We start from the raw sequence: 66296 nt of genomic DNA, 5'->3' as shown, positions 1-66296 counted from the left end.
TCACAAAAACCCGTTTTGCAAAAGGGGAGGTAAAAACAATAGGTTACGATAAAAAATATTAATGAATTTGTAGTGCACAGTGTACATTCACAAACAATTTGCTCAATCATAATTTTAAAATTCCAATCCGAGGGATCACAGATAATACTGATTCTCGAGCAAACAGTTTTGTGGCGATTCCGTGACGATGATAATATCGGAGTTGCCCGATTGTGGTATATTTGTGATCGTGTGAATCGTGTATAATCGATAGTTATGTTTACCTATGTCAAAATACGTATCGGACGCAATCGGGATATTTCCCGATTTCCTATCTACTATATGTACGGGCCGCAATCGGAATAGGTGAATATGTAAAAACGCTACTTTGGACCGCAATCGGACGATGCCTGACAATATATAGCGTGAAATAAATTCATATTTTATTGTTACACATTTTTGGAATTGCGATAATGGAGCCGATTAATAATTCGCCGCATGACATCGTGATAATAATCTATACATTATAGTAAAAAATGGCGTTGCGGAGGGGCTAACATAAATTGGCATGGTTAATGCACAATATTGTATGTATTATAACTATTCATAGATTTCATATCAGTATTGATTTGATTACTACTGAGTATCACACTACGTTTACAATTATTAGGAAAACCACCGTTCACCGATCACTGCACAACCACCTATTTAAAAAAAAATAAATAAATTTTCAAAATCATTTGCTTCGAAAATTGTCGAATATCCGTCGGGTTAATAACAGAACATAATTGTACGTAAAGTATAGGTACTACTTACACTATAATATTATTTAATATCATCATCAATGGACCATATGTACTATACGTGGGATTCTAAAATTTCATGAAATTTATTTTTTTGAAATATTTCATTTTTATGAAAAATAAAAAAAAACATAAAATAGATTATAAGATATAAAAAATTAGATAGGTTTTTTAAATATTTATAACTTTTAAATTTTAATAATTATAACTTATAAAGTTATAACCAAATGCACTGTTATATTAATTATCCTTATCTATATTATTAACCTTTGTATAGTTTTGCTTATTACCTATTTAAATTCAAACAAAATAGAAATATAAAATTTATAATGTAGTATAATTTGTATTATAATTATATTAATAAACACACCAAAAAACTCAAAAATTATAAAAAAAAAAAAAAAAATATTTTTCAATATTTCACACCCATAACCCTTAACTATACGTACCGTTTTCGGCCGACCGGTTAACCACAGTGTTGTGATGTCGACGTTTGACATATTAATAATAACAACAATAATAATAATGCATTACATACACAGTACGTCTTACACTACAGTTATTATGTATCGCGTACCTTACCTGTACATAATAATAATAAATACATATCGCGCCGCCGCATTGTGCGTCCCTTTTTTCTGCGCTCGGCAGGTCGTCGTGTGATGTCCTTATTACGCGGTACCCACCCGATGACGTACGGCAACAGTATCCACGATACATATATATTAGTTAATGTATTATTGGTATTATACACACACACACACACGCGCCCGTGTATATATATATATGTGTGTGTGTGTGTATACACGGGCGGACATAGTGCACTCGGCTTGGTGTACACAGAAACCGTACCGCCGCCGATTCCGACAAAGCGGCGTTTGTTCGGTCCCGAAATATACGAACCGTTTGTTCGAGTCCACAACACACAATTCATTCACTCGGTACCACAGGATTACACGATAGTAACGTATAGGTATTATGGCGGTGCGCCGTGTGTCTGTTGCGTGTGTAAGTACGTCCGTTACACCGGCAAAATTAAAAAGGCCGAAACCCGTTGTTCGGGAGAAATTCACACATTGTGCGGCACACATGATATATATATATATATACATTGCGGACACCGTGTCATGCATTATACATTTTTATTGCGCTATAATAATAATATATTGCTTGCAGTGCCCGCGTGCGCCGCACACACGGATAGTATAATATCACACGGAAGAAATGCGTGTACCTTATGATGTAGTATATTATATTATTATTATTGTGATACACGTACTACACGGATTGTGACTCGCCACCCGCGGTCATTGTGGATATTACCGCATTTTTTTTTTTTTTACCAAAAGAACCCCGAAATCCATCCGATCGGTAATCCCTCAAAGGTCAAAACATTATAATAATATCTACTCGGGTGCCCATCGCATTGTGTATATCATTATTATTATTATTACTATTATATATATATATATCATGTCGGCTAAAATCGAACGGCGTACCACATAGCACACACCGTCGTAGTCGGACGACCGTGAGGGAACGTACGATCTTTCACGAAATTTCTTTATTTCTCTTGTTCACTCTTTTTCTCTGCCCCATCCTCTCCACTATACAAGCAGTCTCGTTTCGTCTTGTTTTGTTTGTCTGTTTGTTTGTTGTTTTTTTTTTTTTTTTTGACCTGGCTCCGGCGTTTAAGTCCCGCGCGCGCATGTGCACGATACAATGTAACAAATAGATTTTTCACTCGTATGCGGCCAAACATTGTGACGGGACTTACGACCATCCCCGCAGCGGGTACCGCGCACACGTGTGCGGCTTAAATACATCATAATAATATAATGACTCGAAATCGGAACGCGGCTTCGGTCGCCGCCCCGTACCTTTACGGCGCGCACGTCATGTTATTGATAAATTACTGTTACGAGACCGGATTCCCGTGCAGTTGCATCATTTTATGGCGTGTTCTAAATCCTATAGAAACAAGCTACAAATCCGCCGACAAATCGAGAGATGTAGATTAGTTTTAAACAAACATTTACTTTGCACAAAACCGTACGTTTTCGGGTTTTCGCACAAAATTGCATGTTTCCGGTTTTTTTTTTTTTATAAAAATAAGTGCAAGTATTTGACTTTTAAATCTTATAATTTAATTACCTAACCTATATGTATGTATATATATTATATGTATCGATATGATGCGACCTGATTAAGATAACGACGATACTACTACAATTTTCGATTACATATACATACAGTAGGTACTAAAGCAGTTTATCCGCAACAGTCGCAGTTAACTGTTTTCACAATTAAAACATACAATTAGGTGACGGGAGATCACAATTTTACAGAAAAAAACTAGGAATTATACACGACAATACATTTTAATCAAATGTCGTAAATCAGTTTATAATATTCATTAACTATAGGGGCTGGTGAAACTCGATTCTGGTGTTAAAAGACTAACCGCCTTCGAGGTGGTTGAGTGAAAATCGTTTCACCGGAAATTCGATAGAGAATGGTGATCGGATATCTAGAAATTGGTCACTAAAAATGTGATTAAGTCGATTACCGTATTTATGAGTTATCAATTTTTTTTATAACTTATCAGCTATCATTCGGTGTAAAAGTTTATCTCATCGCATGCCTGGTTTTTTTTTAATTCAAAAATAATAAAAACATGCCGAAAATTATAATTGATTGTCTAGCTATCAGTCATTAATCAATTTAATACCGTGGTCCGTTGCATGCTCACAACTCGTTTGCGCACAAAAACACAACTCGTTTGCACACAATTTGCAAACAATATAACACAGCTTTCTAATAGATAATAAGCCATCATTATTTAAAATTTTGTTGATTAAAAAAAAAACAATTTTAATTACAATTACAATAATTTTTTGACAATTAAGTCCTTAAAATAGTATATATTTATTATATATTATTGGTACGCGTTTGCATTAAATATGTTAAAATGTCAATTTGTTTAGAATTATAATCAGAGTATATTTTTTCGTATAATTTTGTTTTTTTAGTATTTCGTTTCTACGGGTATTTTTTTTATTTTTGTTCATTAACTAATTTTTAAATCAGTATCGACTTGAATTTCCATTAATACTTGAATAACTTGATGAATATGAGGGTGGGGGGCATACAATTGACTATTGAAGTGCATGTAAAAGTTTTCAGCTCTGTTCATAGTTCTTGGGCTATTGTCTGGGTCACTAGCCCATAACTCTGGGTCAAAATCAGCATCAACGTCAATATAGTTTTTTAATATATATTATATAATAAATCCATGCTTATGTTACATGGAGCTATTGAAATTATTTGAGTAAATGCGTCTGGAACGTCATTATAGGGTCTAAATAAGGTAAACCGAAAAAATATTTAAGCCACATTCCAATTTCAGAATCATTTTTTGAGTATTCTTTTAAATATTTGTACACTTAAGTTTTTCCTATTAACTGCATTGATAAATTCATTATGGTGGAAATTGATGAGATACCACGATTGAAAATAATCGTTATACTTTAAGACACTCCGTACACCCAAAACTGTACCTGTTAACAGGTTTCCGTTGTTCACAGTTTTGTGCGCAAACGAGTTGTCGTAAATTTATAAAATCTACTGGTATGTGCGCAAACGAGTCTCAACCAAAAAATATATAAATATGAAAAATGGTAATTGGGAGTCTAGCTATCCGCCCTCGACCTATTTTTATACCCCCTAACGTCGAAAGTCTGATGGTGTTTTGTAGGAGAAAAAGATAAAGTCGAATTACACGTTAAAGCTTAAATTAAGTTGTCAGATATCATCGGGGAAAATCTATTTAAAAATGAAACAAAACCTCCCAAGTAGGCAAGCGAAATTAAAATTTGAATAAACTCGAACTTCGAATACTATAAAGTTCCTATACTCTAACACCTGTTAGAGGTATATAACATACCGTACATAATATATTGATTTTTATTATTTGAGTGTTGGATATAACTATTACACTCCAGAAGCCTAATTAATTTACATATTATAAACCTTACCACAAAAAAGCGTTACATAATATTCAATGTATTTGTCTGCACTTATTGTCTATATTATAATACTATGATTGAAATACATATACAATACTTGAAATTATCAAATTTATCCCCTTCCATGACATTAAATGTTGCAACAAGAAAAATATCCCAATGTTGACAACAGTATTCATGTTTTAATAACATTACATTTTTGCATTATTTGGTGTACAAAAATATAAAATATTATTGCCCTACATACGTATAGTCATAATATTATAGTAGTGGGAGCACATTTTTTAAAATATTTATTTCATTATTAATTAAGTATAGGTCATTCCTTTATTTAGTATAAATTATATAAAATATACCGTGTACGTTTCTAAAATGTACATTTGAATGTTGGCAATAAATATTAAATGTTATTAACTCACCAATTCATCAACAAAAACCTATCATGCATTATTGAATATACACCCAAGTGCATGATTACGGTACTGTGTGACACAGACATCGTCGAGATAGCACAACCCGGTGATTGAAGATGTATAGGTAAAGGTTAAGCTACTGAAAACAACAAAACAATATGAAAACGATAAAAATAAAATTATTGAATCAGAAAACAGTATTTAAAGCAAAAAAAAAATATAGAGTAATAAACTCGTACATCGATCGGCGTCCGCATGTGAAAAAATAAAGAGAACTTAGAAAAACGTCCGGAGGGCCGTCGTTCGGCGTTTGTACTCGTTACCGCGAACGCAAACGGCAAAAAAACCGTACACGTGCAGCTTTCAAAAGACGCACATTACGCGAATACGAAAACAATCGGCTGGAAAAACTCTGGAAGTCTTAAAACCACGTGAAAAGTGGTAAATGTTCGAAAAATCGCGTCAGTCGAAATAATAATACAATAATAATCAATATAATGGACCACGCATAGATCACAGAGTAATAATTATAACATCATATAGACCTTTTTTCTGTATATAAAAAAAAAGAAGAATATCACTTACACTATACCGACTATTACACGATGTGCGGCGCGTAGCAAGTACAATGTAATTAGTAGGGCTGAGATTTGTATGTAAGTACATATTATTTTTATTAAAACATGATAAATTAAATATTGAAAATGATAAATTCATTTCACGTGATTTGCAATAACAGATAAAACATATTTTATTTTACATGTTTTTACATATTTTGTAAATTTTGACAATTTTGGTGGTTTAGTAGTATTCAGTATTAGACATTTATACTTTTATAATAGTGCTCGTAAACATTGTAAGTGTATGCATATGGGAAATAAGTATTAGTTGAATATTAATAACTTGATCATAGTTTATCTTATTTGTTTCTGTTCGATAACCATACATTCATGATCTTAGATTGTACTTAATATTCAACAATTATTAGACAAAATATATTTACGAATTTTCAACAGTGTCAGTACTTAAGTGTTCGCGTGGTCGTGAAAATATCTTAATATTTTATATTTTTTAAATTAAATTGACTAGAAATTAAAAACAACTAATTAAATATTATTCAAAAATTATTTAGAATTTTTTTTTAATTTTACACGTTAACATAATTTTAAATTTTTCTTATTACATATTTTCTATTTAATGCTACACATTTTGGTCATTTTAACTACATATTTTTAGGTTTTTATTACATATTAACCCCAGCTCTACTAATTAGGTACTAATTATTATTATTGCAGTCCGAGGTATTATATTAAATTCATATAGGTATAATAATAATGTGGAACACGTGTGGTAACAATATACGTTTAACGCGTTCGCGTTGGATTAGAGGTCCGAACAGGAGAACTATAATGTTATAATAGCGACCGCGGTGAAATTGAAATATCGTCGGGTAAAATATATTTTCGACATTCGGCTTGTACGTCGCATCAGATACATCATAATAATATACGATTACCATAATATTATAATATAATAATAATAATAATAATAATAATAGCTATATAATATGCTAGAGACTATGACGTATGGTAGCACACGTGATATATGGCCGGTCATATATTACCATAATATTGTAGTGCGTGTAGGTCCAATACTAATCGTCTGCAGCGCGCTTGTGTGCATACAAACAGTGAGTGTAGATTTTTTACATTATGCTATATATAGGTATGTATAAATATATTTCAACTTCCGAAATCCAACGATTTTTTAAACAGTGTTTTATTTATTTCATTTTCAATCATCATCATCTGTTTACGTTTGTGTGTGCATGAAGAATTGTACACTATATTTTATATTATAACACATCGATCATTTTATCGTGGAATTCGTGTGGATGATAATATTATATGCCTATGTATAGCATTTTTTCGGATTAAATGTTTTTTTTTTTTTTAAACTAATAATTATTATTACATATTTTCACGTTGGACAAATTACCCTAAAATATCTTTATTTTTTGTCTTACAAAATTATGAAGTGTATAATGATATTTTAATTGTTCCCCTACCCTCTTCACCTACATTTAGATTATCGTAGCTAAACGCCGATTTGTAGTTAGTTTAAATAAACAATTATAAGCAGTTTAAGTTATGTTTATTCAAATATATTATAATATTGACGTTAAATCTTTTTTTATTTAATAATTTAATCACAAGATAAACAATGACGATTATGAATGAAAGTAAGCAAATTTATTGATTTATTAATTTAGTAGACACTAACATATTGTAAAAAATAAGTAACTGTTTAATTTTATTTATAATCATTGTCTACCGTGTGATTATCAATTAAATAAAAACGGTTCAAATACAATTGTAATATATATTATATTTCAACTACAATAATATTTCTATAATTTTAACTGGTATCTATCATGGGTGTCTATTATTTGTCTATAAGCTGCTATATATTGTGCAATACTGAAATGTGCATGCATAATAATAAGATATAACAGAATTTACTTTTAACAATAATATGGTTAGATATTTAAAAATAATTATAAGTTACATTTTAAACTGTTTAATTAACTTTTCTGGCTTTTTATATTTTTAATGATTATAGTATAAAGCTCAATAATAAAAAAAAAGCTTATTTTCAATGGCAAAGCCGCGATCATCACGATTTTTCGAGGATTTCTAGACCAGTACCTACTTTTTGTTTTTTTTTTTTTTTTTTTTGTATTATACACACTTCAATACGACAGTACACCATTCAAACATGTATAATGGTGCTTCTTTCTCTTTATTTAAATCAAAAATACCATACAAATGGTTTTTAACCCATGCAAATAACTTTGTTTAAAGTTTGATATTTTAAATAATTTAAATATAATAACACAAGCAATATGATATTTGTTTTATATAAATTATTATTTGTCTTAATGGATACCACAAGAGGAAAGTATCAATACTCGTGTTTTCAGATTAAATATATTTATATATAATACATATACACATTATATTTATTATTGATAACAAATAATGATAATACTGTTGCTTGTAACAAATCAGTCGTTACACACTGAAGAATTTTGTACTGTCCATAACGAATTTCGTTGTAGGTACAAACAATGTGACACCAAAATAGAACCTATGGCCTGCAGGTGAACACACTACCAAAAAACCGACTTAAAATCTACACGATATTCTCGTCTACATACTATAATAATTATAGCATATTATTATATTATGACCTCTTAGCTGTTCATATTATATTATGATTAAACACTCAAAACGCAGTACAAATATAAAACTTATACAAGTTTAAATTTCGACGGATTTCGTGGATATTCACGCGTAAAATAACGATTTCTCATCAAATGATTTATTTTTTCATATATGTCACCGAAAGCAGGGTACAGGGTACACTTTATCACACATTACTCTGTAAATATTTTACAATTCTGTTTGCGTTACGTTAATCTAGAGTCTAGACTAATGGATCATAAATGCTACGACTTGCAATTTTTTCTAACTCATGTATTTTACACAATGCGCAACACAACTTCGATTATTCTAAATACTATTATGTATCATATTATGATACAATATACATTTATTATTAGAGTAATACATTATTTACTATCTATGGATTATTAATTTATTTTATTATTACACATTATGAAATCACAGAAATTACGTAATTAATTTAAAAAACACGTATTTTCAGAAAATAAAATTTCAAATTTCGATTTTTTTTTTTAACAATAGGTATTATACATTTTTATTAAAAATTAAATTTACAGAAACTATTATTATATACATATTATTCAAAAGTCTTTTGTTGTGTAGAGTTGAATAGAACATGCCTGAAATCTAAATAACATTCATCAACATTTGAATTTTGAATATTTATATTATTTAAAATTGTGTATATTTTTTGTCCCATCAAAATAATTATTACTAATATCATAAATGAGCATTATTGGTTTATAATTTCTGTAATTTCACAATGAGTAGTAGTAGTTTAACGTCCCGCAAACAGAACTGAAAGATATTTACAGGGTAATGACTTAATGAGTGATAAAGTTTATCCTGTTTTCGGGGTAATAGTTGAATAGGGGTACCTAATCAAAACATTATGAATTCTACTGTTACTTAAATTATTACTAAAATTAAAACGTAAGTCTAAAAGTACATTTAGGTTATAACTGAAACGTTTATTGTTTTTTTAATTAATAATTATCGTTACCCCTTAGTTCTTTATGTTTATTGGAACTGCGTGTTTTGAAATAATGTTGGCTATATATCATGTTTTTTCCTAACCTACAATCTGGACAAGAATTAATGTATATATCTCACGGACTAAGATACAATGGACTGGCATCGAATAGGCTGGAGGTGTTTGGGGGAAACAAGTATCAAAATGTTATGATAAATAAAACCCAATGTTTCTAACGCCATCTACATTTTTTATCTTAATATATAAAAGTGTATACATTATATAATAGAGGGCACTAAAATCAGTCGGTTTTTTTGTAACCACCTGCACTCCTCGGTCGCGTAACATTTTCGGCTGACAGATATCGATGCCAGTCCATTACAATATCTTATTATGTGTGATATATATAGGTGTATGCATAGTGGCGGCACGGTGTGAACTTTTTTTCCTATGAAGCAACTCCCTTAAATAAGTACCCACTCATCAATTTTTTCTCACATATTTAATGACCCCTCAATGATATAACGTAGGGTACTAAAAATGTACTTTAATAGAAATATAGATATTTCGTTAGGCGTGAATATTGAAGTATAAATTATAGACTAGTCTAGCCGTCTAGGTCCCGGAGACTGCAGTCATTGGGATACCCACCCACCCCCCCCCCTTTTTAGCGTGAGGCGGCCTCCTCATAAAATGACTATTCGTGTAACTTGTAAGTATAGACAGAAGTATAAATATTTTCTTACGTGAACCAGCTAGTGGCGCTATAGCTACAAAATTAAATTTATCGTGATTTACAATAGGTACATAATAATACGGTAAACGTACTCTGCCCTGCTACTGCGAAGAGCAGTAACTACAAAAATATCAAAAATGAGGTTTTGATGTCATATTGTTAATGAGATTATTCTGCGTATAATTTTATTAAGGTTAAGTACACGAAAATTGATATCTAGCGGCTTGAAATGCAACTAAAAAAAATTCGTAACTACAATACATTTACAAAAATCGTACTTTTCCTAGAGTAAAACGCAGTAATTAACAACTCATACAATTAAAAGCAGTACGTGCATTGTAGTTGCTGCGTTTTCTTCTAGGAATACAACAACTTTATTATCATCATTTCCCGCGCAACTATAATAACTTGTTTTGTCTATCTAATGGATAACTTGGCATAATATTACGAAAGTAAAAGTATTAAAATTAATATGATTCAGAAGTGTCTTTTTTATTTGTGTAAACTGATTATTGTTGTAGTTACTGGCTTGCTGCATTTTCTACTAGCAGTGTTTTATGATATTGATAATACTGCGTTTTATACATTGTACCAATATATAATATAATGCGAGTAATGCTAAAGAGAGACGCAGTAACTGTAATATAATGCGAACATTGTCGACAATAATTTACTAATCACAAAAATAATAGCATTTTTATTTAACAACACTTAAGTTATACCATAATTATTTTTAATATTTAAACACAGATACAAATACATTTATTCAAAAACTAAATATGATATAATATTAAAAAAATGTTATCATACCGTTATAAATGAAAAAAATTATCGTTTCAAATATTTCGTTGAATTTACATAAATAACAAATAACAAAAAAAAGTTAGTAATTCAAAAAAGTAGACAAATTACATTTAATTTAATATTTAAAATACATTTTAAAGCCCCGATGCTAATTTCCAACCATGGCCAAACACTTAAGTAAATTTTCTAGCGTTTTATTATTTATATAACGTTTGTGTTCAATTTTTTGTAACTCTTCCTTCGAATTTGGTTTTATTTTTCTTTTGGAAATGGTAAATGGTTATACCATAAACCAATATATTTAGCCACGTTGCTTAAAAGTAAAAATAATATAGCACGCGCAATCGTACGCCTAAAAAGGTAGCACCGATAAGGACGGTGCGCAATCGTATCGTGCCCAAATATTTTTGTTGAAGGTCTACCAAAAAAGTAGAAGAATATAAAAATCTGCAAGTGCTTCACAAAAAATAACAAATTAATACAACAATCAAATTTTAAAAAGATCATTAGAAACACTGAGTGATAACTTACTAAAAACCGATACGTACGTGAAGTTACCTTAAAGTACCGTAAAGTACGACTTTGATCGTTTCCAGATCGGTCTCAAAATTTGCAACACATTTTTTAAATTGTTTTGAGGACATATTTAGACAAATCGATATGGCACTCCCTCAAAAATATTATTCTTTATTTTTTTTGTAATGAGTGTTTTTCACTCTAAGATTACTTAAAACCGTAGAAAAAATGATTCTGCGTAAATGCGTTTTGTCTATGTTGCGCGTGGGGCAGAGAGAGAAAAGAAATAGTGCGCTGACGTCATCTTAACCGTTGTTTCTTTGGTAATAAATTCGAAGGTTCTTTTTTTGGTGTTAGTGCTGCGAACTGTGTCTGCCCACCGTACGCACAATAGCCTTTTGGCGTGTTACTCGCTGTAGAAGACCATTGTCCTTTTACCGGCGTAATTGTCTGCACTCGTGGACCGTTGAGCCGCCTTGTTTCGTAACTCCCGAGTTTATCAACTGCGACAACGGTGTGCGAGAATTTAATATTTATCTCCAGTAATCATATTATTATCAACAGTACCCGGATCGGCGGCGAGTCCGGAGACGATAAATGTAAACATCATATTTGTTTATTTTTAGATTCTGAACGGAGTGACGAATGTATTGATTTTACAATGATGTGTGTGTGTGTGTTTTTTTTTTTTTGTTTGTTTGTCATCGCGTTTTGCCATTTTGGAGGAGTAGTAATAACGCTTTGTTTTTTGACTTCAGCCCCTCTTTGAAAAGGGAAATTCATCTAGTTGGTACTTTGGGGGGATCTAAAGTAAAAAATGTCCAGTAGTTTTCAAAAGCGTCAGGAAAAACCCTGAAAAAATAACGAGAAAACGGGAATTTTAACGCATAACCGCTTTTCGACAAAATCGATTTTTTGATATTTATATTAGCGTTATCTATTTACGATTAAATTTTCAAAATATTTAAAATTTTTTTAAACAATTTAAAAACCATTAAAATTTTTGATTTTTCTAAATTTTTTTTCTTGAAATGCCGATAAAAAAAAATTGGCTTTCCGAAAAATCTTTAAAATTTATCACAAGGTTTATTATAAGTTTTACTTATCGTAGGAAAAGAAAATCAAAAATCGTTAGTCAAAATTTTTGTTTATAAGCATTTAAAGTTCAAATGTTTACAAAATATATCAAAATCGCGAAAATTTTCAAGGGATTTTGAAGTTGAAAATTCATAAAATTGTTGTGATTCATACCTAAGGTTAAAAAACCCGACACAAGGTTATCCATAAGTTTTCCTTCAAGTAACTATAAAAAAAAATTCCAGCGTCAATATAGAAAAAATGTTATGAACGTATGAAATGTAATTTTTTACGAAATCGCGTAAAATAACGATATATTACAATCATTTAAATATAGGTAATAATAAAATATATCCTATTCTAATCATCATTGATTGACAAATCATCTCTGTTCAGAATCGTTTTTCGTGCACAATGATACCTTTCATTGCATTCAAATTTAACACATCCATTATCGTGACCTACTCACCATCTCTACTATACAGCAGAGCGATACCCACTTGCCCACTTCATTTTTTTGATTACATATATTATTGTATTATTGCCGTTACGGCGTTGAATTTTTATATGTTTTGTGTTATTATATACGTGTTAGTGGGCGCCCATATATTGTTGTTATATATGTATATTATTTATAATAGTACGATAGTACGGCGTATTGCTGTTGGGTCCGTCCAGTGGCGCCGATCACCTAATTTATCTATTATGCCATATGTCATAGTAGATTTTATAGCTGCGGGGACCCACCAAGGGTTACTAAAAATAATTTAAATATTTTTTCGGCCAAAAATCGAAAAAAAATGGTTTTACACTAAATATGTGAGTAGTTTGTTCTGCATTTAATTGTTACATAAAAAAAAAAAATTGGGGTCTAAGCTCCAGAGGGCACCTCGGTGTACGATGCTATAGTATTTTTTAAACACTTCGGCGCCACTGGGTCCGTAAACTATCGTCACTTGTTTTTATTTATATTTTATATTAAATATATTCGAATATAAGGGGTAAACCGCGCCCCCCCTTTTTTTATTATATTTTATTAATTTATTGAGTGTAGCCGAATCAGTCGAATTGCCTCTGGGTCGACGGTGAGGTTTTGGTCTACAACCAATATCATTATTTAATAAAGCTTTGTTTGTGAAACGGAAATCATTGATACCACAGCCGAGTCGAGCTTTCAGATTTTAGAAAGGTATATATTGGAAACTAGAATTCTATTGATGGTTGGTTGCATCGTCGTGACATCGGCGATGCCCGTTTCCATTAAATGAGATATTGACCACGTTTTCACCAAAAACAATAAATTGTATACTACTCTTATATTGAAAGCTATAACAAGTTTTATTTTACGAACACTGCAGTTGTAATGCACAATTTAAACTGCGCAAGCTTTTCGCATGTTCATAAAATATTGTCCCGTTAAAAATTATCGTAGTTAATCGACATAAAAAGTCAGTACGATAACGGTTCATCATTATAACCAAATACGATAAACGTACAATATGCCCACATGAATTCTTCTATATCATTTTTTTTTGTTTTTTTTTTTTTTTTGAATTATACAATAATATTTAACGAACATAAATGTGTGACTCGTATTCTACGCAATACAGTTCTGCCAAAAACTGTGAACACCTGTCGCTTAATAAAACATTTACTCGATTCGACCTAGATAATGATTTTTGCACGCATTTAAGAAATATTACGATTACGCAAAAAAATATTACGATTATCATGCGTCCGACCTTACTTCCCTGGTACATCACCGTCTGTCACACAGAACACATAATTTCGGATGTAAACTACGATTAATTCGATTTAATGTGTTTGCAGTATATTCAGCAGCTACTTATAGTTTACGCCCTAATTAGTACTCGTGCACTCAAATTAATCGTTCCAATAGATTTATTATAGATCATTATGAAAATATTATAGCTTAAAATTGCCGTCGTGAGTCATAATTGTTTAGGTGGACTACTGTTAGAAATGAAAACTTTTGATAATGTTAAACAAAGATAAATTACATTTCTAAAAGCCAAAAAATAATATTATCGAATAACCAATAATGGCTTTAGACCAGATAAAATTAATATAATATTCCGAATCCTATGTTTTATGATTTAAATTTAAAAAAAAAAGATCTTTTTCGACTTTATTAACGCCAATTTAATAATTTACTATGTTTTAGCGCCTCTATTCCGCGACATGGTTTTTCATAAAATTCTAAACAATAACTTTTTTTGTTTCGTTCAAATTAAAATGTTTCAATACATTACATGCTATTATGAATTTGATTACTAATTACAAGTTGTAAATTACAAATTTTAAACTGGGCGGGCATAAGCGATTAACTGCCGGAATATTGATGTGTACAGTAGGATAGATGATTTAATTTGGAGGGCTGATTAAAACTAACTAAGGGGTAGATAGTTTTCATTCTTGCGCAGCCTTGGGTGAGTTTTTTATTTTTATGGATTTCCTATGTCAGTTTTTCGTCTAAAAACACACCGAGGTGCTGGACGGAGGTATATTTATTGTTCCATTCTATTGGTTGTTTATCAATGTGAATAAGTTAAGGATCGTTTTATCGTTTTAAGGCAAATACTTTTCTGCGCTTTTTGTCGGTTTATGTTTCAGTTTTCATTTCTTGAACCAGGTAGTGACTGTTTAACAAACAGCATTTAATGATTGTTTGTGTCTAACTTAAGTACTATTGTGCTTTCAGTTTGTTTGTATATTATTTATTATTATATAGAACCTATTCATTATGTACGTGTTTATAAGACAAAATATGAAATATAGTTAGTTAACAGGGCGGATTGTTCTGCAGGGGAGCTACCGAGTAAAACTCAATGGTCCGCTCGAAATATTGACTGGTTTTGAGTGTTGGCTGGTACTTTTTTTTTTTTTGTGGTTAATTAATACAAACATTAGTAGAAAATATAAGCTATGTTTTAAACACAATGTGTTTTCAAAACAATACAAAATGACAACACGAACTTTACGGAAACAATGTGCTTGTTATTTCTTTCGATCGTTAGTCGGTTTTAATTCCGTAAATGATATTTGAATCGATCAGAAAAATGTACATAGATCGTATTATCATTAATTTTAATCCAATTATGATTTTAATTTTCATAAACAGTTCACGGTAAAATTAGATGAAAGTATTACCAAAGTAATCGTATGTTCAATAGTGCTATCTAAACTAAAATCAAATATATTTTTCATAATTATTATTGGATAAAGTTTAGTAAGTTAACTATTGTCAGACCTTTAAATCTATTGACCTCAATTTTGGTGGAAGAAGCGAGGCCCTTAAGATGCGTGTATCATACACGATTTGTATGTTTGTATATATTATACATATAAATATATATATATATATGTATTATATAATATGTTATTAAGTTTTTAATTTCTGGGCGTATACCATTTAATTAAAGTATGAATAAGCTGTCGTATACGTATTTAAAAAAACTGGTAACCTGTATTACGTTATCTTTCATGGAATTAATGATAGCTTACATGACAGTTTAGTGATCTGTGTAAATGATGGTGATGTATCACAGAAGGAAGTTCGAACTTATAATTGCTTGCAAAAAATCTTTATCTGAGTTAAATCGAGTGCGTGTTTTATAAAGCGACAGGTGAAATGTGTTAACAGTTTTTCTGCGCTACTCGGTAGAACAGTATTTTGTCAAGTTACGAAAATATTTTTTATAATTTTTACTTTCTTTAAGTTGGATTATTTTACACAGTAATTTTTTATTGGATTTTCAATTGGTAAGTATGTTATATATTTTTTAAATAATAAAGTTTAATTTGAAACACACAGTTTTTGGAATGTTAACACCAGTGCACAGAATTCACCTATACAAACTTAAACTAAATGGGTATTTACTTGCATTTTTTCAAACTTGTTATTCAGTTGCTGTCGAATCAATATTTATTTTTTTATTGACTTTTTAATCCGTTAAATACTGCAGTTGTGAATTAAAATATTATATCATTTTTTGTATGCTATTCAACGCAGTCCATAAGATTATTTGATACTAGTGACTTACAGACATGGTTAACTATACTTTAATGTCAATATTTTTCTTATTTTTTTATTTTATTGGTTTAGATTCTGCTGAAACAGAATTTGAAAAATGTAAGTGTATTTTTCTTATTTCTTGTTCTAATTGACGGGTTAATATTCATGGATAATCATAATTATTATTCCTATAGAATAAATAATTATAATATTAAAAATATATATTTGTTTTTTTATGATTATTAACAATAATATTCTAAAACAAAATATTGTATTTTTTTATTCAAGTATACACCCAATGCTGTAGTAAGTGAAACTTATCTACACTTTATTTTACAATTTACACATTTCTTGTCTGAATACATACAATGTATTTAAATTTTTAATTTAATAACAAAGCTGTATAATATATTAAATTTAGATTATTATCCAAGAAAATAAGAATTTTTTACCAATAAAAAAAATGATAAACAATAATTAGAATATTAATGTAAGCCTCAGTGGTAACTGGTTGTGCGAGTGTTAATAACGTCTGAAATTCGTGTGTTGTATCTTTTTTGTTTTTGTTTTGGTATGCCGGCCCCATCTATTTACACCCCACATTATGCCAAATAGATGACTAGTATAATGTAAATGTAATTGTACTCGCAAAATTAAAAAAATTATAAATAGAAATGATTGGGAGCCCCTAGCCACCTTGGAATTAGCTATAAGTTATATACAGAAGTAAATTCCACGAGAGAATGGAAAGATAATATTTAGCCTATCGAGGCCTGTACATTCCTTAGGGCTATACAAAGCCACTCTAGCCATAAATAATTCTGGGAAAATTCTCGCCTAGTTAGGTTTTTGCGGGTTTGCACAATATAGTTTGTTACTCATATATTTCAGCCTTGCTACTGCGTTGGATATTTCCTTCTCCGTCCAATGATTCATTCAATGATTTATTTATGTTAATAATAATATGAACCATAACATAGTATAATCATTATAAGTATTTAAATAAATATATAACTCACACATTAATTCAATAATTACCACTTAAGTAATATTAAATAACTAGTAAAATTTGAATTAAAAATATTTATTTTTTCGGGGCGGTATTTACAAATCCATTTTTGTACCTGTTTATTTTGTTGGACAGAAATACTTTTATCACTCGGATATTTTACTGTGTGGATTTTACTGTAGACCTTATTTTTACTTAATTACCTTGGAAGAAATTTACAATTATCCAATTATAGAGTTTTATAATATCAAAAGGTATTTCAAAAAATAATATGTTTAGCTCATGCGCAACCCTCACTAACAGCTCCTCCTGCAAACATTTTTCCGCCATTGATGCATATAATACCTCTCGCCATCGCCAAGCAATATGTTTTTGAAAATAATATAAATACTTTTTGTTACTTAAGAGTTAACCTTTAACAGTTGATATGAAGAATGAAAATTTGATGTATTATGGTAAATTTAATTACATTATATTTTTTATTTGACAGAATTTTAACGAACTATTAATTGTATTTATATGTATTATATTTATTTTTATATTTTACTACATATTATTTCAACAGTCATTTTTGTGATTTATACATAAGGTTAAAAAAACCCAATACAAGGTTCCCCATAACTTTTTCGTCAAATAATTGCAAAAATAAATTCTAGCGTCAATATAAAAAAAAAATTATTTGTGTATATTAAAAACTTGGTATATTATGGTAAATATAGTTACATTATATTTTAGTATATCTATTTTTTATTTGACATAATTTCAACGAACTATTAATTGTATTAATATATATTATATTTATTTTTATATTTTACTACATATTATTTCAACAGACATATTAGCTCAATAAAGAGAACACAAAGATAATTTAAATTTTCGATTTTTCTAGTTTGTTTTTTCTTTTTTTATTATTATTGATGAATATAATTGCTTCAATACACTGGGTGTTTTTGCAATATTAATTTAGAGTTTACAAATAATTTTTTTTTTCATTAAATGCTTCTAAAAAAATTTGGCTCTCCAAAAAGTTTTTAAAATTCAATGCAAGGTTAACTATAAGTTATACTTATAGAGTATTAAGTTAAAAATTCATAACATTTTTGTGATTTATACATAAGGTTAAAAAAACCCAATACAAGGTTCCCCATAACTTTTTCGTCAAATAATTGTAAAAATAAATTCTAGCGTCAATATAGAAAAAAAATTATTTGTGTATGAAATTTTATTTTTTACAAAATCGCGTAAAATAAAGAAAACGATTTAAGATATTTGTTGTAATTCAAAAAGTATAAGTCGTAGAAACTTGAAACTTCCACAAGTAGATGAGATTCGCGTTTTCTTTACACAATTTTCTTTTCAAAATACTTGTATGTACGTTAGAAAAAGAGGCGCTGATATATTCGATTTCTTTTTATAAATATTGATAAAATAATATTCAGTGGGATAAAATAATAGGTATTTCTATAACGGTTGGACTTTTAGTTTTTTTTTTGATTAATTGATTTTTCAACGGTGGTTTTTTTTTTTGAATAAATGTTTTGTGTTTTCGGCCTACGTCCTGGTCATTTGTATTTAATACGCGTTACCATGGTATTAAACTAAAAACCACAGTTATCGCCTATCTGAGTATATTTATTGCGTTGACCGTTTGCTATGGTAGCTGTTTAAATAGCAACTGTCGATAAGAAACGTGTTGAGTGTACGCAGTGTGAACACAAACTGAATTTAAATATTCCGTCTCTTTTCCTATATAATAACAATTAGGGAGGTAAACTACAGTATTGTGTAGTTTGATAAATAGCAATATAAAAAAATGAGTACCAAAAAGACAATTATGTATAGGTAAGTAATACAAATATGACTTTTTACAGATTGTCAAAGATCAATTTATGCTAATGTTGCAAACTTGCCTCATGCAATAACCGCTGCATGTATGTACTTATACATTAATTTTTAATTGTATTGTTCTGTTTAAATATTTATGTATCCATAAAGTGAAAAACAGATGTTATGGTACAATATTATTGGTATTACCAATGATATATAAGAAATATATTTAATAATATACGTATATAGTATGGGAACCTTAAACTAATACACATAATTACCACAGTTATATAATCAAAAATATATTAATCTGATTATTGATTCACGTATGTCAAGATTTATAAAATACGAATTATATATATCATCCATATAAAACGCGTATATAATGCAGATTTATGTTTATTATAAAATAATTTATAATTGTTTTATTTATATAATAATATTTCGTTGATTTAGGCAACAGGTATGACTCAACGAGTCTTAGTAAGTTATGGTTTTGAATATTTACCTAGTATATATATTTAATATACAATTTATAGCTTATAAAGCAATATTTAATTTTTACTTTTATTAAATAAATAGGCCAAGGTTATGCATATACATTTATAAAGAACTATAAAAACGACAATTTAAAAAGTAATTGTTAAATCAGTCTCAAAGTATTCTTAAATGTAATATGAAAATAGTCCACACATAAAATGTGTACTAAAACTATAATTCAGTAGTACAGTTGTACAAAATAAAAATAAACAACATAATCATACTCAAATGTTTTATTAATTTTTAGGTCGTTATAAAAATCCATACTCTTTCTGTGTGGCTCTAAAGTCATATAAACAACCGTATAAAAGGTAAAATACTTTGAAATTATTTTTTTGTTTATTTAATTCCATTATATTCAACATTTTATTTTTTATAAAATTTACTAAATAATCCTATTACCTTAATCTATTATCCTCATTATTTATTATCGGCCTTTCCCTTATTCTCAATCATATTTGGATTCGTGTGCAGTAGTGTACGAGAAGATTTTCAGGCCAATAGCTGTGGTTGATGTTTTCCTTGAGTCTATTGACCTCGAATTGGATGAAGTGGCGACTAGCGTATCCCTTAAGTTGCATGTATCACGCACGACTTGTATGTTAAGTTTAGATATATTATTTAATAAGTTAGTAATTTTTTAAGTTCTGGAATATACCATTTAATGATGAATATGTATAAGCTGTAATATATAATGTCATAAGATACATTTAACAGGTTTCTGTGAGTGTTGACCTGTATTGCGTTTACGTTATCTTTCATCGAACTAATAATAGCTGTTGGACCAAGACTGACTGTCAATGTTGGTGACGCCGTGTGCAGAGCCGGCCGTAATAGCGTTCTTTATAATCTCCGTATTTCACATTCGTTTTTTGTCGTCCATCCGCGCACACGTGTTTTTTATACGCTCGCCGAGACGCGTTGTCGCCGGTTTTTGTTATTACGCATTTTGGCGTGCCGCGGTTGTGTGTTTTTATCACTACCGTCCGTGCTGACACGTTTGTCATTCACTCGCCGAGACGCGTACATTTTATTATTACGTTTTTTAACGTGCCGCGGTTGTGCTGTGAGCCTTTTTTTTATTATGATAACGCGTTTGACCGGCTGCTATTATATTGTGATACGGTCTTGTTCGGTGGCGCAAATATAAAATATCAAATATAGATTTTTTTATTAAAATTTTTATATATTTTTGATTCATAATTAGATTTGATAGATTTTTTTTCAAATTAAGTTATATCTTTATTGAATATAATATTTTTTATCAAATATGGATTTTTTATTCATAAATCGTATATCAATAATAAAAAGCCTAGTTGAATTAACAAACTATAATAAATAAATAAATCTAAAAATATTAATAAAACATCTAGATCGAATAAAAAGAATCTATATCGAAATACAAAAAAAATTAATAAAAAATCGTACCCTCGTCCGGAGTTTTTTAATTTTTACGGGGGTGGTTTTTGAGCAGGAATTCTGAAAATAGCGGAAGGAATTGTCAGGAATGGAGCACTAAATATTGGCGTTGGAAAAAGGTTGGAAAAGTCAAAAGCCGACCATGGGTGGGGCGGGGAAAACGTTTCTTCAGCGCCACCCGGAGATTTTTAAACTTTTTTGTGGGGGCGGTTTTTTAGCAAAAATTCTGGAAATAGCGGCAGCAATTGGCAAGAATAGAGCACTAAATATTGGCGTTGGAAAAATTTGGAAAAGTCTAATGGGTGGGGTTGGGGAAATGTACGTGGCTTTGCGTACTCTTCGCCTTCCGTTTGCGCCGTGTCGACTTGCTTTCAATTGACCACCTTGACCCGCAACCTTCGCGTAATTGGGGTCTAGGGGCTGGCGTTGGTGCGTGCTGTATTGTTGCTGGGCTTGACGGCGTTGAAGAGATCGTCTTGGAACGATTGGTGCGCCCGGCGGTACTGTTGGTTGCTGTGGTCAATCGTCGTGGGACATTTGGTGCACCTGGTGATGCAGGTTTATTTATTTTTATTGTTAATTTTGTATATTATACACCGTAATCAGTGATATTTTTGATAGATGTTATTTTGTTTTATACCACTATGCAATAATTAGGTTAATACTTAATAGTAAATAGGTCCCATTAACAGATACACAGTTGAATAATTTATAGTGTAAGACAGAGTAACGCGTTAACCGCTATTAGGAGTGCTTATTCGAACATTATTTGGTAGCAGAGCGTGCTTCAATTGTTATCTGTTTTGGAACTTTTATTGGCTGATACATCACACCTCTTTGATTGTTTTATTTAGGGCGTATAATATATGTTATTTAAGTTATAAGTACACAAATAATAGATGTGTTGTTGGTATACAGTTACATATTTTAAGGTTATTTTACAATACTAGACGTTTTTTAACGCGTTTCAAACGTAATTTGCTAGTGTTGCTATAAATAATATTCAATTTATTATTATTATTATTATTATTATTATTATTATTATTATTATTGCTTTAGATGTAGTGATAGAGTTTGATGAAGAGTGTGAGCCTGTTGTTGGGGAGTGGGTTACGTCGATTCGTTCGGTAGTTGATCAAACCAGATATAAATCCGTTGTGGCTTCAAACATTGACATGTTAATTGTTTCTGGTGCAGATGCTCGTGTTATATCTTCCGATAGGCGCAGCGAAGATCTTCGTCAATCGACACCTACCTTCGACGTCACCTTTCAGTCCTCAGGGTACAGTTCCTCGGTCAACTAATGCTCTATATGTATGAAATTATCTAAAATACCTTTGCCTTCCTTTGACGGTACAATTCATAAGTGGCCAGCATTTCAAGATAGTTTTACTGCGTTTGTGGGCCTTGATGCTGATGTACCTGATATTGAAAAATTGTATTTTTTGTTGAATTGTTTACAACCTGGAGCTATTGAGCTACCTTGTTCGAACAAAAGTTTTCATCCGAAATTATGTGTTCTCTGTGAGTGACGGTGATGTATCGAGGAAGGTAGGTCGAAGGCATTATCGAAATATTCTATTGCGTAAGTGCGTAAGCCATAGATTCTTAACCTTTGTTGGGCCATGGACCCCTTTAAAAAATAAAATATAATCACGGACCCCCCTCCAAAAAAAAATATATATATAAATCATAGATTCTTAACCTTTATAATTTATTTATAAATATATAAATGGATAGATATAGTTTTTATTTTATATATGTTTTAAGGATAATAAATCTAAGACGTAATACTACAAACACTATATTAAATGATTGTGAATGATCACTTTTTCTTATAGTCAAAAACAAATTTTAATGTGACATTTGCTGTTGTTTTGATTCCAATATTGCCTTGAAATCTTGGACCGTATTTATTTTTGGGTTATTAAAAGAAACTCACAGCCACTCCGTGGACCTCTGAGTAACCATCTATGGACCCCCGGTTAAGAACCCCTGGCGTAAGCATAATATTTTTTAATTGTATGCAAAAATTATTATCTAGGTCGAATTGAGTTGAGTGCGTGTTTTATTAAGTGAAAACTGAAATGTGTTTACAGTTTTACTGTGGCCGATTTGTAATGTGTAAAGCAACAGTTACATGTTTTATTTTTATTGAATTTTTAATCCGTTAAATACTGTTGTTAATCATAATATATCAATTTTACTGTATGTTATTTGACGCAGTCAATAATATTATTTGATACTAGTGATATAAAGACATGGATAACTATAGTTTTATGCTAATATTTTTGTTATCATTTCATTTTATTAGACAAGTTTCACCTCTTTCACAGAATATACTTCTAAAAAGTAAGTATATTTTGTTATTTCTTCTTCTAATTGATTGGTTAATATTTATGGATAATCTTCATTCGTATTCTTACGGAATAAGTAATTATAATATAATATAATATTCTAAACAAAATATTGTTTTTTTTTTCAAGTATACGAAGAGTGTCTTTGTAAGTGAAAAATTATCCACAGTATAACACATTAAAATTAACACGTAACTTGTCTGGATACATACAATATATTTAAGTTTTAAATTTAATAACAAAGCAGTGTAATAAATTAAATTTAGATAATTATATAATAACAAGAATTGTTTACAAATAAAAAAAAAATGATAAACAATTAGAATATTAATGTGAGCCTCAATTGTAATTTGTTGTGCGAGTGTTAATAACGTCCGTAAATTCTTGTGTTACGTCATTTTATTCGTTTTGGTATTTTATTTTAAGCAAGAAATGAAATTTGGCTTCCCTACATTAAGCCCAATAGATGACTAGTACACTCGTACAATTATACAATTATAAACAGAAATGATTGGTGGCCCCTAACCAACTTGGAATTAGCTACAACGTATAAAAAAGTAAATTTCACGAGAAAATGGAAAGATAATATTTAGCCTATTGAGACCAGTGCATTCCTTAGGGCTATACAAGGCCACTCTAGTCAAAAATAATTCTCCAAAAATCCATTCCCAGTTAGAGTCGCGCCATATAGTTACTCATATATTTCGGTCCACGGTACGACTGATTTTCTGTCCCATATGAATCTCTTGGACCATGACACCTTGTCAGATCCTGCCAGTACATTTTGGTCTCGCGACGCTCATCAGGCGTTGCTACTGCGTTGGACGTTTCCTTCTCCGTCCAATGATTCATTCAATGATTTATTTATGTTGATAATAACATGAAACATAACATAGTATAATCATTATAAGTATTTAAATAATTATATAATTCACACATTAATTCAATAATTATCGCATAAGTAATATTATATAATTAGTAAAAATTGGGTACTCGTCTAATATGCTACCTACCGTTAAATTATACCTAATAAAAAAAAAAAAAAATAATAATAATTTATAAATTTATCGTTGTCAAGTACTTTTACAATATTTTTATACGTCATCATATATTATATTATATTATTTTTATATCATCCCGGAAAACTTCTAATAAATCGTGTTGCGTATTAATGGACCGCCACCATTCTCCTTTTAATTGTCGATCTAACAAATCGGTTAATTATATCTCCATTCCTCAATCATCCTCTATTATGTTTATGCTTGCCTTGAAATAGTGACTCGTCAATTTGAACAATTTGCCCGGGACCATCCAATTTTTACGTTTATCACACTTTGTAACGGCTACATCTCTACAGAGATTATTCTCATCTACGATTGTGTTACGAGTTTTTGTTGTAAATTTTTCGGTCATTGAAACTGGTATTTGATACACCCAATACCGAGCTAATTCAACAATTTCATTTAATGCTAAGCCGCTATTACCTTTACTATTTTTTTTCGTAATATGTAAAAAAAGGATTTTTTTTCTCAAAGAGTGATAAGTTTGGCTACCTTTTTTTTGACATCATAAATAAGTAGTTTTTAATAAATCACCATTTGAGTCCCTTTAACGATTATTTTTTTGATAGTTTTTCAACGTACCCCACAAATAATACCATCTTTTAATTTGGAACAACTACCCGAACACAACAAAGACATAACATAGACAAAAATAATGTATCTAAAAGTTATCATAATGGCTATTAAGCTATAATGATGTACAATTGTTAAAATATGTTATTTATCGTAATGACTCGAATGTACTTTCCCGTAACAAAATAAAAATAACTACGGTAGGTAGCATACTACATGTATAAAGTTTTTTGGTAGATACCATTTTACGATAGGTAGCATATTAGACGAGTACCAAAATTTGAATTAAAAATATTTATTTTTTCGGGGTGGAATTCACAAATCCATTTTTGTACCTGTATATTTTTTTTTTTTGAAAGAAACACCTTTATCACTCGGATATTTTCCCGTGTGGATTTTACTGTAGACCTTATTTTTACCTAATTACTTTGGAAGGAATTTACAATCATCCAATTATAGAGTTTTATAATATCAAAAGGCGTATCAAACAATAGTATGTATAGCTCTTGCGCAACCCTCACCAAAAGTTCCTCCAAACGTTTTCTCGACATTGATACATACTATTAACTCTCGCCATTGCCACGCAATATGCATTTGAAAATAATATAAATATTTTCTGTTATTTAAGAGTTAACATTTTACAGCTGATATGGAAAGTAAAAACTTGGTATATTATAGTAAATATAGTTACATTATATTTTAGTATATCTATTTTTTATTTGACATAATTTCAACGAACTATTAATTGTATTAATATATATTATATTTATTTTTATATTTTACTACATATTATTTCAACAGACATATTAGCTCAATAAAGAGAACACAAAGATAATTTAAATTTTCGATTTTTCTAGTTTGTTTTTTCTTTTTTTATTATTATTGATGAATATAATTGCTTCAATACACTGGGCGTTTTTGCAATATTAATTTAGAGTTTACAAATAATTTTTTTTTTCATTAAATGCTTCTAAAAAAATTTGGCTCTCCAAAAAGTTTTTAAAATTCAATGCAAGGTTAACTATAAGTTATACTTATAGAGTATTAAGTTAAAAATTCATAACATTTTTGTGATTTATACATAAGGTTAAAAAAACCCAATACAAGGTTCCCCATAACTTTTTCGTCAAATAATTGTAAAAATAAATTCTAGCGTCAATATAGAAAAAAAATTATTTGTGTATGAAATTTTATTTTTTACAAAATCGCGTAAAATAAAGAAAACGATTTAAGATATTTGTTGTAATTCAAAAAGTATAAGTCGTAGAAACTTGAAACTTCCACAAGTAGATGAGATTCGCGTTTTCTTTACACAATTTTCTTTTCAAAATACTTGTATGTACGTTAGAAAAAGAGGCGCTGATATATTCGATTTCTTTTTATAAATATTGATAAAATAATATTCAGTGGGATAAAATAATAGGTATTTCTATAACGGTTGGACTTTTAGTTTTTTTTTTGATTAATTGATTTTTCAACGGTGGTTTTTTTTTTTGAATAAATGTTTTGTGTTTTCGGCCTACGTCCTGGTCATTTGTATTTAATACGCGTTACCATGGTATTAAACTAAAAACCACAGTTATCGCCTATCTGAGTATATTTATTGCGTTGACCGTTTGCTATGGTAGCTGTTTAAATAGCAACTGTCGATAAGAAACGTGTTGAGTGTACGCAGTGTGAACACAAACTGAATTTAAATATTCCGTCTCTTTTCCTATATAATAACAATTAGGGAGGTAAACTACAGTATTGTGTAGTTTGATAAATAGCAATATAAAAAAATGAGTACCAAAAAGACAATTATGTATAGGTATTTAATATAAATATGTTGTCATTTTACAGATAATAGCAATAATTTGTATTATGCTGCAGAAAATTTGGATACAGTTTTACGAATTTTATGTATGTACTTATATATGAATTTTTAATTATATTATTATATTTAAATATTTTTCCATGCATAAAGTGACAATATTATGGGTAATAATATATAGGAAATATATTTAATAATATACGTATATAGTATGGGAACCTTAAACAAACACACATAATTACCACAGTTATGTAATCAAAAATATATTAATCTGATAATTGATCCACGTATGAAAAGATTTATAACATATGAATTATATATATTACCCTCATAAAACGTGTACATAATTAATGTTTATTATAAAATAATTTATAATCGTTTTATTTATATAATATTACTTCTTTGATTTAGTGAGTAATCAGTCAATTAGTAAGTAATAGTTTGAATATTTACCTAGTACATAAATTGAATATACAATTTAAAGCTTATACAGTATTATTTAATGTTTACTTTTATTTAATTAAATAGATAAAGGTTATGTATTTACGTTTACGGTGTCTAGCGTTGGAAAAACATTAAAAGGTAATTTATAAAGTATAGGTGTATATCTAAAATATAATAAAAATTAACTACACACCTTTTAGTTCATGTATTAAAAATATTTTAACAACCTTCCCACCCTCGAAAATTGATCCTGGATACGTTGTTGCTTAAATGTAATACAGAAATAGTCCACACATAATATGATATGCATTAAAACTATAAATCAGTAGTACAGTTGTACATAAAGTAAGCAACATAATCGTACTGAAATGTTATTATTTTTTAGAGAATTGTAAAGATCCAACAAAGTTTTGTCAGGCATTATTCCAACAAGAAGATCCGTTTAACAATACGTAGAATATTTAAATTATTTTGTTGTTTATTTAATTCCATTATAATTAATATTTTAATTTTTACGAAATATATTAAATATTCTTACTACCTTAATCTACTAATCTTATTATTTATTATCTCCTTTCCCTTATAAAATCATATTTGGATTCATCTGCAGTAGTGTAGGAGAAGATATTGAGGCCAATAGTTGTGAATCCTTAAGTTTATTGACCTCAAATTGGCGGAAGTGGCGACTAGCGTAGCCCTTAAATTACGTGTATCATAGACCTCTATGTTTAGTTTACATATATTATTTAATATGTTAATAAGTTGTTAAGTTCTGGCATGTACCATTTAATAATGAGTAAATATAAGCTGTAGTTTATTTCATAAGGTCAGTGGCGACATCTGGGGTGAGGGGCATGGTGATGCACCCATTACAATATTTCTAGGGGGAAAAAGTATCATTTTGCACCCACAGACAACAGTCAAAAATATTATATTATATTTTAATTAGGCATTATTTATTGCATTGCAACAATAGTATTATAGTTATATAATATAATTTTGATTATAACCATTACAGATCACTTCAATATTTTAATATAAATTGATTACTCAATTAATTGTCATACTACTCATACTTAAAAATAAAATAAATAAAATAAATTAGGGAAATTATTTATTTCACAATGATTAAATAATGCAGTGAACTATTTCGTCACTAGATACATTTACAGTTATATATTATACCAATTGAAATACAGAATACAGTTAACTATAGGCAGTGCTCGATTTGGAGTACCCCAACTCATTTTTCAGAAATTTTAGCGTACCCCTACTTTTATTTTAAGGGAAACGCAGGGGACACTGCATCGTCTGCATCATTTTTAATTTTTATCAAAATGCACGTGATAACATCATAATAATTTTTCTTACCATAGATTTAATAATTATTAAGATATTTATCATTATTATTATTTGACTAATTATCTTAAATTATTACTACAAATTGTGCCACAAAATATTTGTTCCACATTATATTTATATTTATATTTATATTATAATGTACGTCTTATGATAAATTATGGAACTATTTATTTAACCATAACTAAATTATGGAATTATGGAATATTAGTTATAACTAAAATATATAATATAATATTTACAGTATTTTTTTTCAGTTTGATTATTTATAAATATTTTTCATATGATTTAACAAGTGATAGGGACGCTCTTTTTTTAAAAGTTAACAGAATCCCCCTACTTTAATTTTGCCAAGTCGAACACTGCCTATAGGTACATTAAGATTTTTTTTTACTTTTGTAATAGCAGCAGTTAAATATCAGGCGTTTCTCGTGTTGTTGAGTGAGATGTATTGCGATACGTCAAAAGTAATGTATTTAATTGGGATTGTGCGGTCGAGCATTTTTTAAAGACATTTCTTATTGTTTTGACTGTCGATTCCGCACAACCGTGAAATGGAGCGCCTGTCGTGTGCCTTATTTCTAAATTTTTGCAATATGCTTGAAATTCAAAACCTGTGAAATATTTTGCGCCACCTGATGTAATTGTTTTTAGAATGCCAAATTGTGCTATAGTTCCTGAACATTTTTGTATAACAACATGTACTGTTAATTTTGACGCAGTCAATAATATATTAATATTATTTGATACTAGTGATATGCAGATACGGATAACTATAGTTTTATGTGAATATTTTTGTTATCATTTCCTTAATAATTTTATCAGTCAAAGTACTCTTATTGTAAATAAATTATATAATAAGAGTCGTAAGTATTTTTTTATTTCTTATTCTAATTGATAATTTAAATTTTCGATTTTTCTAAAAAAATTTTCATTTTTTTTTTTATTTATTAATATAATTGTTTCAATACACTGAGTGTTTTTACAATATTAAACATTAATTTATAGTTTACAAATATATTTTTTCTTGAAATGCCTTTTAAAAAAATTTGGCTCTGCAATAAAAAAAATTAAAAATCGTTAGTCACATTTTTTGTTTATAAGTATTTAATAAGTTCAAATGTTTACGAAATATTCAAATATGTCAAAGTCACGAAAATTTGCAAGGAATTTTGAAGTTGAAAATAAGGTGATTTATACCTAAGGTTAAAAATCCCATTAACCTAATACAAGGTTCTCCATAACTTTTTCATCAAATAACTGTAAAAAAATGCAAGCGTCAATATAGAAAAAAAATTATGAGCGCATGAAATTTATTTTTTTACGAAATCAAGTAAAAAAAACGTTATATTACAATTTAAACATATCTATCCTTCTAATTATCCTAGTCTGAGAAATCAACTCCATTCAGAATCTTTTTTGTACCTAGAGCCGCACTCATACGAATACTATACATTTTATAATGAAATAAATTTCAACTGTTTGAATACCTAATTATCTTTCATAGCCCACTCATATTAAAGACATAAATTGCTGTCACGACACAAAATTATTTGTATTTAAACAGAAATGTCCGGAACTGTAATGACAAAAAATTCACGACTGTTCACACGATGAGTGAAAACAATTTCTGAAGATTATGAAAAAACGTGTTGTGTATTATAACTATTATTATTATTGTAATAGTGCACTGTACCTTTTAAACTTTATTTTTTGAGTTTGTAATCATTGTGTTGTCTTTATTCATTTAAAACTATGTAAAAATGTTTTCGAATTGTAGGTGCCATTGTTGTTATTGATTTTTTTGAGCAAAAAACAAAAAAAAATCGAAAAGTGTGTGGGAACGAAAATGGATTAAAAGGAGGAAATTGCATGATGCATTATCCGAAGAGTTAAGGAAGGATGATCATTCACAGCTGAGAAATTTTATAAGGATGTCTGCTGAAGATTTCGAAGAATTAAGTTCGTAGATTGTACGAATGGTCCAGAAAATAGATAGATACAAATAGTATCGTCAAGTAATAAGTGTTGGTGAACGATTGATGTTGACTCTTCGTTTTTTAGCTACCGGTATTGAAAGGCATCTACATTTAAGAACATTGTAAAACCTAACCTTTTTTAAACGATTCTTATGCAAGTATAAGCTATTTGTTTAGAATTCCAACAAATACCTACCATTTGTGGAATGTAGGTACCTGAAGTTTGTCAAGCTCTGTCAGATGTATTGCAAGCAAAAGGATTTATAAAGGTAAGTATTTAAAATACTTCAAAATTGTATATTTTATATTAAGATTAATTATTTAACAAAAAAAAACATAAACCAATTTTTGACTTTTTAAATAACATAAATACCTACATCATTTTTGTTTTAAAATAATTTAACAGAAAAAATGTATACTTGTCATTGCATTCAAATTTAATACATCCATTATAGGGTCCTACTCTCCATCTCTACTATACAACATACCGATACCCACTGGCCTGCTCTTTTTTCTTTTTTACTTTATCTTATTTTGTTATTTTATATATATATATGTCGTATCCATTTAGTGTTATCGTATTTTTCATGAAATGAATCGTGTAAATCAAATTTTAGTTCATGAAATGGACATCTATTTTATCCATCTCATGAAATGGAAACTCTTATTTTACATTTTGTGTAATATTTGAAATTAATTATATCAATAGGTAACTTTTTGTGAAATCGAAATAATAACATTGATACGATAACATGAATCTAGTATCTTTAAATCTAGTATACGAAAACCATTGGGTGAATTGATAAGAGTATCGATGGTAACGTGTGAAATCATAAAGAATCAAATGGCTCGGCATATGCCATATTGTGATAAGGTCAATATCAAAGAACCTAACGGTAGCAGTAATGCGAAAACCCGCTATAAAAATACAAACGGGACGTTTAAAGAATCAATGGGTATATAGAATAAGAAAGAAATTGGAGAAATAGGTATTAGGGGTAACAAATCAGGAAAAAATATTAAACAATTGTGATGGGTGGGTGAAGGTGGCGGTAGAGGTAAATACTCTTGAAGTATTGTGATGCAAAGGATAGAGAGAGAGAAAGAGAGATTAAGGTATACATGGTAAAGGGAATGATTTAAGCATTATACATTACCTACGCTTGAATATCCACATATACAGATGTATAGCAGAGGATATACAATATATACATACAATTTAAAATGTGATTTATTATAGAATAATAAGTGTAATAATATATTATTGACACATATTAAAAAATCTTAAGTAATATATATTGGGTATGTAATTTTATCTTAATCAATTAGTTCTAAATCAATACAATAATTCTAGTATAGTAATAATAATAATAATAATAATAATAACTATAATAGTAACATTGTTAATGGTAAATACATAAGACAAATAGGCACAATTCCCACGCGAACAAGCTACTTAATAACAACATTGTTAACAATCCATGTTGATTAAAAGAATAGCAACAGCATAAGTATATTTATATATATATTATAAAGTGATATTTTGAAATCTTATAACCAAATCATGCAGTAGGCATTTGTTGTTAAACAGCTAATTTTAGTATGTTTTGCATTAAATATTTAATATATTTAAAAAACCAGTAAAATATTTGTATGAAAAATGAATCTCGTTATCTCGTTAACTATCAATCATAACGAAATTATGTACATTTTTAGGTGTTGTGTGATTATAATACTATTATATATATATGTTCATTAGTAACAATTCAATATTCAATTAATGATAATAATAACAAAAAAAAAAAAATATATGAAATGTATTATAATTAAATGTAAAAAAAAAACAATTAAAAAATTTTGCGTATCACAAAGATTGTCCCAATACTAATACATTAAAAAAAAAAAAATATCTTTAAAACAATTACAAATATATACTATTTAGTTTAATTCAAAATAGAATAAATGTAAAGTAATCATGACAGAGAAGATAGGTCAGTGGGCAAACATTGTTAGAAAAAGATAACATACATTTTAAGGTCCTATCCATAGAGTTACATAGTATAGAAATCGATGATATGCACAGGTTATCCTTGCAAACATTTTTGACACCAGGCAGCTTATGACAAAGTTTATGAAATACACAGTCCATATATTAATATGGCTAAAGAAGTTATAAATATAATTTGACTACTTGTTTACTAAATATTAAATAAATACATGATATTGGTAATAGCATAATGTAATTTTAGATTATAATTCATTAGATGTATTAAAAAATCCAAGGATACAACTTAATAAGTGCTTATACATTTTTTATAGTTAAAAATAACTTAATATTAAAGAAAAATAAATTGTGTAATAAAATTAAAAGCTGTGAACAATATTTGTATTTATCTTTGAAATATTAGTTGAAAAAAAATATATATTAAACAATAAAAACAAATGATAATGCAATTGTACAATAGACACATAATTATAGTTAATGCACATTCATTAATTGGGAAGTTGTGTATAAAATTGCTCAAAAATAAATGGTTGCTGTTCAGTTATCAGTGAATTAAAAAACATTTTTAAAACCGAAAAATGTCCATATTTTTAAAATTAATGGTACAATTGTTGAATAAAACTAATAATTATAATAATTTCAATATCATTTAGAATATTTTATAAATAATTTTCTATACTTTCATAGTTTTACATAATTTTTGTAAAAATGGAATTGGTTGATGGAACGACATTCATTAAACATAATAATATAATAATGATTAATTTAAATAACACATTCTAATCTGCTATTCTGCTAATTAGTACATTCTATACTATAATTTAAAAAAAATAATCACATGAGATCTATAATACAACTACATAATAAGATAACTTGAATTAAAAGGACCCAAATGTGTTGCTCTGTTTTACATGCGTACAACAGTAATTTTTTGTTTATCAGTTTCAATAGTGTGCTTTTAGATTTAATATTAGAGTGAATTAACCTATTTTCAAATTTTTAGGTAAGAAGAACATTATCTGTGTTCTCTTGTTGGCTTTTTACGATATTTCAATTTTTTTAGTGAATTATGAGCATTTTCAAATATTTAATATTTTTTTTTAACTCATAACTCACAAAAAAATAAAAATATTGTAAAAAACCAATGAGAGAACACAGATAATATTGTTCTTCTTACCTTAAAGTTTTATAATTGGGCAATTCACTCTAATATCAAAACTAAAAGCACGCTATTGAAACTGGCGAACGAAAATTTACTTTATCGTACATGTGTAAGATAGAGACAACACACGCAGGGTTCGACGTCCTTTTAAATAAAACAAAAATAATAATAAATTAACATAAAGGATTCAATTTTCTAAAATATTATATAGCTGACAAAACTCAAGATGTAAAAATATAATTGAAACAAAATTAATGTATAAATAGATAATAAGTTGTCCTAGTGTACTATTAAATTAAAATGGATCAATAATATGTAAACATTTAAAAGTTTTAACTAAAAAGAAACATAAAAACTATAAAGACGAATAGGTATATGATAACAATAATAATGTGTATAATAATATACATATAAATACGTAATTATATTAATTACACTATGTTAAGCCAAAATAAAAAAAAACCATGGAATATGTATTGTTTGCAAAATTCTATTGATCTAATGAAATTTTTTACATTATCAACGAAACAATCCTTTATTCGGTATTCAAACTGAATTTAGAATTTAAATAACAAATGTAGTTTCCAAACCATCTGAAAAAAATCTAACACTGCGGTTACTTGCCCAATGCAACTTGATTTGTCGCAGTTGACTCGCACGTGTTGAATCTTTTTTCTGAGTGCTATAAGACTTGGTGCACTTGGTTTGACTGTTGCCTAAACCAAACATACCAGTAGACGTTTGCCAGAAGGATAATTTATTCTCTGCTGCACTGTATGACACAAGGAATTTGCCGTCTGGTGAAAATGCACATGCGCAGATAGCTGCAGTATGTGCATTTATTGTCTATAGGAAAATATATTCATGAATTTCTAACTCAATCTTTATTGAATGAAAAAATTAGTATTGAACCTGGCATTTGGACTGATCTTAATTCATATAAAGCGATTGAGCCGTTTTTGGTACCCACAGCTATACGCCTAGATGTTGAACAATGGGTCACCTGGCTGAATCTGCTTATGGCTGGTGATATCTCCGATAGAGGACGAGTTTTTAGCTGTGTTGGATCTACACAATGCAGTATGATGTCCATTACCTGAGAAAAAAAAAGCAACTGAAAATTCTAAACAATTTATCATTTTAGAACTATAAAAATTGTTATGTCCCAACAATAGGAGTATTTCAATTCAATCCAGTTTACCTCCACTAATAAGTCTGTCATTTCAACATGCATTTTCTCGATCAAATGTTCCACAATAGATAAAATTTCTGGTTTTGCTCTATGCAAAACTGAATTACTTATAGCCATATTCATAGCCTGAGTATTTTGTTGCATACTATTGTAACGAGCCACCTAATACACATTTATTGTGATTAGTAACATCTTTATTTTAATGTATAATTTGTTTAGTGATTAAATTAATAACTAATATACAGGGTGATTCTTTTATCATTATACGCTCATTATTTTGTCAAGTATTGCATTTTTTTAATATTTTTTTTCAAAATATTTTGTATCATGCTTTTTATAAACTGTATGACATTTTTATATTTTCATCCTTTTATTTAATAGTGAAACTACTATCAACTTTTGATTTTCAAATGGCAACTTACATTTAAAATGTATTAAATTAATAGGGTTGTTTTTGTTATGAATTTTAACGTTCAAATTATTATTTTTCGTTAATTTTTGAGCAAAGATATAGCTTTTCAAAGTTTGGTGGTTTTTGATTTTTATAATATTTTTTGTTTCTAAAAAGGTACATATTTTCATATGTAATAATCTTGTTATACACTATCAACGCAGTGATGAACTCTGTACCTGTAGTTATAACAATACCCCACAGTCGTAATAATTTGCACGATGAACACTTAAAAATCTCAAACCACCTAACTTTGAGCAGTTATAACTCATTAACAGTTAAATGAAAAATAATGATTTTAATTTTAAAATTCATAAAAAAGAATAGCCCTACTATTTTATGACATTTTAAATATAGGTTACTATTTAAAAATCAAAAGTTGCAAGTGGTTTCACTATTAAATAAAAGGGTGAAAAAAATAAAAATTTCATACAAAATCATGATATAAAATATTTTGAAAAAAAGTCAATACTTGACTAAATAATGAGTGTATAATGATAAAAGAATCACCCTTTATACAACAAACCTCTCTAGCAATAGTTGTTATAAACACAGCTGGACGGACATTTGCTATTGATATGAGTGCATGGCGAGCAGTTCGGTATGAATCAGCAGAAGGTGTCAATGGTAATCCATAAGACATGCTAAAATGAATAAAATAGTAAGAACAAATGTAAATATAAACACATTCTAACAGCCCTGATTAATATAATTTACTAAAAACTTATTCTATAGATTATATTTTTTATAGAAGTAAATATTTGTACACAATTTTATATACATAAAATATTAAATTACCTAGGAACCAGTTTGTCATTATCGCAGCACAATTCCAATATCCCTAATAACACTTTGCTGACATCAAAATATGGTTCCCACACAGCAAAACCACGGCCTATCAAATCTACTGCTGCTCTCCGCAGTGCCATGTGAGCAGGCAATTTCGTAGAGGACGGTGTTAAAAGCAATTGAGTTAAAGCCAAACCTTTTAATATTAATAATAACATAACATAATTTCAAGTAGAATAATTAGTCTTTGAAAAAGAACCATACTTGTTAGTCTAGATAAATTATTATTTCCTATTCCAAAGCCTTCCACAATTGAACTTTTTCTTCTAATAGATATTCCAGACTGTGAACGGCTTGATGTACTAACATTATCAGATGCATTAACTTCTTGACCAAACTCAGCTCCTATCACACCCATCAAAATCACAGCGGTCATCTGTTTACGACGCAATTCACTTACAGATGATGGTTTTCTTAAACATAGATCTGAAAGAGAGAAACAAATAATAAAGAATTACTTCGATATCATGCATTGAAATAAATTCTAACCTTCTTCTTCATCGTCGTCATCATCATCTTGAATGTTTGCTGATGATTCAACATTTTCCTATTAGCCAATAAAATTAGTTTTATGATGAAAAAATATGCAATAAAAATCTATTCATTCAATAAAAGTTTATTTATTTATATACACACATTAATAGTTAGGATTATAGTTATTTGGGAAAAGCCAACATTTGTTTGATATAAAAGCAATAGTTAGATGCAGAAGAGTTGTATTAAAAATGAAAACATTATTTGTTGAGTATGAATGATTATCTTGCTAAATATAATTTAAACCGATAAATAATTATGTCTTTATATTTAGTAAATTATATTATAACAATTACAATAATTAATAAAGTATTTTTTTTTTTTATGTTTAAATACATACATAGTAATATAAATATATCAGAGCAAACTGCAGTAGTCCACTCTGTACATATAAATTTCATACAGTTTAAAATAATGTAATTTATACAAATCCTAATTATTAAGAAAAAATTTTTAAAAAAGTATACAGAAATATTAATGATATATTATGCATTTGTTAGAAGCATCAATAAAGTGTTACTTACGTTAATGTTTAGATTGGTTAAATTATTAGAGCTAACTGCAGTAGGTTTCATGCTACCATTTGTGTTGCTTACTGGTAAATATTGAACCCAGAATTCTACTAATGTTTTACGACCTTTAGGCCCAATTCTTTCCAATTCAGCTAACAACAGTTCTTGAGCTGCAGTTCGCACCTGTGGTTTTAATAGTTGATTTAGTTTATTTTGCATATTTAACCAAACATTTAAAAATGTATTAAAATATTTTAAAGTTCTATAGTCGTTAAATTAAGAAATTAATAATAGTTGTAATCAAATAAATTATAATTTATAACTATTAATACCTCCAAACAATGGTGTTGCCAACGGTGTGCCAGCATTTCAATTTGAATGCGTTTGTAACTTTTTGAACCATGATTGACAACTTTTTCTGGTAATGATTTACAATGTAATGTTTTTAGTTGCGCCCATCCTTGTTTGATAAAAGCAACCTGCGAAGTACTTTGTTCTCCATTTCCTTCCTCTGAACGACTTTTCACAGATTGTTGCCTATGGTAACAAACAATTATAATTATTTTTAATTTAAAACTAAATAAAATAACATTTAATTCAGTAACTATTATATTATTCTAGAAATCCGCTAAACATCATATTGTATTACCTTGAGAATGTGTTTTCAAGGAAACATGGAGCACTCATAGATATTAATGTATTGGCTATAGCCACTATAGCAAGTAAATGCTGACTAGTTACTGTAGTGCTTACTTCCCAGTGAGTTCTTGCGGTAAAAAGTCTAGTCAGTAATTCAAGCCGAACCATCTCTGGTGGTAAATCCATCAATGGCCCATTGCTGGACTTAACATATTTATCTTCAAGATCAATACTACTTTGCCATGTAGGTAACAGTAAGCTCATAAAACCTTAAAAATATGATAACCTAATTATAATGTTTAGTTTTATTTTTACAGACTTACCTCCTTTAGAAATAACACCAAACGATACAGGAATCATTGGACGTAATAATCCAAGTTTAGTTTCACAAATTTTGTCTATTTCAAAATCTAAACCCCATGCATATAGTAATGACATCAACAATTGTGCAATCTCCATCGTCAAATTTGCACCACATACTTTACGACATACTACTCCACTAAGATTCAATCCTAGGGGTACACAATATTATAATATATAAATATAATATTGTATTTTATTTCAAAATAATATATCCATAAAAAAAAAATGATGAATAGTACTACCATGGTTTTTTTTAAATAAAATAAAAACTGTGTTAAATAATATTAATATACAAATTTAAGTAATAAAAAAAATACCTTTATCATTAGATTTGCTATCAAAACCGTCAATAACAGACTGCAGTTTTGTTAGTATAGTTTCTGAACCATCCTTCCTTTTAGGTAAAATTCCTACAACAATTATAACAATGACATTAAAACACAAAATTTAATTTAATTAATAAATAAAAATATATTAAATACTTTACTAAGTGTTCTAAATAACAATTTTACAGGAAAGATAAATGCATCTAATGTTTAAGACAATACTAAAAAAATGTTGATAGATTATGAAAAATAATTTAAAATAGAATAAGTTTACAAAATTAAAACAATTTTGTATGGTAGTTTTAGTAATTTTTAAATCAAATTGTTTTTTATTTCAAAAACAATACAAAACTAATTCATTTTAAATTTGATTTAAAATTCAATAATAATCATTTATTTATATTCAAAGATATTTGTAAAACATACATTAGGTAGCATGCTCATTTACCATGTTTATCTTTTTCTTTCAAAATACGTTCCATATTGTCGGCTTTGTCCTTAACTTTTCCAAAAAAGTCTTATCCAAAAGCAAGCATAAAATATTTGAGTATTATTAAAGATATGATTATATTTTATCAAACCCTTATGTTTAAAAATTATAATCATTCAATGATTTTTAAACTGCTTAAAATATATACATATATTACAAAAATTAAAAAATAATATTATCCAAGGGGTTTGCTACATTAATTGTAACTTATTATGAAAAAAAAACAATTGGAAAACATCATGATATATTTTGTTAATTGCTAAAACTGGTAGGTGTGTTATGATGGTGTACCTGCAATTTTTTTATGAGCATCAGATGATACAGACTGTGTTAGAGCAGTTATTTTTTGGAATTCTGTTGCATTTATCAAACCTTGTGCTTCCATTGTTTTTGGTGACATCAATCCATACTCCTCACTTAGCAATTGGACTAAAAAAAAACAGATATTATGTTAATAAAAAACGTATGAAACATATTATAATTGACATTTTTTATAAATTTAATAGCAAAAACAATGAAAATCTTAAACTTTGTTACTGACCAACAAGTGCTTCAATATCAAAACATAATATATGACATTCTGGATCATTAGGGTTAGTCCGAAGTCCCTGTACCATTAATGGATAAGCTCTTGTCTTATTATGATCGGTGCCATCAGAATGAGCTGAATGATGCAATTGTTGCAATTGATGTATTCCTCTCTTCAATAAAAAATAAAATAAATAAATATTGGTTATGATTAAGATAAATCAAATTGTATTAAATTTATTATTATTATTTTTATTATAATTCAGTTTGAAAATAAGTACAATAAGAATATGAGATAATATCAAATTTCTGAAAATATTTTACCTGTGTTGCATGTTTAATAGCACTTATATTACGATGACGTAATCCTCTGAAGAAATGTACTGCAGGATTAGCTAGACCTGAATCTACTGAACTTGATATGGTTGTGTTTTCATCACATGCATACAAAACTTGTTCTCCACTAATTCCATGTAATACTCTATCCAAGTGACCTAAGCATTGAAATTTGTAGTACTATAAGTAACATTGGTAATAATGAAAATTATATTATTTAAATAAATTCAACAAATACCAGTCTCCATTTGCCAAACATAAACAGTGGCATCAGAACAACCAACAATCATAAAATCATCTAAAGGACGCCATTTAATCGTAACAACAGGAAATAAGTGTCTGGATGCTAACACCACACATTTACGTTCAGACAAACTCAACAAAGTAACGGAATGATCACTAGCAACTGAGCAAATGCATTTCAATATCCTAGGCTGCAAATTGAGAAAAATGTTAATATTTATATAATAAGTAATTCAAAGTTTTAATAAATAATGCTAACATTAGCACATGTATTTGGTGGGACTAGAAGTTGTGTTATTTCCCCAGCATGAACACAAAATCTGTGTAACAATGTTCCAGCATATAAGTCCCACAAACAAATAGCAAAGTCTACACCTCCAGATAATAAATGAGACTTATCATATCTCGGATGCATATGATGTGGATAGAGCAAACAATTGACTCGACCATTATGACCCAGTAAAATTTGATGTGGTGGCCAATCTAAAAAAAGAAAACAATTAATTAGATAAATTAGTAAATATTTAAACTATTGATGTTAGCTCTTCAACAAAGTGGCTAATCTATGATTGTATAAGAGAAACATTAAAGCTTATAACAACTAATACTTTATTTTTATGAAATTTAACATAAAATAATTGGTTAAAATATTTAATTAAATAATAACTGACAGTAATATTATACAATGTACATATAGACTAAAAAATTAATTTTTAAATTTTAAAACATACTTTATACAATGTTACAACATATAATTTTAGAATCAATGTCCAAAATAAAAATTTTAGTTCAAATTTGAATAAATTAAAAATAACTAATGTATTTACCTTTGTAATGTTGATGATTTCCATGTAATAATTGCAACATTACTGTTTGCGTTGCTGGAATGATAACGATAGAACCATCTTGACGACCAATGACTAGACGACTTTGGCCTGCTAAGTATATACTAGCAGTTAACTTTATATTTGGAACATTTTCACAGTCCTAAAATATATTAAATAAATAATATAATAATGTATTTTATATTGATCATAATAGTTAATAATATTTATATTTACCAATTGGTTGAGAATTCCAACAGGATTGGGTTTCATCGATTCCCATGCTTTAGATAAACTTGTACACATAAATGGAGAAAGACCTATATAAAATTAAAATTGTATATTTCAAAAATGTTAAGTAAATTTAATCACTGACCAATTAATTTTTTATGAGAATCGTTTTCTTTTATAACTGATAGTTGAGCTGGAGAAAGTTCAGGAATTTTCCATATATTAACAGCTCCTTCTGAATCACCTCTAATCAATATTTTTCCATGTTGTAAAGATTCATAAAAACGAATGGCCGGGGAACAATATAAGTGCTAAACCATAATATTATAAAAAAATGTTGTAATTTTTTTTCATAATATTAGTTAAAATTTAATTTTAAAAAATAATACCATATTTGAAGTTACAGATAATAAACTGTACAAATAGGGAATATCACCATCCTCAGCTTGCTTATGAAAATTTTTATTTTCAACGATACTACTATATTAAGAAAATAAATTAACAGCAAATTTAATAAGATAGTATATTTCAAAACTTATTAGACTAAATTAAATAATTACTTTGCAGGCAGTTTGTATAGATAGCCTTTCCCATCATCTGTCCAAATCAGAACACGATCAGGTGCTAAAAATTCTCCACCCAACCAACGTTCTCCTCGAGGTGCGTAGACTGTACATAAAGCTGAGAAATCACCAGCATCATATATCTATAATTAAATACAATTAGGTTTATTATTATTTTTAGTATTAAATTAAATTTTGAATTGTTACAATAAATATAGATTATTATATTAACCTGCCAACACTTTGAACAGACAATTAACACAGTTCTTTGATGTTGAGAACAACAAGCCATAGTCAAAGCATTAAGACATCTAATTTGTTTACTTTCATTTTCAAATACTGAAACATCTGTAGGTCCATAATCTCTTGGCTCTAAAGTCCACACTTTTACTGTTCCCGTTGTAGTTAATCCCAAAACCACATCATCTAACAATAATAATATTTGAATACTAAAAATTGTTTCAGAAACTGTCAATACTTTTATAATTACCTTTACAGGTGTGAGGTTTCAATACATATAAAGCACTTATCCAGTCTGGATTGACACGTGATGATAAAGAGAAAATAATTTCTAATGTAAATGGGTTCATTATAATGACCTCAGCATAATAACCATTGCAGAATAAACGTACATCTTCTGTTCCAACCATACGGTATGCCTAAAAAGAAAATATCAAATAATAATTATCAAACACTTATTGACATTTCAAAAAAAAGTTGTTAACCTGAATGTTTGTATGAATATAAATTGATTTAGTAACTTCTCTACATTTTCCGTCAACTATATCCCAAGTACTCATTTCACTAAAATCAATAGAATTTAAATTAAATATATGTAAGTAATATACCAATGATAAATGATTTATAACTAGAATTATAAATAAAATAATTTTCTGATAGAATATAATATTAATTTTAACTGTAAATTTTAAATTTTTCTTACCCATTTTCAGATGAACTAACAAAGAACGCATTATCAGCAATAATACTAGCATGTGCTAGGCATAAAACTGGAGCTGTATGACCAACTAGTAAACATCTTGGAGTCATCTAAAAAAAAAATTTGTTAATAATAATTGTTTATAATATTATTTTATCAGGTAAACTTGTTTATTCAAACCTTTAAAGTTTCTGGGGATACTGCCCAAAGACATATTTGCCCATCATAACATCCAGTTACTAATGTTCGCTGATCTGGAGATAAGTAAACACATGAAATACAATGTGTTAATGGTGTTTTACCCCATAAAACTATTGGAACTACTAAGCTAGTTCCTCCGGCCATTTTTAGTTATGTTTCCTTATTGCATTAGAAATATATCTAAAACCAAATAACAATAAAAATATTAATAAAAAAAAAAAGTACAATACTCTGGATCCACAGAAGTAAAAACTTGTCTCCCAACTAAAGCATGTCGAGTTGAGTCACTCCCCACCCATTTGAAACATCGATAACATTAGTATCAGTTGATATTGGTCATTGCTTAAAATCTACATGGGTGATACAGTTTACTTCTCTTCTGGGCCAGAGTATAAATAATAATTTAATATGAATACAAATCATGATATGTTAGTAGGTACTTATTATACTTACAGTACAATTTGTAAATAAAAAGGTAACTTTTAAATATGTTAATTAAAAATATCAATATGTCATTAATAAACAATAGTTTCAATAATTAGCATATATTTTTATCAACAATAGTAGTAACGTAATTATAAAATAAGTAAAAAAAGTTTGATTATTGGTTTGGAAGTAGATAATAAATTTCATTAGCTTATTAAGAGGACGTCTCACTCGCATATGTTGTCTCCGTCTTACACACATACAACGTAGTATATTTTCTTTCACCAGTTTCAATAGTGTGCTTTTAGTTTTAATATTAGAGTTAATCGAACTATTATCAAACTTTTAAGTAAGAACATTATTTGTGTATCGTTGGCTTTTTAAGATATTTTAATTTTTAAGTGATTTATGATCATTTAAAAATATTTAATAATTTCGTACTCTTAACTCACCTAAAAATTAATATATATATTAATATTAAAACTAAAAGCACACAATGGAAACTGCTGAATGAAAATTTATTATGTTGTACGTGTGTAAGACAGAGACAACACGTCATGCAAGTGAAACGTCCTCTTAAGTTAACAAAAATTATACCAATAAATTACGACAAAATTTTTTAAAACGTATCAATACAGGTTTTCTATTAATTAGTTTGTTATCATAATTCAGTTTAACCCATAGGTACTTAAATTATTTTGCATAAGCAATATTAATGTTTTTAATAAAATTATTTACAATACAGCCACCAATCCGCTAAATATACTTAGAAAGAACTAGTCGGCCATAATAGCATGATACAAATACATAAAAATGCAAAATAAACAAGCAGCCATATCATTTAAGTAAGTTTTAAGTAAGTATTTATAATCAAGTATAGTAGTTATGATACTTAGAAAATGTCTTACTAAAGATTAAAGTACATATTTTTAAAGTTATAGGTAAGTAGATAAGACAAATTTTACATAGTATGTACATACCTAGTGAATAATTAGGGACATATTCAAATGAAGTTAATTTTTTTTTTATTAAACTTGTTAGTTTTAATTAAAACTTGCTACATTAAAAGGGAATTTTAGTTACCTACCTAATGAGGTAAACCATAGGTAGTTTGATCATTAGAGTTGCTAGGATTGTAGTAGAAATAATTAGTTATGTTTTTATGAACTAGAAGGTAGGAATATTAGAAGTACAAGTTATGAAAAAAACAAAAGTTGAAAATACTTGAAACTTGAAAACACATTAATTATATAATAAAAAAAACAAATATGTACATATTATACTAAGAGATTCTAGATTTTATAAAATGTATCTTAAATTTGATTGGAAATGAGTTAAGCTGATAGTGGGAAAGGCGTATATGAATCGATTTATTATGACAATTCGATCGAGTAATCATGTAGTGGATGAAAATCGAATAACGCAGTCCTGCACAGACTTGAGCACAAGGAGGCTGCATAGAGAGCTCAGGCAAACAATTTCGGATGACAAATTAAATACAATAGTTTTAAAACGATTGTAATGTATGCTACCGTCGTAGGACTAACCCCAAATTTTAGCGGTGATGGGCCAACGCCTGACCTCCCCCCCACTGATATTTTTCAAAATAATATTAGTCCGTTAATCGTTTTCAATAGAATAGATTGGGAACCGAGAATTCTAATAACAATAATTACGATAACAGTAGTAGTAGTAGTAGTATTAATAATAATGGTTTGGCCAAGTTACCTGCTCAAAAACGATTTCTGCGGTGTCGCCCTAATAGCCGTTGCTCGTGCACCGCATCTCGAGACGGAAACCAATTAAAGCGGACGCGATAAATTACCGCGGCGAGACGACGACGATTCGATTGATTACAAAGGCGCGTTAACACGCCTGTATTACTATTATTGTTGTTACTGTACGCCAACGGACGGGCGCATAAAGTGTGAAACGATGTCCGGACGATTGTCGTTATTGACAATGACAATAACTGTACATTGCTTGGTAAGTATACGTACTGAGTAAAAAAAAAATCACAACGTTAAAAGTATTATTGCTCGAGCGCCCGACAATAATGAACGATTAATGATATTATTCCAATGGATGATGAACCGCTGATGTGTTATTGTAGGCTCCTTATTATTGGGAGATTTGAGAAGAAAAAACACAGATGCATAGAACAATATTTAGGTATTATTCTATATCACATTATCTGTGGAAAAAAAAGAAAATGTAAAAACCAAAATGATAACGGCGGTAGTGATCGATAACGTACGGTATCGCCCCGACCGCGTAAGAGCAGCAGCTGATGTGGTAAATAAAATTAACTATATGTATATATATACAATATATTCTGTGTACGTAACGTCGTTGCCAACGCCATAACAATATTATTGTGATAACAAGGAGGGCGCCCGAGAGTGAGTATTCCGCTGCCGGCAGAACGTTTCGTCGACGGGCGCCGCCGTTGCGCGATGTCGCTGTGCGTTCTGTTACACCGTATTCGAACTTCGAAGTAGAGTCGCCTCATCGACCCCATAATTAAAAATTCTAACGGCAGTTTAAAAACTTATGTTTTGAAAAGCTTAAAATAAGTAACCATATAGTAGGATTTTTTTGGTTACTGAAACCTGAACCTATTAACCATTCAAATGATAATGTAAATTTACCACCTAGAGTTTGTACTATTTTAATTTGAATTTGCTATCGATAAAGAAGAATTAGACCTAAATAAAATAGAAAAAATAGCTACACACGCATCCGGCCAATCAGAAGGTCCCTTTAAAAACAGTATAATATTACTGCAAGTAATTTCCACAGTTTTGAAATGCATTAATCAAAACAAGTTTCCGCCATCATTATTTAAAACACTTTTGAGCAATTACAATCTAAATTCAGTACGAGCTATGAGCTATTCGATGGGGTAAAAAGTAAAAATCTTGAAGAAGTGGCATTAAATTAATTTAAAAACATACATAAAATGAATGTTTTATCTGCTGGTATTTGGATTCAAAAAGCAAGAGTAAAAGGTTCAATTTCGACGGATTTGCTACTATAAATAATAAAAATATCGAAATCATATATCCATTTAAATGTTGTTACCAAGGTTTAAAACATTGTTGTTAGAAAACTCAAATTATATAATCAAGTTTGTTACAGATGTAAATAATTATAAATTAAATATAAATCAAGAATATTTTGATCAAATACAAGGTTAAATATATTTAACTAAATCTGAAGGTTGTATTTTAATCATTTGGTCTACTATAAGTATTGTAGCTATGGAAATTGAAAATAATGTTAATTGGGTTAAAAATATTGACTGTTTAATTGATTTTTATTTTTTAGGATAAATTCAATGGTTATTAAACATTAAACAATTTCATTATTAAAATATTATATTATAATCTAATGATACAATTTATATAGATATATTTTTTACTTAATACACTAAACTGTGTCAAAAAATTTTGCCAACATTTTTTTGTTATATATACCCATCATTTTAATTATTATTACATTATAAAAGAAATTAATTATTAGAAATATATAAGTTGTCTGTTTCTTTTATTAAAGGATCTCTAAAATTTACCAATTCTGAACATAATTGAAAAACTATTGAAGTTTTTATTTACAAACATTTAGGAATATGGTACTCTTTAATCTTTGTATTGTATCAGTATGTAGCGCATGAATCTTAGTTCTTGCAATATTTTTGGTTTTTACAACTTCACTCGTGAGGGAATTGAAGTGAAACTAAGAATGGTGGAATATTCAATTTAGCTCTACTAGAAAAAAGATCAGAAATAAGAAAGCTTTAATCTGCAAGAATTAAATCATCTGGTTGAAAACATATTATTCTCATTTCTCAGTTTAACTCAATCAAAAAATTTGGCCACCCCTGGACTAAAGTAATCTATTTACTTTATTTTTTTTATCTATTTAGTAATTCACTCATCAACGCCCAGACCAAACTACTGGGTCTTCTGTAGGGGCGCACTAAAAAAGGATTTTTCAAAATTCTACCTCTAAGGGGTTAAAAGGAAGATTTTTTTATATATCTATAGATATTTTTTTTATTAATTGTTTAATAATTGTTTATTATTTCTTCTAAGCAATTGCTAAGATACTAAAAATATGTTTAATTACTTTGGATATGTTTTTTTTTTTGTTGATATTTTTAGTAACCTAGCAACCACTTAGAAGAAATAACAAACAATTAATATAATTAATATAATATTAAACAATTAAAAATAAATATCTATAGGTATATAAAAAACCCTTTTACCCCCTTAGAGGTCGAATTTTGAAACATACTTTCTTAGTGCGCCCCTACATTGCTTAAGGAACCTATGTACAAAATTTCAAGTCTCTAGACCCAGCGGTTCGGGCGTTGATGAGGGTCTTCTATATGACTATATGTACATAGATTATTATTAAAACATAATAATACAAATTAAAAAAAACCATATAATATGATAGGTGTAATAAGATAAAAAGACATATTTTAAACGTTAACGTTACACTTGCTTTGAGTTTGATCAAATTATAATAATTTTATTTTCACATTAACAAATAAATTATTATTGTTATTATTTTTTTTTATTTTAATATAATGATAAAATATAATCAAGTTAGGAAGGTCTACCCTGCTGTAAGCATGTTAAATTCCAGGTTTCAAAACGTATTTTAAATAATAAATTAAGGTATCATAAACAATTTTACTAACAAATTGTTAACCTATGTATTGTATTTTTGAAAGTAAAATCAAATCATTGATGAAATGATAAGTAATTTTTTATAAATTGTCATTTTTAAATAAAATAAATGTTATAAATAGGGTATGTTTGGTGCAATAAAAATTACCTTTTACGTTTTTCCGATAAAACAAAATGCATTAAGTATTTTTTTCATTCCATGCAAATATAGACGGACTATTCTCTTATAAACCATCTTTAAAATTAAAATTTACATAATCGACTATTGTTGGATAGAGTAGAATCTGCTCTCCTTATAAACAATTATAATTATATATTATTATGATATTAATAGTATAAATAACACAGTAATATAATAAACAATAAAGCTTACCTAACTATATTCGCCCATGAAATTCATATCACATTTGTCGGAAAACGAAATAAAGAACACGATTCTCTAACAGAAATGTATAAACACAGAGGTGCCCAGCAGTACCTATCACTATATATATATATATATATAAATACCTAACACTGAGGTACTAACCATTTACCTTCGTCGGCCTACGATTAAAATTCGATCATATCATTAAACCGTGATAAGCGTTTTTTTTATTTTCACACGAAGTTTTAGTTTAATGTTAATCAATTATTAACTCTCAACGAATATTATATTTTTAAAACGAAAGTTAGTATTAGATTAATATTTATAGGGATGCAGAATAAAAATAGAAGCGTGCTAACTTATAACACACTGAATTTTTAGTGTATTTACCACAATGGTTAAGTAGAAATTATATACAAAAAATGTATCTTCCCTCGGCCATTGTCGCATTATATAGGTCAGTATACATTCTTTGTTAGATTTAAAAAAATAATGAATAAATAAAAATAATACCGGCTCGTGTCTACTAACGTTTTAAATTATATTGTCAGATGTTTAAATATGTTTATGAGAGACTTAAACGGTAAGATCTATAGCGTACAACAATCTTAAATGCAATTACACAGCGACTACATCACCATTATAGTGCCATAGTAGCAAGCATGCTTATTTAATCAACCACTTTTATATTAGCGTTCGCTGAATGTTAAGTTTTTAAACGTGCCACGTGTCTCAACAACCTGGCGCTATTTCCATTCAAGATAATTTCCTACGAACGAACAGACCAAACACTTAAAACTAAAATAGTTTTTAAATTTAAAATAATAAAAGTCCATGCTTATAACTATATCTAATATCCTTCAAAAAAGGATACAAGTACAATAAAATTACTGCTTATCCATAAATTAATAGTTATATTATATACTTACTCGTAAATCCAGCAATATTTTCTAGTAAATCTGTTTTAAATTTTAAAATTATTCAAATTCAATAATTTATTATAAAAAAACTATGCTTGAGTAGCATAAGCGGTTTATTATAATTCAACGTTTCAAAAATATTAAATTAACTAATTTCGTTTTAACGATAACTACGAAGCGCCTAGTTCACTATTGATTCTTTAACCAACTAGATTCAATTTGTTCAGAAACCATGATTAAAATTGAAGATCCAAGCACATATTTTACTATTTATTATTTAAGTTTTTAAAGAGACACACACAGAAAAATATATTATTGTAAAATGAATACATTCATCTCTCCGTTTAGAATCTACAATAGCATATTATATATTTTATGCATTTAACTGGTTAAAATATTTTGTTAAAAATATTTATTTTTTTTTAAAGTGCAAACAATTTATATTATATAAAGTAATAAAGGTAGTGGTCTACAAATTGGACACACACATTTCAACATACTCTCCAAATAGCTATAACAATTTTTGAATATGACAAGTTAACTTCAAAATAGAAAACAACGTCAATCAACAACTGATCCAAGAACTATGATTTTGTGAATTTTTCATTCAAGATATCGGTCGTAAATCTCTACCATTATCTAAGGATACACTGCGTGTATTAAACACAATTATATAATATTTAGTAAAACCTCGATAAGACGGAACATTTCTTTGGCATTTTTTTTCAAATTTAATTGTTTTGAACCCCGTTAACACGAAAAAATTGTATGGTCCCAAGTCATTCCGTCTTATAGAGGTTTTACTGTAATTATATATATCAACCTTTTAATACATAATATCAAAACTATTTTAAATTTTTAAGTTACCAATTTACCATATGTTACTAATCATATGTTAAAAATATTACATTTACAATCAGCTGAAAAAAAAATGATAAGTAGTATTAATTATTTTTACATAAGACTCCAAAATTATTCATCTATCTCTCCGATTATTTTGAATATACTTTTAAAATTTTAAACACTTGTAGAAAATATCTAAACCGATGTAGAAAAAATAATATTAATAGCTTATATAGGTAACATTTATTGTATATTGCTTAATTAAAGCAAGGTAAAATTACAGTGTGTCAAATAACTGTTGTAACTTGTGTATGTTATACAATTTGAAATAACATAATTAAAAACTACAGTTATATTAACTGAGCTTATACAACTCTTTTATGAAAAAAATTTCAGAATTTTATTATAAAATGAGACACTGAACGAATCTTGCTTCAGTGTAATGTAATCATTATTAATTATTATCTATTAGTCATTAATCGAAGCGAAGTAAATTCTGCTTATGGAAATAGGAACGGGGAGATTGTCATAATATTGTCATGCAGTGTACATTTATAAAATAACAATGAATATATTCAATTATACAATTTTGTACTATTGGTCAACAGTGGGAGTAAAAATTTAACTTGAAACTTATTTTTATATTTCAACAAAGAAGCAAAATAATAAAATATTGTAAAATTAGCAGACAATATTGTTTGTCATTTTAAAACAGTTCGTCTTCCGCAAAATTTAAAAATATCTGTCTCGCTCTTTATTTAGTGTATGAGCTACTACTTGATTACACGCGCATGAATTGTTTTTGTCTTATAAACGTACAACACTGCTGATTAGAAGAATTGATTTTGAGTTGTTAGCTTTAATATTAGAGAGAATTGACCAATGATTAAACTTAAAGGTATAGTATCTATATATTTTTTATCTCCTGTAGGTTTTTACGATGTATACATTTTAAATAATAATTAAAATAATTAAAATATTATAATTGATTAATTAATTATATTTAAATTTAAAATAAATAAATGCTGATAACTCGCTTAAAAATATGTTCGTAAAAATTCGACACGAAAGATATCAGATAATGTTCCTACTTTTAAATTTGTTAATAGGTAAATTCATCATTATTTTAAAAGTAATAATACAATGACAGTTTTCATGATGAATTCAAATTAGATATATTGTAAGACAGAGAAAACACATGTAATGGCCTCTTATGCTCTAAAACAAATTTCCCACGATTTTGTACGAGACTCTCCGGTATTAAAGGTTGTCAGCAATATCCTATATGTTATTATGCATTTGGGATTTTGGAAGGCTGCTGCTGTACATTAAAAATGAATGAGTAAAAACAGAACATACTGTAAGCATACGATAGGTAGCAGGTTTAGGTGTTTTATTTTTTATTTAAAACACAGTTGGGATCATTTAAATGCCACATTGTAGTCAATTAAGATTTCTACACGTTTTTAAGTTCAACAAAGGCTATTATGTATATCATAATTTAGTGTTGTCTAACGTTATTATTTAATATAGACATTTGATTCATTGATTTTAATTAAATTTGTACTTTTTAAATGTAATATATATATATATATATTCATGGTCAATAATTCACTTTTCAATAATTTGTTTTGTTCTATTTAATTTTTTATGTAGTTAATAGCTATAAATACATCATTATAATTTATAATACATAGGGTGTCCCGAGGAGATCTATCAAATGAAATAATGAAATAACTTGTTCTAATCAATATTAAAAATAAATTTCTTTTAATTCATAGACACTTGCGCTACATTCTTTATTTTTATTTTTTAATACTGTAAATAAAAAACTTAAAAATTAATAAGTTTGTAATTCTAATTTTTAGAAAAAATTAGATGGTCAAAACATTTATTTAAGTCAAGTGGCTGATTTTTTATAATTTTTTTAAATATCAGTATTTCCGTTAAGTAAATTAGGATCTAGTTTATGTTAGTAACATTCTGATTTCAAAAAATTAAATTTTTTTTAAAATATTTCATATAGACATTTAATAGATGCATAATTATTAAAATCTAACTATTAGATTCTCAACGGACTGATGAATATATTGATTTTACAATGATGTATGTTCTTTTTTTTGTGACTGTCATCACGTTCTGGAGTAGTAATAATGCTTTGATTTTTGACTATAGCCCCTCTTTGAAAATTAAATTTAATCATGTTGGTAATTTTAGAGGTGGGGGGATCAAAAGTAAAAAATGTCTAGTATTTTCCAAAAGCGTCAGGAAAAACCCTAAAAAGGTAACGGAAAAACGGGAATTTTTACGCATAACCAGTTATCGACAAAATCGATTTTTTTATTTTGCTATGACTCAAAAACCAATCATTGTACATACTTAAAATTTTCACCAAATGTTCATATTAGCGTTACATATTTACGATTTAATTTTCAAAATATTTTGACTTTTTTTAGCTATTTATAAACAATTGAAATTTTGGATTTTTCCAAGTTTTTTTTTTGAAATGCCTATGAAAAAAAATTGGCAATCCAAAAAATCTTTAAATTCAATTTAAGGTTTATTATAAGTTGTACTTATCATAGAAATAATCAAAAATCATTAAACACAATTTTTGTTTATAAGAATTTAAAGTTCAAATTTTTACAAAATATATCATAACCGCGAAAATTTGCAAGGAATTTTGAAGTTGGAAATTTGTAAATTTTTTTTCGATTTATACTTAAGGATAAAAAACCTAATGCAAGGTTATCCATAAGATTTTCTTCAAGTAACTGTAAAAAAAAATTACAGTGTCAATATCGAAAAAATTGTATGAGTGTACCTATAAAATTTAATTTTTTATGAAATGACGTAGAATAACGATATATTACAACTTAAATATAGGTAATTATGGATTATATCCTACTAATTATTCTAGACTGACAAATCAACTCCGTTCAAAATCGTTTTTCGTATACAATGCTACCTGTTATTGCATTCAAATTCAACACATCCATTAAAGTCATCTACTCTCCATCTCCAATAATTATTTTATTTATAGATTGACCATCGGTCCTCGATATCGTGAATTTGAAAATTCAATATTAAATATTGAGGAAAAGCAAATTGGCACTAAACCATTTAGTTGATGGCCTTTATCATTTGAGATTTATACTTACTATTTTTAATAGATCTGTTTTGATTTTTTAACACCTTACATTATATTTCTATTTGGATTTGATGAGGCTAGTTTTAGATATAATAAAATAAATATAATTAATTTTTTTTTCTTAAATAAAAATGTACAAGTCATCTTCGCATTGACAAACGAAACGTACATTCATAGCTTCACAATTTTGATGTTAAATAAGATATGTTAATGTATTTCTAAAAAAAAAAAATGTTTACTATTCTTAATAAGAATCTTGAACAAATAATTTCAGAACAATATTATCACCCTATTTTGTTTTAATAAGAGATGGTATACTATTCAACTTAACAAGTATTGTTATACGAATTGTATGTGATTGTTAGGAAATTATAATTAACATGAAAAATACATTTTTGAAATTTCAGAGTAATATTTTAAAAATATGTAAAAATCATTACACTGCAGACTACAGACTATTTCTTGATTTTTTTTCGTGATTTATATTTATATATATATGTATGTAGGTAATCTATATGTATAAAATATAATTTTTACATACTTTAAAATTAATTATAAATATTTATTGTCTACAGCCTATAGATGTGTGTTTCCTTTTATTATTTCTTAAATATTTATTTAAATTAATAATTATTAAGGTATTTTGCATGAAACATGGCTTACAATTTTAGATTTTGAGTCGACAAATTTGAATAATGATGTTTTCAATTTTTTGTTTCGAAACAGTAAATATGCTTCTATCTAGTGCTCGATTTTGGAAAAAATAAGTAAAGGAGCTCAACTTAACAATTTAAAAATTGAGTTAAAAGTGCCAAATTAATGAACACAAACTTTTGTGAGACAAAGCCCCCACGACAAGACAATTCTTTAAAAAAAAACTATACATATTTTAGCTGTATGTATATAAACTCCAAATATAATACCTGTAAAAGAATGATAATTGATGTAGGACGTATAGACCCACTCAATTTTATGATAATATTTTGATTAAGTTTTATATTTAAACGTAAAATACCAATAATTGCACAATTCATGTTGATTTATTTTTTATTATTAATTGTCGAATCCTTAATACGGATTCGGAGTTAAACACCAGTTTCTTAATTCGCCGATTTAGCCTTATCAGAATAACATGAATAGTAAATGGATATAATATCATTATCGCGTTCACAGTATATTCTATCAAATACATTTCATAAAGTGGCAAAAAATTGTATTTTTTTGTTTAACTCATTCCTCATATTATTACAACTAATATATTACATTCAATAAAATACTTTCTAATCTATGTATTATGATGTTTTTTACTTTTTATCATATTTTTAAGATTTAAAAATACTTTTGATATTTATGTATTTTTATAAAATAGTTTAATTACGTATAAATTTAAAATCGTATAAAATTGAATACAATCTAACCCCTACTTAAATTTGTTTCAATATTAATAGATGCATTGTTAGTTTGTGTGATGTCATAACTAATAAGTATAATACATCTTTCATCGATAACGGTATCTAAAAATATTTATTTATGTAACTCAACAGAAAAAAATATTACAATGATAATGGTAACAATAAAAATTACAAATATGCAATATGTTTTTTTATGTATACAATTCTAGTAATTTGATATTATTTTATATTTTTTATTTTATTATATAATAATTATGTTAAAATATCTCCAGACTCTGCACCATTTTAATAGTATGTATTATTATTTATTATACCAGCAGAAAATACATAAGAAATCAGATGATTTTAATGAAGATATAGTTTTTTTATGGAATCGTTTATAATATGTAGATGCTTACTTATTCAGCAGTGGTTATTGTATTTTTCAGTTCTTTGTGAAGGATTTAATCTTTAATATATCATGAACATTAGTTATTGTTATGGAAGATATTGATTGAAAGGACTGTATTATTTTCATGCTAGGTATAGGTTTTTGATGTAATCATGTAGAATTGTATACCAATATTATTTTTATTAAATATATATTTTCACTGCTGTATTTCAGTAATGTCAGTAAAATCAGTATATATTAGTAATTTGTATTCAAATTAAATTCTATGAAGGTCAAGTGTTGAAATAATCAATTAATGTGCCTATACAATCATCAAAATATTTTACTGTATCAGTGTAGTGTACATTAATAGATTAAATTAAACATTATTTGCTCGAACCGTTGACATCGCCCGTGTGATATACGTCATATCACAACAGTGTAGTGTAAATTATAAATTATAATATGCATATGTTTGTCATTTGTAGGTACCATGCAGTCCTCACACATTTTGTAGAGTATAGATATAATTTAATTCACCAAATGGCCCAAACACTCGCCCGAACACGTCCAGTTCATAATGTATAGTGTGTGTCGTACGTATGAGATATGAATAAATAAAATCATCGACGGGGTTGAATATTGGTATTATTATTATAATGTATTTAAATAGTGTCCGATAAGGCCGTAAAATATCCTAAAGGAATCATATCTTTTTTTGTTGATTTGTTAACACAATAACCACAATAATATTATAACCTAATATCTGTAATATAAATAATTAACATTTTTTACTATATAAGATATTAAAATTTATTCTTGAATAACTGTTTAAATGAAATATTTTTTTTTTAATCTTCATATTTTTCAGTATACTATTTAAAAAAAATCCAAAAATGATTAAAATTTGTTAAAATATATGTTTGAAAATAATGTCATACAAGTATCAAAAATAAAAAAAACGTCCACGAAGAGCGTCGGCGATAACACTTTTTTCAGAAAATTTTGAAGACAGGAAAATCATAAAGACGATCATGATTAGAGTTGTGATGGTGTTCATTGGATGTTATCTGCAGCAGCCACTGATATTTAGGTAAACAATTTGGAGCAGTGACTGATACTAAAGCTGATGGAGGAGACGAAAAAGAACACGAGAAGTCGAATTGATGATTGATAGAGGTATCGGTTATTTGAGTTTAATCTACATCTAAAGTCTTCACACGAACGTCAACTGTTGACTTTTTTTAGACATGAGATGTAGTGGAGATATCCCGGAGCGTGCAATATTATCGTTGACCATTGCCTCGAACTCGTTTATAATGATCTGTGGTGATCCGGAGCAACTGGTCAAGTACGAAAGTGAATTGATTACAATGGTTCTGATATAATAAAACACGTTACATGGCGAACATTTTAAATAATTTCAGATGGGAATAGGAGAATTATATCCGATATTTAAGTAAAAATATTGTGATGGGGGGCAACCTTTGCATGAGCAACAAATTAACTGATGATGGAATCTGTTCGGACGGTCATCGTCATCACGTTGCTAATTAGTTATTTGTGATGAATACCGCCATACCGGACAATGAAATCGTAAAACGTGAAGAAATCAGCAATGCCGACTGCCATGAGAAGTGTTAATAGAGTTCTAAGTTGAAATGTAGTTGTATCCAACCGTTGATGGCTTATAATTTACCCGATTTAAACGTACAATTAATACATTTTTCTTTGTCGGATAGGTTGCAAATAAGTGGATGGGATAACACACAAATAGGAACCATGGTGTCTACTAAACATTAAAACTTAATTTTATGATCAGAAATTTAGAAGAGGGTTAATAGGTATGGACTACGCTGCCCACCATTAGTCGTTGTCCTATGATTTTTCCAATTTGAAAAATCACGAGATAGTATATTTTTGTATATTATTTTTATCGATAATGGTATCAAATTGAGCTAGTTGGTGAATTAAGAAGAAGAACACTGAGTAACGGAGATTGTGAGTTAGAACGCTTCATATTCCACGACTAGTGAGTGACCAACTAATGTAAGAGAAATAGAGTGAAAACACTGAAAACATACAATATTGTAAAACCGATACATTCGTTACTCTATATAGAAATTAAAATATAATAAACGAGTTACATTATTCTGAACATAAAATATATCAGTATATACGTCCATAGTAATATGTGAATAAATCTATACAATATACATGATACATGACTTCAAGACTTGGTTTGGTTACCTTTAGAGAAATATATATATTTCAAGTTATCGAAATTAGAAATTTAAAAATTAAAAGTATTTGCCTTTTCGAGTAAAAATTATTTGCTTACTCGACAATGGCAAATAGCATGGTTTTTAATACTGTATATATTATTTTCTGTAAGAAAAGGAAGAGTTGTAAATAATGATTTGAGGCAATTTATGACAAAACTGGACTAATAAATGTTTTAAAATATCACTAAATATAATTTTTTAAATCAAATTCGAGGCAAAAATTTAAAAACAAAATATTTTGTCAGTTTATTAAAAATTGAGTAGTAATTAAATCCTCATATTAATTAATGATCGAAAAAGTAATTTTAGTATTTAATAATCACGAATATTTTCCATAGGAAATGGTAGTAACTGATAAGTATACGTAAATCTAGAATAAAATATAATATGACTGAATATGTTTATATTTAAAATAATAACATATGTTTTAGCTCAAATATATGTTAAATGTATATCAATGATAAGTTATTACACATTATAATGTTTTATATTACCTTTCGTAAATAAAATAATAATATTAAGATAAGTAATACATTATTACTAATAACACTAATAATATATTAAAATTATTAAAAAAAAAATGAAAATTTCTGGATGGAATATTTTTAAAATATCAGGTGACATAATATGATGGAAATTATGAAGTTAATAAAAAATAATATTAGTTAGTTATTGTTTTATTTTTCTGTAGATATTCAATCTTTATGTACGAGATTACTATCGTATTAATATTTATAAACTTTAAAATATAGTATTCGTTTTTATTCTAGATTAGGTACTCTACTTCATACTTGCGATGGATAAAATTTAACTACAATTTTGATTTAATAATTTTGTATAAAATATAAATAATTAAATGAGATTACCATCAGGTAACTTCTTATTAACGCTACTCACTATACCTTTTACAATTATAGATTATTTGATGTTTGGTAATTTAATATTTACTAATGTATACACTAATATATATACTATAGTGATTTCTTAATTTCACACATTTAATAAAAAAAAAATTCTAAGGAAACCAAAATATATGCCTCTGGATTTGTGTTACTACCGATAGGCCGCGGTCACCTTGGTGAGTACGTGACTTAGGTTCGTTACACTGATAAATCAATAAATACATATGTCATATTATCTATTTGGCATTTTGATTTTTAAATAGATAAACATTTTAAAAGAATTTCAGTTTTTACACATTGCATAGTATAGTTATATAATATAGGTAAATCAACGGACACGGACATTTAATAGTACAGATTTTTGAATTATATTTGTATACCTAATAATTTACTAGAACGCATAATTACCTTTACTAAATATATTTTAGCTAAATTTTAATTTAAATACATAATAAATATATACATATATCATAGTTTCGTTATGTGAATGTACAGATTATGGAACAAGTTCCGTACAAATACCGATGGTGTGAAAAATAAAATTGTTTTTCTAATCAAAACTGTTGTTTGCTGTTTCTCTTTGGTGATTTTAAAAGTTTCTATTGTTGTTTAAGAACTCTCAAAGTAGCATATTTATAACCTTTTAAATCACAATTTGACTTACAGGTTTATTTGACATCTTAAATGAAATACACATTGGTAAATGACACGAAGGTAAACATAGAACGTTGGACGAGATTTAAGACGTATTTCCATTAGCCAAAGTCAATAGAATCTGTAACAGTCACTTTATCAATGGTTTGTACAATGATAACATCCATGAAATATATTATTTGAAATTTTATCTATAAAGTGCAATACATATTATAAATTCAGAAATAAAAATATTATCAGTATTACATTATAATAATTCACATCGATTTAGGTATAACGTTTGAGGGATTTCAATTTTAAAACACATGAGCACGAATTATAGAAATAAAATGTGGGAAAAAGCTTATATGAATGTGAATTACAACTGGGTACTATACATCTAAACAATATTAGGATTTCCACACAATTTAAATATTCCTAATACCGCCTTTAATTCAAAGGTGGGCAAGTTAAGAAAAACTTTAACTTCAGTTAGCTAACTAAAGTCAATATTAAGAACGAAGAGGTTCAAATTAATAGTTATCAAATAATAATATATTAATAATGTTTGAATTAGCTTTAACTTTTTAACAAAATAATATGCTTTACTATATTTGCTTATAGTTTTTAAGCAAAGCTTTTGATTTATAGTTAAAAGTTTCATACGGCCAGTATTTCAATATTATTTATATGATATAACTCGTTTTGAAATTAGAGCAATAAAATAACCAAAAAAAAAAAAAAAGGAAAATAAGTAGAAATGATGAAGATCTTAGATAACGACGATGAGTATATAATATATATATATATATATGATGTACAGCCAACTATCAATATACTGATTATTAATTATACACTCATTCTGTTCTCTATACATCGTAGTATAACTTTACATATTGTACATTATTATGGATATAAAAAATTAATATAGTTTATTTTTCAACATAATTGATTATTACTGATGCTATAATACATTCAATAGTATGCAAATGTAAATTACATTATGTAATTGTTGTTCGCAATAGACCAGTGTCACAGTTATTAGATTTAATTTAAATAGATTTAAGTTCAAAGACAGCCGGTACTTAATACGGTTTCATACGTGATATATATATTATGCATATAATCAGCGCCGTTTTAGTCGTCTTATCTTTGTTTCTTTTCGGTTGTAGTCGTATTAGTCGACTTCGTTTCAGTGTTCATATCGCCCGCGTACCTACGACCTGACCGGGACAGTGGTGTCGTGATCATAGTCATTATTTCAAACGTATCCGAAACATTCGAAAAGAAATATAATCAAAATATGGGTGATATGGTATAATATAATATAATATAAATATATTATAATATCATATTGACATATTATATCAACGCGCGGCAGCATCAAATTCATTATCGAACACCACAAATCATTATAATTGTAAAACTGCATGTGCCATCTAGTCAGATTAAACTGTTATTTTCATTTTCTATTAGACTCGAATTATTTATTATATATTATTTAAATTGTACTGTTTTTCATCTTGAAAATTATTATTGTTTTTTTTTTTCTTTGTATTATTATAGTTATTTAGCGACAGATCGTCATCACTGGCCAGCGATCGACGCGTACCTTTTTATCGTATTCATTCGCGTCAATGGAATACACATTATAAATATTAGCGAAATTATATATCGAGTAATAATATTATAATATCCATCATAGTCTCATATTAGGTATTATATGTCGACAAATATGCGTTTTAACGAACATCGACGGTGTTGCTAATTAATAAATGCTATTGCCGATCTAGTGTTGGAGATATTGTTATTGTATTCAGCCACAGATTTTGAATAGGCTGGTTAAAATTGTGTATACATTACCTTAATTTAATATTGTACAACTTAAATGGTTATTATAATTTATTATTGTATTGTGAGTTATGTAACAACACAAGAGTAACCAAATAAATCTAGTGATTAAAATTAATCAGATCATAAATTGGCTTCGACCAACAGTAATAAATGTAATATTATAATATCGATTATTTGCACCATTAAAATGTATGAATGTATGATATCAATGACACTGTATTATTATTATTACTCAACAGTGTAAAACCTGTCGAAGTACAATAAACATTTTAAAAAAAGGTTGGCAAGTGGATATCGCTCTGCTGTATAGTAAACATGGAGATGAGTAGGTCACTATAATGGATGTGTTAAATTTGAATGCAATGACAGGTATCACTGTATACGAAAAACGATTCTGAACGGAGATGATTTGTAAGTCTGGGATAATTAGTAGGATACATTATATATTATTACCTATATTTAAATTGTAATATATTGTTATTTTATTCGATTTCGTAAACAAATAAATTTCATACGCTTATAAAATTATTTCTTTATTGACGCTGGAGTTTTTTTTACTGTTATTTGAAGGAAAAGTTATGAAGAACCTTGTGTTGAGTTTTTTTTAACCTTTATCCGTTATTTTTTTAGGGTTTTTCCTAACGCTTTTGAAAATTACTGGAAATTTTTTACTTTTGACCCCCCCCCCTCCAAGTACCAACTAGATTTAATTTCTCTTTAAAAGAGGGGCTGAAACTATTACTACTCCAAAACGTGACGACAGACATATGAATGAAAAAAAAAAACACACACACACATCATTGTAAAATCAATACATTCATCATTCCGCTCGGAATCTAAAATTGTGATGTAAATAATAAAATTAATAGAAATAATAAATTAGTTAACGCATAATATAATAATTATTAAAAATGTTGACGACTAATCAATAATCACAAATCACTAATACCTATATTATAGACAGGCATATAGTATATCTATGTAATATAACACTTTAACAATAATAATTGGTACATTTATAAATTATAATTTATAATATTACTGTGATTTTTTTAAAATTAACGTGATTTTCAGTACAATTCATTCCAAATGATATATTCAAACGAGTCATGTTTACTACAAATATATTATCGTTGTTATTATATAATATTATTATGACATGTGTCGTAACTGTTGATGATAGTACAACATTCATCGCTTCCCAATTGAACGTCTCTCGCGGTTCAATTTACGCGCATTACGCTGCCCCCCCCCCGCTTCTAAAAATAATTAATATTTTACTATGTATAATTATAGTACGTAATTAGTATGAATTTGTACGACCATTTTTGAAATTTGTACGCAACTCGTTACACGAGAAAAATCTATTTTTGCGCGGGGTAGCTGGAATAACGTTACCCAGCCCCCCCCCCCACACGCAAAAATAGATTTTTCTCGTGTAACGAGTTGCGTACAAATTTCAAAAATGGTCGTACAAATTCATACTAATTACGTACTATAATTATACATAGTAAAATATTAATTATTTTCAGAAGTGGAGGGTCCGGTGCAAGGGCGCACCCAAGGGCATGGCTAATGGGCTTTAGCCCCCCCCCCCAAAATGGCTAGCCCCAAACTTTTTGATTATTTTATTATGTATATTGACTTTAAATTATTATATAAAACAATTATCAACTAACGAAATTGAAACATTAGGTGTAACATAATATTATATATTTATACTTGTCATTCCGGGCCCCGGGAGAGACCTCTGTTTATATTAATATAAATACTATTAATATTTAAAAATGATTTTAATTTAGCCCCCCCCCCAAAAAAAAAAAAAAATATCCTGGGTGCGCCACTGGTCCGGCGTACTGCACGTGTTCAATTTGCACGTATACCTAATAATATGGCACAATTCTATAATATATGCACACCAATACATTATATTCTATTTATGTACTTATAGTTTCGATATTATTTGTTTTGTCATAGATCTTATGATTCTTTATAACGTAACGTAATATGATAAAATATATAAATATGTTACATACATTATAATATACACATATATTGCTCTCGCAAACGGTATACAATTAGTACGCTCACTCGTATTATTACACATATTACGTGTGTTATAATTATATTCAATCTGTGCAGGTACACACCTACGCCGATTTCGCACAACTATTATGGTTCGTCACAACGCATTATCGCGTTCACGGGTGCAAATGGACGCGCATATATTATTATTATATTATATTATTGTTGTACACACATGCGTGCGCGAATGCTATCACACGATATAATAACATAGGCACGACGACGAATATCTGACCGCGTCCGTACGTATTTGCGATGATTAATCGATTTTGCGCAGAGGTAAAAAATTAAAAATTAGAAAAAAATCTATCATCCGTTCGAGGCTAAGGTGGTGGTGGCGGTGGTGGTAGGTGGTGGTCGAGACGGGCGAGGAGGATGACACAGCTCGTCCGCCATATAATAATATAATATATTATACATTGGTGACGGGCGCCACTGTACGTCCGAGTGGACACGTCGCGTTACGAAATCGTCGGGTAGGTAAACATACATACATATTACATGTGTGTACAGACCGTAAAATAAACGAAGCCAAAATTGCAGCGTACAAATACATTTTTGAGAAAATCTAAATTCCACCGCGATTAATAGTTTAATACGCTGGTCAGTGCCAACAAAATTAATTAATATAATATATAAACAAGTGACTAAGTGAGTAACGCAGGCAATTTTTTTTTATTCATGTCGGTCCAATTTTTTTTTAAGAAGATTTTCTTGAATAAATAAATTATTATTTTTCTACGACTCTTCATATTCTGATAATATGATAATTATGGCATATACAATACTATTTCGGACGTTTTTGTTGACACGCGTGTGCTGTTTATAATAATATTGTAGGTACATAATATTATTATTCGTTAGTGTACCTATACCTAGTCCTCATTTTTAACGCAGAAAAATATGCGTCAACTATAAAACGCATACAACACAACTCCGTTGTGTGTGATGCTGTTCGAGGTCAAGTAAAATTACTATTATATTATTATGAAATGGGGTCTTTAGATCTCATGATTTTACGATTCCAAAATCATAATCGAACTCTGGAGCGTATTTTTTTTTTTTTAGATTCTCGACTTTTAAATATAGTGACCCGATATTAGTTAGTCCAAATTCTGTGCAATGACCACGCGCTTTCTTAGTATATTTTACTAAGTTAGTTGTTGACCAACCATCGTTGTTTTTTGAAGTGCTCTAGAAATTTCATTCAGACTAGATTGAATGGGTATTGAAATTATTGCCATTTATGTGGTAACTTATAAAGTGGTAATTTTTCGATTTTTTCGCTGTTTTATTTTATAATTATTACTTATCTATAATTGTATTTTTTTTTTTCAATAATTTTAAATACACTTAAATTAATCAATATTTTAAAAATGCATTTTATAAAGTAACATTAAATTAAAAATACCTCAAAATATATAAATAGATATTTATACATTTATTCTACAATAAGAACACGAATCACATTTATTGCTGATATACCTTTTTTTAACTGGCAGAAACAAAATCCAAGATTCTAAAAAATTTAGAGTTCAGTTTCGGGATTCGTGAAACAAATTAAAAACGGAGATATAATTATTACGGGCTACAGAATACACGTTTAAGTAACAAATTATATTTTATATTTTTTAAATAATAAAAAGAACATTTTTTTTGCTTTCAGATTTATTTTTTTTTATACATTTTACAAATTATACTTCTTAGACACACAAACGCTTAATAAAATATTAAAATATATTATTCATCTAAACAAATTCTGAAAAATCATTATTAAAATAATATATAACACAGAAGTCACTCTACTGTATTGTAGGTTTTAAGTGTACCTTGAGTAGGTCTCTATAATGAATGTATTAATTGTGAATCAAATGTTAAGTCATTGCGCACGAAGGACGATTTTGTGTAGAGACGTATCAGCCTTAATTTCGTAGAATATTTTTATCATTAATTTATATTACTGTGAGTAGTTTATTTTTTATTATCTTACCACTAGATTAAACAACTTTTTTCTAAAAACATAAACATTAATATATTATACTATTATTTAATAATTATTGTAATATTACATGACAACATAGGTAGGTACTATAACAAATTAACAAATAAAGTCTACATGAACAAATATTTTTTAAATTGTATTGCTTATAATAATTAACAAAAATATGTGTTGGAAAAAAATTAAGCCTCAAAGATCAATTTTAAATCGCTGAAATAATTACTTATAAGGAAAATAAATTTTATATTTTACATTCCTAACACATTTTTCAGCATTTGTTGTTAAAATAAAAAAATTATGCATTTTTAACTAAAAATAAAACTTCATGATATTGTTAAATGTTGTAATATTTTTAACTTTTAAAATTTATAAAAAAAGTATGCTTTTGCGCTTTCGATATATTTTTTTAAATACTGTAAGAATAATATTTTAGAAATATTTTATTAATTTTCAAGTTTTTTGATTTCCAAACAAATATTTTATCGTGCATAAAAATCATAATCAAATCAAAACCTGTAAATATCTGTAAATAAAAAACAATTATTTTTTTTTGGAATTATAAAATTTATGTTTAAAATTACTGTTATATCAACTTATTTCCTTTGATTAATTGCAAAATATTGAGATTAATGATTATACTCAATGTATAAACTAGATACAAATACCTAGATACCTATCGTCCTAACAGCGCTTTCAAGGTTAATGATTTTTTTTGCATTTTTACTTAAACAGCTCCTATAAAAGTGACAAAATTTCATAATTTAAAATCCAATATATTATTTATCGTTCTGCTAAGAATCTAAAACGTAAAATTATACAGATTTAGTTTTCCAAAACTCTATCGATATTATACAGTACGTTTATATAAGTAATTAATTAGTTATAATTCTACACAATAAAACTAAACAAAAATATATAACAATGAAAAGTAGTAATACTTTTTTAGAATTATTTTTAGAAAAAAAA

General features: G+C 27.9%; 2 protein-coding genes across 7 annotated transcripts; one reads left to right on the top strand and one right to left on the bottom strand.

Moving 5' to 3' along the window:
- Window positions 1-16594: 16594 nt before the first annotated feature.
- Window positions 16595-28202, top strand: LOC113556083. Of its 6 annotated transcripts, none has more exons than XM_026960816.1 (14): window positions 16595-16730; window positions 16902-16919; window positions 18045-18077; window positions 19494-19553; window positions 19906-19932; window positions 20032-20085; window positions 20237-20300; window positions 23723-23760; window positions 23895-23912; window positions 26044-26076; window positions 27242-27301; window positions 27624-27641; window positions 27741-27794; window positions 28042-28202. In XM_026960816.1, exons 1-14 carry the CDS (start codon window positions 16646-16648, stop codon window positions 28110-28112), a joined length of 633 nt encoding a protein of 210 aa, XP_026816617.1. In that variant the 5' UTR covers window positions 16595-16645; the 3' UTR covers window positions 28113-28202. The 6 variants fall into 6 exon arrangements, with proteins under 6 accessions (XP_026816617.1, XP_026816619.1, XP_026816618.1 ...); XM_026960821.1 differs by having other exon boundaries at window positions 16606-16730; window positions 18029-18077; XM_026960818.1 differs by lacking the exon at window positions 20032-20085.
- Window positions 28203-34532: 6330 nt separating this feature from the next.
- On the bottom strand, window positions 34533-45990 carry LOC113557232 (WD repeat-containing protein 7). Its single transcript, XM_026962625.1, is given in 30 exon segments — window positions 34533-35007; window positions 35074-35089; window positions 35091-35257; window positions 35363-35515; window positions 36331-36448; window positions 36603-36789; window positions 36858-37079; window positions 37143-37200; window positions 37712-37882; window positions 38032-38236; window positions 38349-38607; window positions 38662-38850; window positions 39019-39111; window positions 39476-39544; window positions 39809-39946; window positions 40059-40218; window positions 40370-40539; window positions 40620-40815; window positions 40884-41107; window positions 41452-41611; window positions 41686-41768; window positions 41825-41990; window positions 42069-42159; window positions 42240-42385; window positions 42475-42668; window positions 42733-42901; window positions 42968-43046; window positions 43186-43292; window positions 43363-43563; window positions 45538-45990. Coding segments are annotated over 29 exon segments (4437 nt in total). The 5' UTR covers window positions 43528-43563; window positions 45538-45990; the 3' UTR covers window positions 34533-34725.
- Window positions 45991-66296: the final 20306 nt, after the last annotated feature.

Source organism: Rhopalosiphum maidis, chromosome 3, assembly GCF_003676215.2.
Source record: "Rhopalosiphum maidis isolate BTI-1 chromosome 3, ASM367621v3, whole genome shotgun sequence".
Taxonomy (NCBI): Eukaryota; Metazoa; Arthropoda; class Insecta; order Hemiptera; family Aphididae; genus Rhopalosiphum; species Rhopalosiphum maidis.
Note: the sequence above shows the minus strand (reverse complement) of the source record. Positions and strands in the feature narration are given on the sequence as shown.

Coding starts and splice junctions, on each gene's coding strand:
- LOC113556083 (XM_026960816.1), top strand. CDS start 16,646: ATGGTTAACTATACTTTAATGTCAATATTTTTCTTATTTTTTTATTTT. Junction 18,078..19,493: donor TGAAAATTTGATGTATTATG/GTAAATTTAATT, acceptor GACTTTTTACAG/ATTGTCAAAGATCAATTTAT. Junction 27,795..28,041: donor CGTTGGAAAAACATTAAAAG/GTAATTTATAAA, acceptor ATTATTTTTTAG/AGAATTGTAAAGATCCAACA.